Source organism: Trichosurus vulpecula, chromosome 1 (assembly GCF_011100635.1).
Source record: "Trichosurus vulpecula isolate mTriVul1 chromosome 1, mTriVul1.pri, whole genome shotgun sequence".
Classification (NCBI taxonomy): domain Eukaryota; kingdom Metazoa; phylum Chordata; class Mammalia; order Diprotodontia; family Phalangeridae; genus Trichosurus; species Trichosurus vulpecula.
This window is the reverse complement of record NC_050573.1, coordinates 524,348,023-524,420,111: the sequence shown is the minus strand read 5'-3', so window position 1 is coordinate 524,420,111 and position 72,089 is coordinate 524,348,023. Positions and strand designations below refer to the sequence as shown.

Genomic DNA, 72,089 nt, shown 5'->3' with positions numbered 1-72,089 from the left:
TGTACAAAGATATTTATAGCAGCTCTTTTTGTGGTGGCCAAGAACTGGAGATTGAGGGAATGCCCATCAATTGGGAAATGGCTGAACAACTTGTGGTGTATGAATGTAATGGAATACCATTGTGCTGTAAGAAATGAGGAGCAGGCAGACTTCAGAAAAACCTGGAAAGACCTATATGAACTGAAGCTGAGTGAGGGGAGCAGAACCAGGAGAACATCGTACACAGTAACAGCCACACTGTGTGATGACTGACTTTGATAGACTTGGCTCTTCTCAGCAATACATTGATCCAAGACAATTCCAAAAGGCTCATGATGGAAATTGCTATCCACATCCAGAGAAAGAATTACAGAGTCTGAATGCAGATGGAAACACTATTTGCTCTCTCTCTCTTTTGCTTTGTTTTGCTTCTTCTTTCTTGTGGTTCATTCCATTGGTTATAATTCTTCTTTACAACCTAACTAAAGCGAAAATATGTTTAATATGAATGTATATGTAAAGCTTTTACCCGATTGCACACCATCTTGGGGAGGGAGGAGAAAATTTAAAACTCCAAAGCTTGTGGAACTGAATGTTGTAAACTAAAAATAAATAAACAAATGTTTAAAAACTTGCCTAGACTGCTGTCATAGTCTCCTAACCAATCTCTCCTCCTTTTCCAAAGTCACTCCTGCAGGATTACTCTGCCTAACGCACAGCTCCGAGGGCATCGCTCAGCCCATCAAAATCTTTCAATAGCTCCCCTGAAGCCCAGGGAATGACATCTAAACTCCTTGGTTAACCATTCAAGGTCCTCTGTTCTCTGGTCCCTCCCTAACATGCTAAGCCTTTTACAATTCTACAGGATACCCGCAGTTAGGTGGCAGGCAGAGGACAGTGTTAAGACTCAAAGTCAGGAAGACCTGAGTTCAAATCCTGCCTCAGACTGCGTGACCCCGGCAAGTCACTTCACCATCATCAGCCTTAGTTTCCCCATCAGTAAAATGGGGAGAACAGCACCTGCCTCACAAAGTTAGGAGGATCAAAAGAGATGTGACACCAAACAAAACAACAAAGCACTTCACAAACCCTGAAAGCGCTGTATAAATGCCAGCCGCGACCATCACTACTACCATTTATTATTGTTGTTTGATGTTTTGGGAGGCAACCAGGTTTAGGTGACTTGCCCAGGGTCACAAAGCTAGTACATGTCTGAGGTCACATTTGAACTCGGGTCCTCCTGACTCCAGGGTCTGCGCTCTACCTCCTGAGCCACCCAGCTGTCGTCATTATGATCTGAGAAATAACCGTGAAACACGGCAAAATGTGAAAGCCTTAAGCGGGTGGCGGGGAAGCGTCTGAATAACTAATAATAACTAATCAAGTCTCTAGGCCGGCACAACTGAATGAGGCAGGGGAGGGAGTAGTAGTAGCAGCAGCAGCAGCGGTAGTAGCAGTAGTAGTAGTAGTAGCAGTAGTAGTAGTGGTAGTAGTGGTGGTAGTAGTAGTAGTAGTAATAGTAGTAGTAGCAGTAGTAGCAGCAGCAGTAGTAGCAGTAGTAGTAGTAGTAGTAATAGTAATAGTAGTAGTGGTAGTGGTAGTAGTAACAGGAGTAGTAGTAGTAATAGTAGTAGTGGTGGTGGTGGTAGTAGTAGTAGTAGTAGTAGTAGTAATAGTAGTAGTAGCAGTAGTAGCAGTAGTGGTAGTAGTAGTAGTAGTGGTGGTGGTAGTAGCAGTAGTAGTTGTAATAGTAGCAGCAGCAGCAGTAGTAGTATCATCATTATGACCACACCTGGAGTTCCAATTCTCCGCCTCTGCCACTTCCTCATTTAAGCTCTTTCGGAGTCTCTGCTTCCTCACCTATAGAGCTTTCCTTGAGCAGTCACCGGGAGGCTCAGACGAGTGGTACAAAGCATCCCGCACACATTAAAGGCCTATATAAGTCTCAGTTATGACACACTTTACGATCCGGCCAAACCTGACTACTCACTCTTTGCTTCTGGGAAGCAGGAAAACTTTCTGGGGAAACTTTCTTTATTCTGTTCTTCAATCCTAGAACGCCGTTTTCCTTCTCTATCACTGCGTGTTGAAATCCTACCGCCCTTCAAGGCCCAGCTCAAAACTCCCATAAATCCTCCCCAGATATGCTCTTTTCTTCTTGGGAATTCTCATGCCTCTTTCCCTCCACCTCCCCTCATGCCATTCTACCCCTGTGTATTAAAGTTATTTGTTTAGGTCTTAACTGCCCTACTAGACCTAAATTCCTTAAGGGCAAGGGGTATGAGGTTCGTTACCACAGCTCGCTCGGCAGACACAGCAGCAGGGGCTTTTCAGATAGGGGCTTGATGTTTGTGGAATCAAATATCCTGATAATCCAACTGCATTCTGCTCTGGGAAGACTGTGCTTGGAGTACTGTGTTCACTTCTGAGTGTGATTTTCTAAGAAAAAAGCTGATGGGCTGGATAGTGACTGGGAACCGTGACAATGAATTCGGTTCACAAAACAGGAAGACTGAAAGAATTGGAGATGTTTCACCTATAGAGGAGAAGACTTAGGGGTAACAGGATAGCTAGCGTCAAGTATACAAAGGGCTGTCCCTTGGGAGAAGGTTTAGATTTGATATACTCGGGTCTCAAATGCCAGAACTAGGAGTAGCGGGTCTAAGCTATAGAGGGAAAGATTTTGGATCCACAGAAGAAAAAAATCCTAATAACTGGTGCTGTCCAAAAGTGGAAGAGGCAGTCTCAGGACATGGTGCCCCCTCATGGGAGATTTTCAAATTAGACTTGGATGAGCGCCTGTCAGGGATGTAGAAATTCTCGGTCAGGTACTGGTTAAACTCTATAGCTACCAGATCCTCTTCTAACTCCAAGATTCTGTGATTCTGTGAACCAGGTGAATAGAGGAAAGCCTGCACACAAGAGGCCGTTGTTTGGCACAGTCTATTTGTAAAAGTGGATCAAGAGATCTTGTTTAGCCCCTGATGGCATATACAATGGAGTTGAAATTTCAATAAGTCTTCTTTGGATGATAATTGATTTATACCCACAAGGCTTCATTTGAACACCAATAATCCCCTCTCAGAAACGGGGCAAAAGACACAAGGTAACCTTTTTAAAATCCATTTCACTTTATTTGAAATCTTTTACATGCCACAAATTTACATGAAAATAGCACATTCAATATGTGGTTTGATACTATGAACACAAAGATCCAGTTGCAAAATACAAGTGTAAAACCAAGTGCACAGATGAAGTCATTAAAATTGAGCAATTTGTCACTCACTTGTAAACAGGTTCTGTTTCCTGCTGTTAATAATATAGCACCTTATCACATGATAAACCCGGACTCTTTGAGCCTCCTTAAATTGTAACACTGTTGACATTGTAAGTCTCTTCTTAAATCACCCTATGATGAACGGATACAATTTTTTTTTGGTAAAAGTCACACACACAAACGGACAGCGATAAATCAAGCGACCAGTTTCACTCCACTTAAATCAACACTATTGACAATCATTGTACAAGAATTACAAGCCTGACATGATCACGTACGCATGGGGGCAGGTACCCGAGTGAGTGAGTGTACCTGGGACTGAATACACAGGTAAATATCCTCACAGTCACCGAGCCTTTTGTATTTCATTAGAATTTTGGTAAAAAGATATTCCTCGCCCCCCCCACCCCCCTTCAGCTTGAAGTGGAGTTGTAGCTTCCACTTCAAAAACTGATCTTATGTCCTAATGGCATTGCGCTACATTACTTAATTGTCACGGAGCTAATTAGCAATGCCTGGTTTAACAATGATTCTCGGTACACTGATGAAATTTGCAGCAGTGGGACTGCAGGAGGAAAAAATGAGATGCCTTGACCTCATGATAACAACATAAAATTCTACACGAGTGGCTTTTTTTTAAAGAGCCTGAAAAAGTATGATAATTAAGTCTAAATTGATCTCCCTCTGTCAGATGTACAGTTTTCAGATTTCCATTCATGTCTAGTATTCTGCAGGTCTCAGAGAGTTCTAATTCTCTTTCCTCAATGAGATCAATGACTGGTACAAGTGTCTCTCCCTCAGACCCTCCTCATCTCCACCATTTTACTGTCAATAAAAAAAAAGTGGGGGGAAAATAGGGGTGTCAAGAGGTCGATGCCATTGAAAACAATGGATATCGACTTTTCCATTTATTTCAACAGCAGAAAGGTCAATGTCTCCCTTGCTTCATGTTTTATGGCTGAAATGGCCAGGATCCTGCTGCTAACAGCAACAGTGTTAATCATCTTGCCTCATCCATTAACTTTTTTTATTATTATTTCCAGCAATTTTCGAATCCTAAAAGCAGCAAGTGAAAATGGGGACAGGAAGAAGAGGAAGGCTACCTTCATAACTTAATGGAAGAAATAAGGATTTTCCATTTTGAGTTTCCCCATCTCTAAAAGAGCTAAACCACCCCCACCCCCGTTTTTTCTGTCCTCCTCCCCCCTAAAATAAGGCCCCAGGCAGGGTCCCTTTCCTATTAATCATGACTTCTCTGACCACACCCCCATTGGTTTCTATGGAAATCATCTGCTTGTGTATCTAATCAAACAAGGAGTGTTTAGATCACAGATCATGGAACCAAGATGCTTGCTTCCCTTCAATATTCAATCTTAAATGCATTGATTTTAAAACTTGCTCTTCTCTGGATAGTGTCAGTCATAGGCGGTATTGGTCTCTCAGTTTACAATGAAATCACTTCACACACACACACACAAACAAACACAAACACACACACACACACACACACACACAGAGTTTTCATTTTGAGCAAGACTCTGCTCCTAAGCATCCACTCTGAAAACTGCCTTGGCACTCATTGTGGCAGCTTCTTACCCTTTACACCCCAGGGATCACCTTTTCTCAGTCATTTACCCTGTGAACTGGCAGCTGCAGGGCATCTCACTGCCAACAGCAAGACACAAGTCCCAGCATGAAGCAGTTAAGGGAGATTGACGATTTGAAAAATCAGCACTGCAAGGCTAGACCAAGATTTTTTTTTTAAGGGGAACTGAATTTGTTATAGGTCACATTTCTGTCACATAAGAAACCTGAGCAGTACAGCGTGGGGCCAATGCTTTTTCCTAACCATCCTTTAAGATTACAAGATGCTGATCTGAATTCTGTGTCTAAGAGTGAGGAGACGCCAATTTAGATCAGGTTTCCAAGGTTCTATACAAGTCACTACTGAAATGGATCCCAAATGAAAGCTATGAAACAAAGAACCTGAATCAGGACCTGCCCTTGGCACTTTAGTTCCTCATCGGGGTGCCCACGCACGACTATGGGCACCTAAACACTGAGGAATTGAAAGCACATCTGTTGCGTCTCAACTCCTTCTTTTAGTTTTAAAAAGGAACACAGACTGTCATGCCACCAAATCAAAATGCTTTATTTAAAAAAAAAAAAAAAGAAAGAAAAATTAAGCTTTATTTAAAAAAAATTAGGGATCATAGGTTTAGACCAGGAAAGGCCTTTACACTAGAATGCCTTTAAAGTAGAAATGACTTTACAGTAGAAAGTACTTTACCTGGTAGAATCCCCTCATTTTACATTTAAGGGAAGTAAGCTGTCCAAGGGCACAGGGGTAGTAAGTGGCAGAGCCAGGACTCAGGTCTGCTGGCTCCAAATCAAACACTCTTTCCATGGCACCACGCTGCTTCCCATGGAATGGGAAGAATATTTAATCCAGCTTCTCTGAGCCTGAACGTAAAATTAATTTTAATCAAATTTAGAACCCTCCTTCCCCCTTCTCTCATGTAGAGTGGGAAGCTAAGGGTCCTTAAACGCACAAACTTTCTTTGGCTGAAAGTTCCATGTCATCCAGCCTGAGACAGCTAGGACCCAGGTGCTCTAAACCCTCTCGTGGCTCTCAAGCAGCACAATGATGAGCAATGTGCTGCTCAGAAGAAAAAGCTGGAGAGGCCACAATGATCCAGAACCTTCGGATAAGAAGTAGGGAAATTAAAAGTAGGTCCTCTTCTTGAAGTAGGAGATATAAAATAAATCTTAAAAGAAGGGGGAAGGGGAAGTTTGCTCCAATCCACTTCACCTCCACCCCACTCCCTAGCACCCCCATAATCAAAGAAAAACACACACACAATAAAACTCATTTTAGAGCTTTAATGCTGACCAGGCTCTAAGTCCCATGCTTTTCTCAGCTCAGAACATATGGTACTATGCTTAATAGCCCAGCTCTGCCAATTGGGGACTATTAGGGTGGGTTCTTTTCCCAGTGTAAATGCTGCAGAATATAAATTGTAATTAACACCGGTGCCAAAATAGCACTTAGAGAAAATAAGCACATTATTAACATCTGGTGAATCCTGTCTCGAGTGCAGAAGCAGCGGAAATTCTCACTCTAAGTAAAAGGATTGTTGCAGGGACACTAAAAATATCAGGTCTACAGTTTTGGTGTCTCTTTTCACAGCAATTTTCATTTCCATCCACTACTGATACCCCTTCTCTGCCTGGGGGCTGCCCTTTTCCCAGTCCTGTTTATTAGTATAAATTATGTTACTGTTTAAAATTGCTTGCTCATGAGAATAGAATAGCTAGGCCCCAGTCATAAAGATACAATCATATCCTTCTAATAAATTCCTAGGGAAGGCATAATCCTCTGGTTTTAGTACAAGCAGAAACCTTCTGATTAAAAGAAAACTATAGAAAAAAATCACCTTAAGAGTCTGCAACACTCAAAAGGACTATGTGTGAGTGGGACTAACCTGTGAAAGAACCAATTCTTGGGGGCGACAAGCTCGCATGTTTAACAGGTTGCACCTGCCTATTCTTTGGCAGCTGGATCTTCCAGGAGGGAGAAAACAGGAGCAGCAATTTTCCTCACGATTCATGTCCACTGGGCCAGAACTAACTCTATGATGGTAAAGGAAAAAGCCTCACTTTGGATATGAAGGGGTCAGCATTGCAGCATTCCTACAGTACACTCCCTCCCCCATGTTCTCCCTTTCAATCAGACTGTTGCTAGATTTGGGGGAAAAAAAATCAAGGCCAGGAATTCAGATCGCCATTCCTTTCACAGCCTACACCTTGCTTCCCCAGAGCTCTGATCAACCCTACTCCGCTGCCTATGGTTCTTGAAAGGGTATGGCAGGACTAGAGAGGTATCATCTGCAGGAAAAAGACAGGTCTAATATATCACCTTGGCAAACAAGTACATTTGATTTTTTTCAGGGATGGAAAGAGATGACTGACAAAACCAGCTGCACTATGTTCAGGGGCTTCGAGAAGAGCTAAGGAGCAAAAATGATGGCAGAAAACTCCTAATGCTGATATACTTCCCTCTCCATAAGATAAAAGCAGGAAAGAGAGCTTTGTCCATGTTGGACATAAGCAGTCCTGTTATGATACGGGGCACCTACTTCACACTAAGAGGAGATAATCACAAATTTCTTCAAAAGTGACATTTTAAAAATGTCTTCCTCTTCTCCAAACAAGGTGCAGTCAGGAGGAGGATGTGGACAGGAAGGTTTCTCCAGTGCCATTTCTCCTGGGGAAAGGAGTAAACTACTGAAAAATATTTGCTATTTAAGAAATGGAGGGAGAAATGATAAATGTCATATCAAATGATCAGTTATCCTGGTTCTTTAGCAGCAAGGTGAAGTACAGGACAAAAACAGCATAGAACAGTGCTTACGTTATTTAAGAGGCAAATCACTTTGGAAAATCAAAGAAGGGGCTATTGCAGAGGCTGTTTAAATGTACTCAGATCTGTACGGTCATAAATCAGACCATACACACATAGATGTGTACACGTGGCACAGATAAGGCTGGGCCACAGTATAATTATATGGTGAATGACAAAGACAGGACAAACAAGTCTGACAGCCTTGATCCAAAAAGAAAAAAAAAAGAGAAGCTGAAAGCCTGCAGGAGATGTAGGTAGGTTAGGCAGGTCACTCCCTCCTCCTGGGCCCTTCAAAAAACAATGTACACCACCCAACTGGCTACCATTCTGAGAAGTGAACCTATAGAAAGCACCTTTAGCTCTGACACTGCTATGATGAGAATACTGACCGGATGAGGGGAAGATGGCACATCTGGAAGTTCTGAGTTCCCTCAGGAAGCCCTTTGGGAATACTGCGCCAAACAGATGTGTAACAGATCTAGGGGTACTGAAGAGGTTACATGCCTAAAAGACTCAAATCCAAAGTATTTCTATTCACCAGTGAGTGGTACAGATAACAAGGAAATCACATCCGCAACACACTAGGACAGTTAAGCAAGAGAGACCTTGCCACCATCCAACTGATGAATTTAGTCCTTTATTTTTCAGTAAGAGGTGGCTGTTAACTTTTGGAACAGCTGTGTTTATTTCAAAAGCGCAAAATAAATAAGGCAATATGAAAAGGTTAACCAGGCCACTAGTAAGAGCCTAAAATGCTTTCTAGGTTTCAATACTTTGTTATTCTATTGAAATTAAATATATATACACACACAGTATATTTTTCAAAAAACTCTAGAATTTCTAAAAATTATCCAGTGTAAGTTCATGTAATGTAAATTCATACTGTTTGGGTGAGAAGACAAGGCTGCTTCAAATGAGAGGTAGCCATTATCCTGTGGGCTAAATCAACACAGGGTTGAGAAGGATCTGGTCTATTTCCACGGCCCTGTATAGAGTTACTCAGAATAATCAGGAGTGACCCTTCACCTTATTTAACTGACATGTGACAATTAAAATATTTGATACATAATTGAATTAAAATACTTATTTCAACTGCACAAATGTCTAAAATTTGGAGCTCCATAAGTTAAAAAGCTCAATTTAAGAAGTTAAGTTTGTTATAGACATTAGCTATAACTAGCGAGTTAGAATAGTAATAAAACAAGCAGTAATTGAGGATTTGCATAACAGTAACTGAAAAATGACTCAATGTGTAGCATCTGTGATCTGAGTGGGTTTGGATATGCAATGGGTTTTGAGAACACTGGTACTTCTCGGGAAATGTTATATTTTTATGGAAACTGATGTCAGATTGTAGGCTGCGATAATCTTTTCAGTTCTAGGATTTTCTTTCATGTTATCTTTAAGAGCTAATTGATAGCTATTTTGGGTTTGCGAGTTAATTTTGAATTTTAGCAAACCGGGATGTGTGAGAATTACGGGACAGGGGTTTCCCTTCACACTGGACATGGAAGCTGGGACTTTGGAGGGGACATGTGGGGAGCACCTCTTGCTTACATCATTTCCCAGACAACATTATCAAGGTCAAAGCTGCTGGAGAAGGAACTGAGGATCTGTTTGTGTGCGTAATGACTCTTTAGAGTTGAGATGTCCATTTGGAGTAGCATATGTAGAAAACTTTAATATTGAAAGTATTGACAAGGAAAGACAAAGAACTAGACAAAGGAACTAGAGAAAATGCATTACCTGCTATTCCCCATAGGATATCATGACTGGAAAATGTGTTTGGAGTTTTTTATTGTTATTGTTTTTAAATCAGTCTTACGCTTTGGTCTTAATGGTGCAAGTGTAGAATGAGGTGTGAGCGCCTGACAGTGAAAGGCAACAGTGTCTTTTCTCTGGATTTTGGTCTTTCCATTGTTAGGCAATTTCTCTCTACTTCATCTTCTGATTAGGCAGACGGGAGGAAAGCATTTTGATAGGGCAGACACAAGGATCTGGTGTCCTCTACCCACTAAAAACATTACAAACTATCCTTGGCAACACTGTAGTTTTCTATGGACAGCTCATTACCTTCCAGTAATTTGAGATGAAGAATATAATTCACTACTCTCACCTACCTTCAGTCAAAATGATGAGTTCTGAAGAAGGGGGCAGCTTATGAGTCATGTCTGGATTGAGGAGGCAGCTGTGGTTAACAGAGTTATCCTCTCATACCATTTCAAAGCATGCCACAAATACAATCAACCAATACCAGAGAGGATCCTAGTATTCTAGCGGCCTGTACAAGTAGGCCAGCCAAGGTGTTGTTCCAATGGCATCCCTATTTTTAATGCTCTATCTAAAACAAATATTAAGAGGGTTGAATGTAACAGACGAAGTATTTCCTAATTGGCCAAGTTAGATTAGCATCTGACTATGTTGCCCATGACCCTTGATTTCTGCAGGCACCTTCCACTACTATATTGAACTATTTATTGAAATACCAAAGCAAGTCATGGCTGACCCTGACCTGATCATCTGTATGGGCCTAAATGGGACTCACCTTGGGAGATAATCTAGTACCATTTACTATTCCATCTGTCTTCTTCTGGAGAGTAACAGATCCCATCATATACCAGCTAACACTCCAAAGGGCCTGCAAAGCCCTAAGAGCAAACCCCTGAGCTATAAATTTAGTCACCAACCACACCTAGTTGAGTTTCACTGCTGAGCCCACTAGCAGGTGTAATCGGAGTGGCTACTACTATCCTTCTTCATCGGGGCTGAGTTGATGACTGATTCTCTACCTCAACTTCCAAACCTATGTAATTCTTCCAGTACCTACACCTCATGTGACCTGGCTGATGGCCCGACAAGACTTTGCTGTTATGGACTCTTTGCATCCCTGTGTTACATGTGCTCTATTCTACATATCAAACATAGCCTAGGGATTTGTCAATTCTTGATATCCCAGGAATTAGCTCTAATTTTTACAGCAGGTTGGATAATAAGACTCATGATTGACAAATTCAAATTCCACAAAGAAAGAATCATGGCTCAGTTTATGTGTAAGAGTCCATTATCCATTAGCACATCGGAGTGTGTTACACCTTGTAAACAAACCCACTCGGAGAAAACACGGGAAAAATCTTTAATGGCTGTCACTACCCCCTTCATTTCTGGAGCAAAGACTACCTTAAAATTTCCACTAAAGAATGCAAAAATGCAGTACTCTTTGTTCCAATGGGACAAATCTAAGAAACCGAGGAGCTCTACTTATGATTAAAGATGAGGTTAAGGACTAAAGGAGGAGAGAGAATTGGCCTAGAAAAGACAAGTTATGGTCTATGGACAAGGACTTATTTATTCTGAAAGAGGTGATTTATCCAGTTAAATCCTTGTCCCACTCCTCAATTTCCCCCCAACTGAGAAAGGAGGAATAAGGCAAAGCTGCCTATAATAAGGGGTGGGATGCAAACAGCAAACGTCATCAAGAATGAAGACATTCTGAATTCTCAGGTTTCCTAAAAATGATAAGTATGCGGCCTAAGATTCCTACTTACACTGTGGTTATCTGGTAGACTACACTAACACCTCCAGCAAAGTATTTGTTTATGGTTCACTGTTGCCATTTATTGATAATATGATAGGACAAGAACTAGATCATAACTTCAGCCTAATTCCAATTTTTGACACCTATTTTAGTCACATCCATCCTTCAACCAACAGTAAACCTCACGTGGGGACACCTTAGCTTGTGGCTTCTGCTACTGAAAGTTCAAAAACCCTTAGGTCAGCATGAGAGTCCCCAGCTTCTAGGAACCTCACTTGCAATGCATATTTTAAAATGAGCAAGAGAGAATAAGCATTATCCTGGACCCCCTAAAAAACATTAAGTCTCACTGTCAGATCTAAAGAGGCTTTGTTGGGTTGTCATTTTCAGTACTTTATAGGGTGTCTTGCCCAGGCCAAGCATGACTGATTACATCAGACACTCCCTTTTTTACTACTGTCCACTAAATACATGACAGATATCAAGGATTTGGCTATCACCCCACCCCTTCATCATGAAAGAGAATCTCAATCCTGGTTATTGGACGTCCTTTGGTGTGACATAGCAGTGAGATGTTCTACAACAAGGCATGTCAGAGCCTTTGTAATTAGGATTAGCAGAGATGTCTCTCGATACAGCAATGGAATTCATAAGGGTGTGGAAGCGATAAGAATACTATGAATTTGTTAGGACCAATGTGTGTGCAGAGTATTCTATAGACCATTTCCTTAATTGGGCTAGTAAGCTCATTCTGTGCAGTGAAGAATCCCATCTTCTTGAGCAAATCTTTAGCAAAAACAGCCATTTCAGAGATATTTGGTTCAGGTCCCATATCAGATAACACTTGAAACTGCCATCACCACAGGAAGGATCATCAAACACCCCTTGGGGGGCCCAAACTATAAAACCATAAAAGTACTGTGGTGATGGCTTATGTGGAGTTGTCCCTTGCTGCATCATGGCATGTGGTATGAGCATCATATCTGCTCGAAGTGACCTGGGATATGGTATACCTATTAGGGTCAGGGACACACCAAGTGAGGACTGCTGGAATGAACAGTCTCTCTACACATTTGAAGCTACCTCCAGGTGCCCAGTGTGGGTAGAAGACTGGACTTAGCAGACCCATACTGTTCAGTGGATTCCGACCTGTGTTTATCTTTTTTCATACCTAGCTTTATGACAGCATTTCAGATATGTGGCCAACCTTGAGCAACTCTAGACAGTGACTGTAAGGGCAATTTTATTTTCCAGATGATTCATGTAAAGTAGACACTGATGCTTTGCACTAGACATTGAAATTAGCAACGTTTGCCTACAGATCAAGATGAAGACCTCAAGTGATCTATTACATCTATTAAGGCTATACATATCTTTTAAAACGAGACATCATGCCCAGGATAAAGATTCACTCCATGATGAGGAACTCTAATGTGCTAGTACACCTGCTTGACAGAATCTCATCGACCTCTCCTAAAAATGATGCACTGGTAATTAATCTTGACTATATGTCTTCTTACAATGCATTCAGGTCTGAAGTGCAATCAGCAGTGTGTTTACAGCTTGACCTGATGTACAGAGAAAGGTCATTCTTTCTATCCAGGACTTTCTATCCGGCTGCTGTGCAGCCCACCATTTTCCATCATGCAAGATAGGTCCTATCCTCCAAACCAAGGCCGACTGACTTGTATCCACAGAGCACAATCTCTCAGGTTAAGCAAGGAAGCAAAAATGTGCTGCTCATTTGTGTTCCACCCATGCCCATCTCCATTCATACCTAGCTCCTCAATACGTAGCATTTTCTGGAATCTCTGTAAGACTAGCTGTGAAGAGAGTTTCATTTTTAGATGATGCTTTTCAACTAATCCTTGATACTCTGGAATAAGCACTGAAATGTTTGCCTACAGATCACCAAGAAGACTTCAGATGACCTCCTATAGCAAAACAAAGACTAAGGCAAATTGCATGATGGCACCAATGTATGTTAGTGTTTATGCCTATCAAGACACATACTGCTGCTAGAGTTGTTTAATTTTGGATTCTATTTCAGACCATATTCAAAGGTACCTTTATAGCTTTGTAGAACTTAAGAAAAACAGGAGCAAATAAAATGGTACCCACCTGTATATCTAAGTCTCAGGGTCATATGTTATATTATGTATCATTAGTTCAGTGGAACTGAAATAGTCCAGGAGCTCTGGAACATTCTAGAAGTGGGATATGCAAAGGAGCTTTACCTGTGCAGACACTGAGTTGGTTCTTGGGCTCCCTGAGATAGGGAATAAAGTGATCCAAATACTTTCATCTTTTTGAGGATCCAAGTTACTCTGTGTCCCCAAAGTTACAGCAAGGTAGAAGGTGGGAGCTTATAATAAGAGGAGATTCAACTTACTACCCACTTTCTGGAATCTGACTTCAAGAAGAACCTGGGAGATCTGTTAAAAGTCCTTTTATGAAAAATGCTTCATAAAATACTTAATTGGGCCAATAACGTTCATATGGCAGGGAAAACGAAGAATCACAACTTGCCTTGAAGTAGTTATTATACGGATTAGATCTCAATCCTTGGGAGGAAGAGGATGTGCACCCAGGAGGGGGCATAGGAGAATTAGGAAGCTTATCTGATAAACACTGTACTCTCTACAATGTGAGCAATAAGAGGAAAAGGTTGGTTTGTCTGGCAGGTTTTTTGAAGGTGGGTCACCAGAGGTATTGGCAGATAAATGAAAGGGAGGTACAGCTAAGAGAGGAAATGGAAAAATGAGATCAGGAACTGGATAAGTAATAAAGAGGAATAAAAAGTCTTGAGCAAAAAAAATAAGACTTTAAACATGATGATGAAGGGCACTGGCAAAGGAATGGTTACAAGAGAAGCAAAATTTCCACCAGAAGTTAAAGGTAGAGGTTGTGAGGTATTGGGCATCCACTAGTGACTGTCAGCCAGCTATTATAAGGTGAATTCCAGGCATCACAGAGAAGAGGAACAAGCTCATTTTAATTATGAGCTAGTATTGAAGTTAAAATGGTGATATATCATGTTGTTGGCTTAGTGTTGCTACAAAACCTGGCCGAACAAGGAGGAAAGGCTGGGATACCAGGAAAAACAGGCAAAAGAAATCCTCTAGGGGAATGATTCACTTAAGTCCCTGAAGACACAAGTTGGTGAATTCTCCTTAGAGAGAATGCCTAGAAAGTATCAGTTGATGGCCCCTGATAATTTGGTAAGAGCCAAAAAAACACCCTGCCTGGTGTTAGAAGCTACAAGGATAAGAGAATCCAGAGACTGCACACTGCAAAGCTGAGCTGCTGCCATCAGTGCCACTATCACCACCCCCAACCTCTCCCCACCTTCCAAAGTTTTCTTGGGCTTGAAATCCGCTAGCCAGGTAGTAGGTCCAGGCATTTTGCTACTGCTTTCCCTGCACTGCTGTAAAGTATCAGACCCCACCCATCTATGCAACAACCCCACAATGGCAGAGAAGATGGTTCTTCTCGGTCTTGGAGGGCCACAACCACCAAATCTTGACTGAAGAGTGAGACCAATTTTAAATCAACGCAGGTTTTCTGGAATTCCAGCCCATGTTCAGGCCTTCTGTGCACATCCTGAGACTTCTAGTATTGAGTGCCCTCCAGTGGAAGCAGCCACAAAGGAAGGGCCACCCCAAGGTGTCCAGAGCACCCCTAATTTCATGGTGCCCTGCCAAAGACAAAGCAGCAACTTCTATGTCATGGACTAAGTTCTTATTTTTCCTCCAGGCTGCTTTTCTTCATCTGCTGAATCTCCCCTTTAAACACCCGACTCTTTCAGGGACTCTGCCCAAACTCCTCGAGGGATTCCACAGCTACTTTTTTTGCCAAGCTGCTATGGGAAGAGAGTATGCCCATCCCCTTTCCACCTTGTCTTGGGGCAGCCTAAAGACTTAAAACTCCCCCTCCCTGGATGGTACACAGTCCCCAAGCTGCTGCAAGAATAGAGAACCCTCCCTTCATTATCTCAGGCCCAGAGGCTCACATACACCTGGCAAAGACTGGTCCTGAGCTTCATCCAAGATGCAAATGGAGTCAGAGGTGGAGATAAGTGGGCTGCAAGGGAGCACATCCTGGAGGAGGCTGGATTTGCTCCCGGGCTCTCTGAGCCAGTCTTTCCTAGCTCCGTGATACCAAGTGAAGGAATAAATCTACTCAATACACGTACTCTTCGGAAGGTTCAAGTGTCCCTAGGGTCAAAAGCAGGGAGGGGCAAGGGCTAAGTGCAAATGGCTGAATGTGGAGACTATGGCAGTGTTCATATAAAAGTCTGCTGAAAGAAAGGTTACAGTACACTGGTCTTTGAAACGAGTCAATAGATTATATCACTCATAGAGATGTTATCCTGATATATTTTTTCATGTGCAAGTACACACATGGTACCTCATGCCTGGGTACCAAGCACCACATCTATTTTAACTAAATTAGTCCTCCCCTTTTAAGGCTGTCCACTTCACTCTCCTCTTGTAGTCCTGTTAACATTTAACTCTCAATATAAATCTCACCAAAGCAACAAGTAGTCACAAAGAAAGTGTCTAAAAGAGAAAAGGTTACAAAATGTACTGCTAAGCACACACAAAAGCCCTAGTGAAACATATTGAGTGGAATGTAGTGGGATGAAGAGGGAATATTTTCTTCCCTTTTACATTACAAACCAAAGAACTGGTATCAACCACAAGGAAACGGCCAAACCACTCCGATGGGGCTTCTCAGCAGAGTACTGGAGAGCACAAGCAGCAGCAGAATAACCCAATGACCACATTCACGTGCCCATGGAAATGTCCAGTCTCATCTGGCTTTGTGGTGGAATTGGACTGAAGTGATTCTAAAGCATCCAATAAGGCAGCTGTAAGCTGAAGAAATTGGTGAGGGATGAGGAGGGTAAAGTTCAGGCTAAAGGAAAATGATTTCACCTGTTGATGCAGACCATCCCATTTCCTGATGGAGCCATCACCACCACAGGTTTGGTGGTTCTTCAGCCACTCTGCTTTTGAACAAGGTAATCTCATCCAGGTGCATCATGGGGACATCTCTGATGACATCAGTCAAGCCCTCATGGAGCAGGGGGAAAATGACGACATTTAGTGCTGGACGCTCTGCCTGGAAACTAAATAAAAAACAAGTTATTAGCCAGGGAAGGCCAATGTGCACTAGTTTTTAAATATGAAGGCAAAGGGGGGGATGATTACAATCCAAGAGATTGGAAAGAAGAGAAACTGACTTAGGCAAGAAGTGAAAGCATTTAACCACCTTCTCTGAACCTCCCACCTTCAAAGTTTCTCATGGCTCAACCTAAGACCAATGAATTGTATGATTCATAAATAATGAATTCATAAGCCCCAAATATGCCCTGTCCTTCAAAGCAGGAAGACAAATTGGTATTTAGGAGGACGTGTGGGTGGGGGAAAAGAGGAAGCAAAGTCAGTAAAATCCAATCTGGACATTATCTGTTTCACTTGGATGACAATCCAAAGTTTCTGCCTTTAGATAAAGGCAGAAAGAACACTTGGAATCATACTGGTCCAGCTGCAGTGACAAAAATCTAAGAGAGCCAAGGAGCTGAAAACCAACCTGGGATCCCCGAGGGCCACCACAGGTTCACCATGGAGTAGGCTCAAGCTGCTAGGTCGGCTAAAGAACTACTCTAGACTCCTAGGTGCATCTCTAGATTCAGAATAAACAGAATGAAATCTGGTGTGAATCTGCAGCCCCTGAGCCAGACAGAAATCAAATTGGGGGAGGGGAGGGTGTCAGGTGGACAGAAGGCAACGATAACATGCACTTGGATGTTCTCTCTTGCATGGTGTTTCTCGAAAATGTCAAATTCCAGGACTTAAGTCTAATTTTCTAGGCTATTTAAATGACTGTGTGGATGAGTGGGAAACCTGTAAACTTCCTTCAAAGCTCAATCATTTTATATTAAGAAAAAGGGAATATACTATAGTTAAAAAAGAAAAAAAAAGGTGAAAACATTAGCTCTGAGTATGCGAGTTAAAATATAAGTATTATGTGAAAAACATGGAACCATGCATAATTCTGAATGAATGAATGGAAAACAGCATTTATTAAGCACAAACTATGTGCAAAACACTGTGCCACACCCTAGGGATACAAACAGAAAAGACAGGCAGCTCCTGCCCTCAAGGTGTTCATATTCTAATGGGGGAGACAAGTCACGTAGAAGGTTTCAGCTGCAAGTCATATGGAAAGGGACCATGGACCTTAGGATGTAGAAGCAAGGCAGATGCCAAAGGCTCTTCTTTAATGTCATTCCCATGGATAGATTCTATTAGTTCCTGATGCTGAACCACCTGACAGAGTCAAGGATTTTAGTGGCAAGAACTCTCCTTTCTGGGTCACAGTGGCTGTGGCTGTACCACCCCCAGGAGCAATCACCAGGCTACATCTCCATAGGGGTTGCTTTCCAGGATGATGGCTATGAGACAAGGTTGGAAACTTTGTTACTTCAAAAGCTCTTGGGTCCTGGTCTGAGGGAAAATGGCAGTCAAGGTGGTGGTTGTGGTATATTGACCTGCCTGGTACATGTTGTTGTCTCTTGTCTCTCCTTCAGATGCCTGCCCTGTGGGTGGCAGCTGGGTGGCAGTAGATGGAGAGCTGACCCCTTATACGTTAATTAAATTTAAGGATCTGAAAAACTTGAAAAGTGGAACAGTCACTGAATTGTATCAAATGGTTAACTGTTTAAATCTCCCTCTTACCCCTCCCTTCCCAGCAGCTACTTCCTCATGTACCAGGACTCTTAAGTTTCCTTTTCAATCTTAATTCTGGTGAACCATTCCACTGTTTCTCTGCCAGTTAAAGAATAAATATAACAGAGCTTGAGAGAGACTGTGAACAGAGAGATGGCAAAGAAGCTTGAAAAAGCAGGAGGCAAAGGGAAAATTACATCACATATTCTTAAAAGGTCTCTATTCCCACCCCCACCCCCCCAGATTACACCATGTTGTGTGTTTTATTTGGCAGCATAATGGAGCTGAGCATTAACTCAGGAGGCAAGAGAACTCTGTTCTAGTCCTCGTTCTACCTAGCTTCCTAATCTGGGGAAGGTTATTTTTCCTCTCATGAATAAAAGGAGGAGATTGGCCTAAGTGATCCTTGGCCCCTTCTAAACTCTTAAAATTCCATGACTATGCTATGTTTGAGTAGCTATTATTTAAACTGGTTAAAATATCTAAATGTAGAATTGATAAGACAAAGTTAATCTCAAGATGGAACAGTACTACACTCCTGAAGTCAAGAAAATAATTCTGTATTTCTTGGCTATTGAAAGAAATTCCTACAGGATGATTTTTTTTTTTTAGTATTTTTTATATTACAGGAAAAAGCAAATGAGCAAAACATAACCTTTTTATTTAGTGGAAAAGCTTTGTTAAAACTAAGACGAACCAACCCTCAAGTTTAGACAGGCTATACACGACAGACAAATGAAAAAGCAATCTTGACTTTTGATTAGAAGAATACAAAAAAGAGTTTCAAAACAAGTTATCCAGCAAGATATTACAACTAGCAGAAGCATAAACCCCAAATACCTGATAAAGGGTTGGATTTATGACATATGTAAAGTAAATGCCAGAAAGGCTCTCATAAAACTTGATGTTTTCGTAATAAAAATGCCAGCAAAATACCTTCTGAATTTTGTTTTGTATTTTTTAACTAGGAGCTATCTATGTGACTGTGAACCTTGAAGGCTACATACCACAGCAAGTCCATGCCTGTAAATTCCCTTTGTGTAATTTACTTGATTTAAAACAAAATGAGACCCACGTGGTTTACCATTATTCTCAACTGTGTGCGTGCAAAGCCCCTTCTTTTCTGCTGCCTAGATCTGCACATTTCCAAACGGCTTTTAATGAGCTGCTGTCATAATGTTAAATTGGGATTAGCATTTTACCAAAAGCAAAGAATGTGGCTGCAGATGCTGTGTGTATGTTCCTTCAATCTTCCCCCAAAGGCAATTCCATTCTTCATACAGCTGTCCAGGTGGGCCTGAGTTTTTTTTTCGATGTTTTTCCCTTACTTTTAAGTGATCAGCACTTAAAAAACAAACACAAAAGGTTCCAAAGCAAGGGGTGGAGGTGGCTAAAAAAAAAATCCAAACCTCAAAACAAACGATTCTTAACTGATTACTTCATTTCATGCCTGGATTAACTTCGAATTTGGCTAGACTTCTAGCCAGTGTTAAAGTATACAATTTATAATGAGAAAAATTAGGAAAAAAAATAACATAGAACCAGTTTAGATGTCAGAAGACCCAAAATAGCAGCATGGATCTACTATCTCTTCTGGAAAAGTACAGTTTGTGAAAGGGAGAAAAGGAAAAAGAAAATGGAGTGATGTAGGAAAAAGTAGGTAGGAAAGGCACTCTGGAGAAAGAAAACATCCTTTATTTGTTCCATGAACAGTAGTAACCAGACTAGACTCAGGATGAACCAAAAGAACACAGAACATGGAACTTTGACCCTCTGGTATGATTTCCTTGACCAAGGACAACAAAAAGTCAAGGAGAGCTCCTTCTAACTCCAGAGATGGCTCTCTTTTACAGCCTCTGCCCTAGAATTCCAAAATAAGAACAAAAGTCAAACTAAAGCCAGTCCAGTGTACTTATAGCTAGTCTGGTCAAAATGAAAATTCTTTTCAAATATTAATGTTTCCAGAACAGACCCACTTCAAAATACGTTACCAGGCAGTGTAAGACCTTGGCTAGCCTCTTTAGCACTCACAAGTGGACATGCTGAAACTAAACAATAAAGAAAACTTAAACTCCATCACAACACTGTACTACAGTAACCCCTCAGCTATCCAGAACTCAGACATTTAAGCAACCTCACCTATCTAGAACACAGATGAGAACCAGAAAATCAGATAATGTCTTTAAGTGGCTAAAAGAGACATTATAAAAGTCACGTACATTATCAAGATCATATAACAGAAGATCTCAAGTTTTCACTCAGAGCCTGTTTGTTTTTATTTTTACAAAAAATTCTATCACGTTTGGTAATCTACTTTCTAAGCCCACAGCAAATTAGATATAGCAATAAGAAATGGTGAGAAGAGCTGCTAGAGGGAGATAAACTAACAAAGGGAAAAACGCAAGGAATGACAGGAAAACTATAAAAAGCAGACACAAGAACTCAAAAAAAAAACAAAACCCCACAACATTCTGGCCATTTAACACAGTGAGGCCACCATTATCTTCAATGTATTCATCTCTGCTACCAAAGATAATCATACTAAAGATAAAAAAGTGATTTAAAAATGGTTAATCTATGGTCAGTTATACTTTAAAAAGGCAGCAAAGTAAATGATACATTTGATAAGATCTATATCCAAAAAAGTTAACCCTCATTGAGGAACAACAGATGTGGAATATGAATATAATGTCAGACACTGCCAAAGTGATGAAAGTTTCACTGAGTCACAACTTTCCCTCACTTTCTTTTTTGTGATCTTACAAAGAAGGGATGGCTTGCTGGGAAGCAGAAAGGAAAGAGAAATACCCTGAAATTAATGTGATACAAAAACAAATGATTATCAATAAAAAACAATAACAAACCCTCTCATTTCTCCAGAGATTCAAATAGTCAAAGTTTTACAAGATGTTGTTTTAGAGGATTCCAGATGTCAACTACAAAGAGGTAACTGGTAAAAGAAGAATTAAAAACTCCAAGTGGCATGAAAACTCCAAAAGCTCCAAGCCATTAATAGTGAGAGAAATTAAAATTTAAACAATTCTGAGGTTTCATCTCACACCACGCAAAGTCACCCAGATGACCAAAAAAAAAAATCAATGAGGACAATGTCAGAGGGGCTGTGGGAAGAAGGCACACGAACACGTGGCTGGTGGTGCTGAAGAAGGGATTCACTCTGTATTTCAGTGTAGCATTATGCAAGGAAAGAGACTAAACTGTCCTCACCTTCTGTGATCCCTCTATACCCCAGGGAAGTCAGAGTCAGAAACATAAGTCCAAGAGATATCAAAATACTCCTAATGACACTCTTTGTGACAGCAAAGAACTGGAAACAACAAGGCGCCCACTGTGTGTGGCACGGCTTAATAAACTGTGATACAGTAACAGACTGAAACATGAATGTGATGTCAGACACGAATTAAGAATTAATTCATGAATTAAGCAACTATAAAAGTTCAGAAAAACATAGGGAAGAGTTTATGAACTGACACAGAGTGATAATAAGCAGAAACCAAGACAACAATATACACTATGATTATAACCATATAAATGAAAAGAAAGTCAAAACTCTAAGTACCTGAAAACCAATGAAGGTCCCAAAGAACTGATAATCTAATAATGAAACATGCCTTCTCCATGCAAAGGCAAGGAACTACAAGGGCAGACTATTTATATATGTTATCAGATGCCAGCACTGTAGCAGATGCTTTTGTTTATTTATTTTCTTTGTCATAAGAGATGGTTCAATTGCGGGGATTGAGGGGGTGGATTTGGTTGTTGTCAATTTAAATGACTGTGATTTAAAGACAAAAGCCAAGGAAAAAAAGAAGTCATGGGTCTGCCAGGAGTCTTCTAGTCACACACACCCCCTTCCCAATCTCAACAATACTGGATCAGAGGCTATCTACGTATATGGGTGAGAAGAGCAACCGGAACGGTTTGTAGGCTGCATGACCTACACTGGGTTCAATTACCACCAACGGCCACGACAGTACATAGTTTAGGGGTAAAATTAAAAGGAGGAAAATCTAAAAGGGAATGCTGAACTTAAGTTAGGATCTTTTTTTAATTTTTAGAAATTCACAACATACTGTATTATCTTTTGAGAAAGGTTCCAGGTTTTTCCATGTGAAGCAGTAGTGTAAAGGAAGTAATACATATATAAACAAAAACTCAAGTTAGAAGTCCTGACACACTAACTAAATGTGTTACCTCAGAGAAGTCACTTCACCATTCCAGCATCACATCACCCTCACATTGCATTCAGTGATCTCTAAATATATCTTGTAGTTCTACTATTTTTATGACTGCCTAGGAAATTCCCTCAAAAGGGGCAGGCAGAAATACTAGAACATGGATTAAATTGGTTGACTTAGCAGTAGAAAAATGGCTACCTAAAAAAAATTTTTTTTTAAAATATTGGTGGAAAATATTTTGGATTTTTCACCCCTAAATTCTCTTCTCCTCAAAAACTGAGGAAAAAGTTGATTGGATACTTCCCACAAGATGTAAAGAAACACCAACTAAGTTTGTGAAATATGTAAAAGCTTTTCATGTACTGTCTTCTCTAAGAAGCAAGAAGAAAAAGAATAAAATAACGGCCCAATCTGAAGTGCAGCTCTATGGAATGGAGTAGTAATATCCTTTGAAAAAAAAATTTTAAAGAAGTTGTTCAGCAAGGCTAATATAAAAATATGTTTTGCATGACTTCACATGTATCATTGATATCAAATTACTTGCCTCCTCAAGGAGGGGAGAGGGAAGGGAGAGAGAGAATCTAGAACTCAAAATTTTAAAAAATGAATGTTAAAATTTTTTCACATGTAATTGAAATATTTAATAAATTAAAAAAAAATTAAATACAAAGAAGTTGTCCAGGAAATAGTAACAGCTAAATACTTTAAAGTATCCAGGACTGCTACGTTGAACATACTTGAGGAAGATGTGTTCTGGATTCATCTGAGGATTGATTCTGAGATTGATCATCAACTTAAACATTCTAAAGTTGGTTTCTTCTGCAATCACTGTGTCTGAATCAGGGCTCTTTTCTATGATAAATCTAATATTTTTTAGAATCTAAGAGTGTTTCTACTTAAAAGCAGAGAAGAGAATAAGGTGGAAGACCATAAAAAAGAAGAAGAATGCTTCCAGCAGTCAGTTCATGCTGCTGCAAAACTCATCGATCTAAGACCCAAAGATAGAAACTTAAAATGTAAGGCTGCTGCTGCATTTGTCTCAACCACAAAGCAAACAGCTGGTGGGGGACTTGATATTGGAAAGGTATTCTAAAATACTGTGGAATATCTTCAACATCTTCAGATCTTTCGTCAAAGAACACAGAACGGGAATTCTGTCAAGCATATTATTTCCTCATATTTCTGGTCTTCCACAAATTCTAATCATCTGGGAAAAATACCAAATGAATTTGTTTCAATACAGGTAAACTCATTTTTTCATGAGTTAATGTAGGCAAAAATAAAGAATCAAAAGAAGCAGAAAGTGCTGAGAGAGCTCAGAAAGTAAGGCTAATCAGGCCACATCCCATGTAGCAACACTTATGTTCAACAAGCTTTGGGAATTTTTTACCCTACTCATTTAATTAAATATTTGTTGAATAAAAGAAAGATTGTATCTGTTTGACACAGGTAAGGACATTAAGTCCAGGAAAACATAATTTCCTTTATAATTGATGGTTTCTTCTGTTCAAGTTTTTCTTGGCTTCTATTAAACTGACAAAAATAAATAAGAGATGGAAAATTCCTCAGAAGCTCCATCTATAGCCAAAATTCAATTAGTATTTTGTAATTATCTATATAAGCTCTACTTTTACAGTTAACAAACATGATAATTTTATACATAAGTTATACATGTTCATCTTTATGAGTTAAATGGTGTAGTGGGGGGAAAAAACCCTTTACATTTGGAATCAGAGGACTTAGGTTCAATAAAGTTCTGCCACTTAGAACAAGTTTGACTTTTGGTAAATCACTTAATTTCTCTGGACCTCAGTTTCCTCATCTGTAAAATGAAGTGGCTGGACTAGATGCCCTCTGAGGTGCCTACCTTCTCTAAATCTATGATTACTGGGCCATATTTTTCTATGATTAATATTACTTTAAAGCTAAAAAGAGAGCATGTAAAAATTAAATTTCATATTTCAGGTTTTATCTTAAAAAAAAAACTTCCTCAATTCCACCCTCTCCTATCATCACACACACATACACAGAAAGAAAAATAGGTTTCTTCTATGTCTTCCAAATTTCCAGAATCTGTACATCTCTTCTTAGAAGGCTGATTAATAATGCCAAATTTCCTCATTTTCTACATAATTATAAAGAAAGATTTATATCCTAATGACTTGGCGAGATATTAAGCCTACAGGAGACAAGCAGTGGAGAGTGGTTAATTACAATCCACAGATAACAATAAGGTTTTACCAAGAGGTGGGGAATTTTAGAAGACCTCATTTTTCCAGTCTCTTCTTTTTAGCAGCCCAATGTTCTCAAATTCACATTTTTGTTCCCCAACTCCTTTGGCCCTAATGCAGTAGCTCTGTTTTTGAAGAGTGGAAAAAGTGATGTCTTCAAGCTATAACTGTACTTGAACTAGTATATGGCTCAGCATCAAAGACAGATGCCAACCCCAAAAAGCACAACAGATACAACCATAACACACACACACACACACACACACACACACACACACATTCCTTTTACTCTCTGAATGAGCAAGAACTGCAGACTGTACCTGCCTAATAGGGGAAGCAGTATCCACAGCAGACTGATTAAAGCCTACACAATCAAAAAAAAAAATTAGAGTACTGAGGCAGGCAATGTGCCTTAAATTCACAATGTGTATGAATTGTATTCATCATTCTCTAGCCAAGAATACCAAATATATCAAGTAATGTAGCCTGGCCATCTCCAGCTTCAATTACATGTACCCTGTATAACTACTGCATCACTCAAGATTCCTCTCTCCCCACTGCCCTTACACCTTTTTTCCCCTTCACCCTTAGAATATGTTACCTGTTTGCAGAGGTTTCTAGACAAAAAAACAACTGACAACTTCCAAGATTCTACCCTTCCTTATGACTGTCCTTGGGGATCATTTCCACTCTTTCTTCTGCCTGCCTTAAATGTGCTAGTGAAATTATTCCCAAGGTGATTCCCTCCATGAGACAGAATTCTATTTATAGCTACCAATACTTCATAGGGGCTCTTAAGAAAGGGGAAATATACAGGCAGAAAGGGCACAAAATCAGCTTTGTAGCCTTAAGAAAGTAGATCACTTCCCTTTTGTCATCCATGCTGAAGACCCCTTTGGAATCTTAATGCTGAGCAATATGAGCTCACTCTAGAAGGACTACCTAAAATCAAGAGCAAAAAAATTCTGAGGCTATTAATCAACTAATCAGCGTGCATGAGGAGTCAACCAGAGGCAAGGTCAGCATCTTGAAAAATTCTTATACCTACATAAGATATAACCATGATCATTAAGTTAGAGTCCTTGAAATCTTAATTTTGTGTGTGTGTGTGTGTGTGTGTGTGTGTGTCAGCCAGGCTTATATTTATAATAAAATATGTTCTATGTAAAAATGTTGCTCTCTAATCAATAAAGATTGACTATTACTAAGACATCCGAAGATGCTTCCAAACTGACTGAACCAAATAGAGAAAATTTATCTCTTCAATCAATGATTCCATGGTCTGTTACCAAATTACCTCACAGCCTTTAGTAGATAGAATTTTCCAGAAATTAAAATCTGATTATTTTAATTTTCTTGATAATTCCAGATTTCAACAATATACACTGTACACTAAGGTTTGGGGTGTGTGCGTGTGTGTGTGTGTTACTGAGCCTCAAAAGGGAAACAGACTCTGTCTCCATTTTATTCTTTTATACTAATTTCCTAATTCATAATGATGTACATCAGAACCTCTGCAAGATGTAGTAGTTAAGTCTGAAGCCTCAGCAAAAAAATCAAAGAAGAAAAAAAGAAAGCAGGAAGAAGAAAGAACACAAAGGAGAAGAAATTCAGATAGTACTAATGGTTTGAAAAACAATGCTACCTGGAATCAGAGTTTTAAAGCTGGAAGGGGCCTTGGTTAACAAGTAGCCCTTCTTCTCATATTACAGATGAGGAAACTGTGGTCAGGCAAGCTAAATAACTTACAAGTCATATGATTACTTGGGATACATAACTCATGGACATGAAATGGTATTCGTGATAGGTGACCAAATGCTGAACTGATAAAAGTGGTAAACCACACAAATGAAGAAATAGCTTAAGACTATAAAGTATACTTGCTTAATTTTTAAAATCCATTCATAATTTACAATTCTAAAACTCTTACATTAACCAGATAGAAAATAATTTGTTCATTCATTCCCCCAACATTCATATTTTTTAAACACTTAAGCAGAAGTCAGAAGTATAAATTCTATCTTAGAAGTTTTCTACAATCCCAAGAATGTGTTCCAGTAAGGTGCTCAGGTAGGTAATCATCAACTATGCCATCCTTTCCTATCCCTATGCTATAGATGGACAGACAGGAATTAGGAGAAAAGAGCCAAAAAGACTTAATGCAAGAGCACCCTTTACTGATCTCAGGGTACTTGCCAGGAACAAGCCAGAGCACATCAGGGAGTTATTTTCCAACATCTTCTGCAAATTAAGAAGTTACGGCAATAATTACACAATTATGTTTAATTTCTACTTTGGAACCACACTGAAACTGCAGTTAGTGCTTCTGTTCAGTTATCTACACTCCTCCCCACTCCTCTGGCCTTTGAGAAGCAAATTCCAATACAACTAGGCAAATAGGAAGATATCCACACGGAACAAAGTGCCAATCGAAGGACCCCATCTGATGAAACTCCAGGTCCAAGTCACATTAATGAACTTATTCTTTCTCACTCCCCTCAAAAGTTAATTCTCTCCATTCTACACAGAGAAAAGTCTATACATATCTAATATAAAGTATCTTCAGGCTCACAAATTCAAGGAAACCAGCTCCAAGTAAAAATAGGATCATTCAGAAATTTTATGAATGCCCTAAATGGGCACTGTCATATGCAAATGTCTTTTCTTTTAGGGTCTTTCTGAAACAGAAAGCCCTTTTAAAAAGCATTCCATTATAGATCATGGCCATATGAAAGCTGGAAATGGGTAAGGGGCTTTCTAAACTCTATAAATATAACAGATTTACCATCTTACCCTCCACTGATAGAAGCACTAGAAAGCCAAGATGCAATTTTGGTAAAATTATTAGGAAGTGAGATCATAAGTAAAAATAAGGAAATTTGTCCTTGCGTGACTTTTAGCATGTTACCATTTGGTGGTTCTGTATCATCAGTCCTTCATACTTGAAGGGGATGTTGCCAGTGATGTTAGTACCTATGTGCCTCAGTCCTGCACAAGCCATCTTACTTTATATAATAATGTAAAATTTGTCCTCTGATTAGGAGCTGCTAATTATACGGCCGATTACTGTGCACAGATCTGATTCTCTGTCTCAAAGACAATATAGTATCTTTGGTCAAACCAAGCCAAAATTCCTTCAAACTTCAATTTCTGAATTTATTAGTGGGTTACATGGGCTGGAAGAAGTTCAGATTATAAATGGACCTAAAGAACAAAACAGTGGCTAAAACCCAACCTGCAAAAAAGCATTAAGACTGGACTAATGTATGAAAGTCTCACTATAATGCAAATTAAGTTCTTCTTAGAAACAACCCAAAAGAATTCATTTGACAAAGAATGGAAGACCTTCATTATAAAACAATAATGACCCAGATCAAGACAATACAGATGTCTACTGCTAACACATCTTTGATACAGTACACTCTGGAATAGCTTGCTTTGTTCTCCATAAAGAACTGAGTGATTAAATAATATAATAAATTTATACTGGAGTACTCAGATCACTGTCAATCAATCACACCTTGAGAAACTAGAAGAAGTGAGACATCAAGATGATATGTCCAAGTAGCTACCACTTTCACTTTGTGTATTAGAAAAAGTGTTGCTCTATTCTAGAGTTTAAAACGAAACTCTCATCAATCATTTATCAATAAGTATTTAAGTGCCTACTATGTGTCAGGAACTGTGTTGGGCTCTAGAGGGCAAGTACAAAGAATGAAACAAGCCCTACTCACAAGGAGCTTAAATTCCAATGCGGGAGAAATATATACAGCATAAATACAGCATACACAAAGTACTTAAAAGGCAGTTTGGGTGGATGGCACTAATAATTTGGGGATAGGAGGAGATGGACAGACAAGGAGTCAGGAAAGACTGCACAAAAAATAGACTACAGTGGTAAGAGACCTGAGGCAGGGAGACCAAGTAGGAAGCTGTTGCAATAAGCTAGGTGAGAAGGGATGTGGTTGGTAGCTGTGTGAATGGAGAGAAGGGGTCGGATTCAAGAGATCATGAAGATAGAAACACCAAGATTTGGCAACGTATTACTAATATATGTGGGATGAAAGAGAGGACTCTAGGATAATACTAGAACTTACAAACCTGGGAGGCTAGAAGAATAGCAGTGGCTTCAACAGAAAAAGGGAAGATTAAAAGGAGGGAAAGTTTGAGGGAAAAGATAATGAGTTCAATTTTGGATGTGTTGAGTTTAAGGTATCTCTGTGATGTTCACCTTCAACTGTGCAATGGGAAATTGGTGATGCAGGAAAGAAACTCAAGAGAGAGACTGAGGCTAGATATACAGAGATAGAGACAGAGATGTAAAGAGAGTGACAGAGACAAAGATAGAGGATATATATTGTTATCAGTCTGGAGATAATAGTTAAGCCCATGAGAGCTGATGAAGTTACCAAAAGAGATAGTGTAGAGTAAAAAAAGAAAAGGGCCTAGGGTAGAGTCTTGGGGAATATCCGTAGTTAGGGAGTGTAATATGGGTGACGAGTCAGCAAAGGAGTTCTGAGAGCCATCAGACAGGCAAGAGGAGAACCAGGAAAGTAGTGCCATAAAAACCTAAAGAAGGGAAAGTATCTAGGAGGAAAGAGTCTTAAAATCTAAGTCCTTGTCCCATTAGAAAGGGCTTCTAATTCAACAGAACTATCTAGAGTCAGGCCAAGCAAAAGTAAGTAATACGGATCAGTGGGCAGCTCCAAAAGAAAGTATTAAACTATCACTTTGAGGTACAACCACACAACACATCCCCTTTCTTTGGCTTCACCTTGCCCAAGGAAAAAAGTTGGTGGTGCTAATGGTGGACAAAGCAGACTACCACACCCACTTCAGGCAAACTCATCCAGAGCTCCAACCCATTCTTAGGTAATACAAACCAACAAGGATGCCATTTATTATTAATTCAATCTGTGACAAGATGATTCAGGAGTTTCTAGAGGGGCAGGAAATGAAACAGACAATGAAAACTAGAACAAGCTGTTGTGATGATTCACTACACCCATCCAAAGATACATTAAGCTTTCTGCAATGAAGGGCCAAGTCCACAACTTGCTGTGGCTAGTAAACTGGGCCTGGATGCTGTAGGGCCAACCCTGAAGGAGTGAGGGGGAGGAAGGGAGGTGAAAGATCACCATGTACTTGAAAATTGTTTTCCTAAGTGAGAGAGTCAGTGGGCACAAGGAAAAGATTGCTTGTGTCTCAGTCCTATCTAATTGAGTTTGGTCAGAGAAGTAGAATCAAATAGGGCAACAGAGAAATCTATAGAGTTCACAACAAAGCTTTGCCCTTTTTCAGACAATATTCTTCTGAAGTCTAAATCTAGACCAATGCAGATGGTCAAAATACTGAACAAACCAAAAAAGATTTTTTTTAAAAGAAAGGAAATATCAATTCAGTAGAGTGCAGCAGAACTCTTAAAGGAAGTTAGGAAGGATGACTAAAAACTTTAAAATTGAAATAAGGCTAAGACATAGAAAAGTGAATCACTACAAAAATATGAAAATGTTTGAAGGGTATAAACAAAAGAGAAAAAAGAAAATCATCTAAATAAAATATTTTAAGATAAAAATTAAATAAATCAAAATGTTGACTAGTAAAGTGGAAAATATTTTTAGAGTGAAATCTCTTACATCAGAGACTCCCATCCCAAAGGAAGTGGTAGATGCCCATCAGCTGAGTCATGGAAAAAGAGACTAGTCCTAACACAATACTGCGGAGCACACCATGAGAAATAATCCTGCCTTTGCCCTAGGAGACGGGCAAGAAGGAAGACTTATAGTAACAGGTCTTTCCTCACACTAATTTTTATAATTCTCTGAATTCTCAAAGGGAAGTACTAGAAAAGAACTGCACCAAGTGACACAAAACAAAATCCATTTTTTCCTTTTCATATAATTCCTATTGTATAACACAAGCCTGGAGGAGAAGATAAAATGTTGAATATTTATTCAGCACCGAGTGAGTGGTCATTAGTGATGTTTTAGGTACCATAAACCACATCTCCATCTACTGGAGAAATCTAGGAAAAGCAAGTTAAAACCTCTTAGAATAAATGTGAAGAGGGTCAGCTTCTGAAAGGCTGAGTTTTCTCCTACTTAAGTTTGACTAAGGCCTTTGATGCCATTAAGACATCAATATTTAAGTGACATAATAGTTTAAACACATTAAGATAGCTGAAAAATCATCCTTTTGCCACAGTTTTAAGTGCACAAAACAAGCCAAGTCTGCCCCAGTCTTTTAAAGTACCATGATATTCATAGGAAGGGGGTGGCCCAAAGGGAGAGGAATCACAAATCTGCCTTTAAGGCAGTAAGGTAATGCAGGAATGTGAACCTTAAAGGGGAATGGGCAATTTCTGAACCACCAGAAAGGGTTTCCCCAGCTTAGTGTGTGTGGCCTAAGAATCAGTAGGCCAAAATAAGTGGACAGGCACAGAGCAGGGAAAAGTGGATGACACGAGCTAGGTTAGCACATAATTATATGACAAGTGGAACAGGATGGAGCTGTATATTTATCAGGGATATGCTTCAAAAATTAGTAATAAACTATGTAACAATAATTTTTATTGTTATAATTGCTTTACATTTACAAAGTGCTTTCTATATCTTTAAAAAATTTTTTGTTGCATTTTAAGTTTCAAGCTATCTCCCTCTCCCCACTGCAAACTAGATAAGGTTACCATCCTACACACACACACACACGCACACACATCCATACTATTTGTCAGTTCTTTCTCTCGAGGTCCTTTGTAGTTAATTTAAATATCTGTCACACTCAGAGTAACGTAGTCACATATGGCTGTTCTTCGAATAAAGCTGCTGTTACCCTATCCACCGCTTCATTCTTCATTCTTCATGCAAGTCTTTCCATGTTTTCCTAAAACCAACCTGCTCATCATTCCTTACATCACAGGACTATCCCATGTTTAAAAATTTCACTTTATTGTTTTTGTACTTTCTATATATCATTTGCTGCTGACAATAACCCTGTGAAGTAGGTAGTAGCTCATTTACAGATGAAGAAACCAAGGCTTAGAGTGCTTAAATGACTTTATTTAATGTCATGCCACTAGTACTAAAAGCAAGGAGCATAAACTTCAAACTCCAAATCCACTGCTCTTTCCATCAAACCAAACTGTGGTACAGGCCAGTTAGGTAACAACCAGCTACTAATCTAAAACATGAAGCCCTTTATTTCAGTCAAATCCCTGACTAAGCCATAGGAACTATTCTTCTTCCACACCCAAGTCCTCTTGGAATTGGCGTAAGGAGGCAACAGAATGATCGTAACACAGTCTTCTCCCTCTGCCATCAACTCCAATTTCCGAGGTGTTTACCGGTTTCTTTTTTAGCAAAAAGGGATGCAGAATAGCACTACCAGGTGGATGAGTATATAATTTCCAATATATGCAGGGAAAGGTGGCATGGCATAGTAGACAGAGGGTTGGCCTTGGAGTCAGAAAGACCCAAGTTCAAAGCCTGCGTCTAACACATGGTAGCTGTGTCCACAGGTAAGATTTAACCTCCAGGAAATTCTTTAAAACTATAAGTTAAAGATCTGAGTTACCAAGATGCATGAGTTGAGAGTGTTTCTACACCAGGAATTTGCCAACGAAATCACAAGTCTAGACCCTTTCCACCTTCTACCCCTGCTTAGTCTGCCTCCCCACCCCCGACTCCCCACCAAAAAAAAAAAAAAGGATCTTGATTTACCTGGCCAAAAGGAAACTGTTTGGTTCACATCTTAAGGTTTAGTTTTCCTTTTTCCTTTGTGTAAGTAAAGGCATTTCCCTTCACCCTCCTAAAAAAGGATTTTATAGAAATATCTGCATCAGTGGAAGGAATCCCCATTCTAGGAGGTGCCTACACCAATGAAATCACAGATCTGGAATCAAAAAAGGAAAATACCAGCCACTTTAGTCACACAAAGCACTCTCAGCTCACTTGCCTGGGAAGGTCAGGCTCACAGATTTCACTCAACCTCTACTTCCCACAACACAAGCCTTGGCCTGTACTGGCACAACTTCCAGTCGGTTCATTTCAGGGCACCTGAGATCTCCATGGGCTCAATAAGTCCTCTGCATGAATGATTGTCAACCTTCTGGCAACTTCCACATTCTTAAGATGAAGAGAAATAGATACTCATATACAGTGATTCTGACAATTAGGCTGGTAAAGGGAGTGACTCAGCACCACAAGTTCCCCTGCAGGTCGCACTACCCCAGTAAATTCTAGGAAGAGAAGATGGTGGGATAGGATGTACGAGTTATATTAGCACAAATTCCCCAAAGTTTTTGCATCAGCCAACTGGGCAACAGTCATTCAGAACTATCCACACTGGTTTAATATGGATCAAGATCCAACTAGGATGCCTACTCCCTAGCAATATGCTAGGGCATCTAGGTAGGCCCTTTTTTAAAAAACCAGTTTTTATTGACATATTGTTTTTATATCACCTACATTTACCACTACTATCCTTCGCCATCACTTCCCGGAGAACCATCCTTTATAATAAAAGATTTTTAAAAGAGGAAAAAAAATTCCATAAAACTAGCAACATAGTCAAAAAGTTTAATGCTATATATGTGAGGGCAGACTCTCATATCCATGGTTCCCTTTGTCTGCAAAGAAGCATGATGGAGGAGCCTTCTCCTATTTCTTTTTTGAAGTTGTTTGGTCATTATATTTTCACAGCACTCAGTTTTATTTTGTCTATTCTGAACTTAGCCACAAAATAAAATGGATATTTCCATATACATACCCAGAAGAGAAAAAGGGGATTGTATATAAAACCGCAGTTTTCTATTCCATACGGACTACTTATCTTTTTAGGCATATAAGTTCAACCTGTAGCTTTCAAAGCTGCCTGCTTGTCAGTGTTTCTTTCTGGCCTTCCTTCTGTTTTCTTCTCTGAATTTTTAAAAAAGATATCTCGATGACCCTTTTCTCTTTTTTTTCACTCCAGTTGATGGTTTTGTTATAGTTTCTTCTAGTATCGTTTTAGTCATTGTTTTTTGTTTTTCAATAAAATTTTGATAGCTAGTTTTTACGTTGCCTAAATTTCTCCTCATATACTCCCACCCTCCAAGAATCTTCCTACATAACAAATTTTATTTTTAAAGAAAAAAAGGAGAGAAAAGAAAAAAAAAGTCAGCAAAACCAATTAAAATATCAAAAAAAATCTAAAAATACATGCAGTGCTCTATACCCGCAGACCTCTCACCTCTGCAAAGGAGTGAGGAGGAGGGGAGTTGGGGGGAGGGTTCTCCTATCTTTTCTTTGGGGCCACGCTTGCTTGCTCTGTATAACTTTGCAACATTTTGCTTCCTATACTTTTGTGGTGGTTGCCCTTTCCATTTACAATGCTGTAGTTGTTACGTATGCTGTTTACAGGGTTTTCCTGGCTCTGCTTACTTCAATTTTTACCAGTTCACACAAATCTTCCAAGGCTCGGTGATGCAATAAACATGATGTCCCAAAAGTCTTGTGTAGTTTAAAATTTTGGGGACACCCTGCATTTTGGTGTGCATAGGTCGATGTCTAGCAGTGGAATCTCTGGGTTAAAGGATAGGGACATTTTAGTAACTTTGTTCACATAATTCCAAACTGTGTAATTTCTTTTACTGCTGGCTTGGATTTTCTTTTCTATAGCTAAAGTTGTCCTGTATCAAGACAGTTAACAAATCCTAAAAATGACAAAGAAGCAGCCCATTTTTAATATGATAGCTCCTTATTTAGGAGTAGAAAAAAGGGCTGAGGATACCCTAAATCTAATTTCTAAAATTGTAGATAAGATACCTGGTAGACATTGCTTTCAGCCCATCTGGTAATACAAGCTTCTTTATAACAAAGCCAAAAAATCTAATAAATGGAAATTCTATTTACAACCAAGTGGAGATGGGAAAGCATAGAACAATTCCTATGAGGCTAAAGATAGAGGAGGACTCATCTCTCAAATAGATTGGGGAAAATCAGCTTTCATACTATATTCTCTTTCATTTCAGGTACCCTAGAAATAAACCTTCACCCTCTTTCATGCCCTTGGATCTAATAGGACTGAGAGGGGCTGAAATGGAAGAGAGCACTAGGAAAGTGCAAATAAAGTTATTCATAAAAACCTATAGCAAACAGATTTTCTTACTATAAATTTGAGCTTAGTAAATTCTTATAGTGACTATCACTTATTTCTTCTTTTATTGAATTTCCACATTTGACAATGTGGAATCCTAAAATTATAGCAAATTAACTAGGACCATTCCCAACGGATTCAATGTTGAAACAAATGAAACTGAAACAAAGGGCCCATATCTAAGACCATGTATAAATAGTTTTCCTCACTGCCCTTCGGATCATTTTTAGAGCAACTGGGACAACTATGCACTCTCTCTAGTCTCTATGGCTTATTATCAGCAGAAAAGTAGAGAACTGGGTGGGAAAGGGCTTATGAACTACCTTCACGTGTATGATGATAGAAGAATCCTTTGGGGGGGAAGACATCATTTGCTTCAAAATCAATGATGCATGTTATCAGTAGGAGACATATTAGTATCTTTAGATATTTCAAATGTTTCATTTCTAAAAAATATCTGTTTAAAATAAAATTCGTCTTGTGTATCATTTTCCATGAACCAGACACAGTTATGAGGAAATCAAATCTCTACTCCTTGCTGGATGTCTACTCTGCTGCTGAAGCTCCTCAAATCAAAATCTTCTAAGATATCAAAATCACGGAGGCAGCCACTCTATTATAACAGTGATTAGAGCTTCTGGCTGGAAGTGAACAGCAGGTACAAATACATTCTAAAAAAACCACTATTTTTTCACAAAATAGCATTCCCAAGTAATAAGTTAAATGAGGAAAAGGAAGAAAAGATCTAGATCCAATAGAAAGCAGAATTATTTTACACCTACTTGTTTTCCCAAAAATTTTCAAGAGACAGCAACTGTTCCTTAAGTCTAAAAATATTATTTGGGAAGAGACACTTAAAATAGAAGAGGCCAACTAAATCAACATGGCTTTGCTACACAGAAAAACATGACTGCCTCCAAGAAATAGCAAATATTGATACTGCAGACAGCCATGAAAGACAATAAAAGCCAGTCCCACTAAAAGATCTTTGGGGGGAGATAAAAGACAAATCTAAAAGATTAAGGGCCTAGACTTCTCCCTCACCCCCCTCCCAGAATTGCCCCTAAACACAGAATGCTGAGGTTTGTTTTTGTTTTATTTTTTAAAATCTATTCATTAGTTGGGGCAACAGATATGTTGGATTTGCAATTCTTAAGGTAAGCTAATGTGTAATCCATTAAAGCAGGAATGAAATTCAAATACTTTAAAATGTAGATTATTTCTTCAAATTAAATAGTTCTTTTTTTTTTCTTTTGGATTTTTGAGATAAGCAACTTAAATAATCAGGCCAAAAATTAATATTTTCATTTAACATTCATAGCATATTAACATAACATAGACTTCTCACAGTAAGAACTTCAGAGACATATGAAAAAAACATTCTCCTATCAATGTAATGCCTAATCATGACTCCGGCATACTGATGGCTAAGCATCCTTGCAGCCTCTCTGCAGAGAGGTAATGGAGAAATAAGTGTGGAAAAAGTCGCACATTTTCAGACATGGCCAATGTGTTAATTATTTTGCTCGATTAACTTATTTGTAACAAGGGAGATTCTATTCCCAAGAAGACATCATTGTGAAGTGACAGTGGCCTTCACCTGAGAACACATCAGGTCAGAGTGTCTTCCTACCTTCCCTCCTTCCTCCTCTTAAGGGACACTGGGCACCAAGCCTAGGGAAGGCAGCCTCCAATCCTCCCTACCCATAGTCCTAGCATCTGAGATTGGTCTCTCTCTTTTCTATTTGTTAGAGCCAGGGATCCTGCAGCAGCTTTACACATCTTGAGTCTGGCTCAATCCTGAAGTCAGCTTGAACAGAAAGAACAATCCAGAACCTTGGAACAATTTTAAGTCTCATTAATCAGTACAAGTTCTACTGGATTAATATGGATTATAGCAAACTGAAGAAAAAAGGCCTAGAACTTTAAATGAAAATTATCCTTTTTTTTATTTCAAAATATTTATTATTTTTTTTATTTACATTTATTTATTTAACATATTTGGTTTTCAGCAGTGATTTTCACCCTCCCCCCCACTCCAAGATGGCATATATTCTGGTTGCCCTGTTCCCCAGTCAGCCCTCCCCTCTATCACCCCCCTCCCCTCTCATCCCCTTTCCCCTTCCTTTCTTGTAGGGCAAGATAAATTTCTACGCCCCATTGCCTGTGTATCTTATTTTTTAGTTGCATGCAAAAACTTTTTTTTTTGTTTTTGAACATCTGTTTTTAAAACTTTGAGTTCCAAATTCTCTCCCCTCTTCCCTTCCCACCCACCCTCCCCAAGAAGTCGAGCAATTCAACCTAGGCCACACATGTATCATCATGTATAACCCTTCCACAATACTCATGCTGTGAAAGGCTAACTACATTTTGCTCCCTCCCAACCCATCCCGCTTTATTGAATTTTCTCCCTTGACCCTGTCCCCCTTCCAAAGTGTTTGTTTTGATTACCTCCACCCCCATCTGCCCGTCCCTCCATCATCCCCCCCTTTTATTTTTTTTTCTTCCTCCCTCTTCTTTCCTGTGGGGTAAGACACCCAAGTGAGTATGTATGGTATTCCCTCCTCAGGCCAAATCTGATGAGAGCAAGGTTCACTCATTCCCCCCTCACCTGCCCTCTCTCCTCCTCCCACAGAACTGCTTCCTCTTGCCACCTTTATGCGAGATAATCCACCTCATTTTATCTCTCCCTATCTCCCTCTCTCAGTATGTTGCTCTCTCATCCCTTAATTTCATTTTATTTCTTTTAGATATCTTCCCTTCATCTTCAACTCACCCTGTGTCTGCTCTCTCTCTTGTACTTATATATATATATTTATATATATATATATAAACACATATATATACACATACATACACATACATACATATACACATAGATATATACATACATACATTCACTTATATATATATATACATAAACATATATATATGCATATTCCCTTCAACTACCCTAATACTGAGGTCTCATGAATTATACACACCATCTTTCCATGTAGGAATGTAAACAAAACAGTTCAACTTTAGTAAGTCCCTTGCAATTTCCGTTTCTTGATTACCTTTTCATGCTTCTCTTGATTCTTGTGTTTGAAAGTCAAATTTTCTATTCAGTTCTGGTCTTTTCACTGAGAAAGCTTGAAAGTCCTCTATTTTATTGAAAATCCATATTTTGCCTTGGAACATGATACTCAGTTTTGCTGGGTAGGTGATTCTAGGTTTTAATCCTAGCTCCATTGACCTCCGGAATATCGCATTCCAAGCCCTTCGATCTCTTAATGTAGAAGCTGCCAGATCTTGGATTATTCTGATTGAGTTTCCACAATACTCAAATTGTTTCTTTCTGGCTGCTTGCAGTATTTTCTCCTTGATCTGGGAGCTCTGGAATTTGGCAACAGTATTCCTAGGAGTATTCTTTTTGGGATCTTTTTCAGGAGGTGATTGGTGGATTCTTTCAATTTCTATTTTACCCTGTGGTTCTAGAATATCAGGGCAGTTCTCCTTGATGATTTCTTGAAAGATGGTATCTAGGCTCTTTTTTTGATCATGGCTTTCAGGTAGTCCAATAATTTTTAAATTATCTCTCCTGGATATATTTTCCAGGTCAGTGGTTTTTCCAAGGAGATATTTCACATTGTCTTCCATTTTTTCATTCCTTTGGTTCTGTTTTATAATATCCTGATTTCTCATAAAGTCACTAGCTTCCACTTGCTCCAATCTAACTTTTAAAGTAGTATTTTCTTCAGTGGTCTTTTGGACCTCCTTTTCCATTTGGCTAATTCTGCCTTTCAAGGCATTCTTCTCCTCATTGGCTTTTTGGAGCTCTTTTGCCATTTGAGTTAGTCTGTTTTTTAAGGTGTTGTTTTCTTCAGTGTATTTTTCAGTATTTTTTTGGGTCTCCTTTAGCAAGTCATTGACTTGTTTTTCATGGTTTTCTCGCATCCTTCTCATTTCTCTTCCCAATTTTTCCTCTACTTTTCTAACTTGCTTTTCCAACTCCTTTTTGAGTTCTTCTATGGCCTGGGGCCAGTTCATGTTTTTCTTAGAGGCTTTTGTTGTAGGCTCTATGACTTTGTTGTCTTCTTTAGGCTGTATGTTTTGGTCTTCTTTGTCACCAAAGAAAGAATCCAAAGTCTGAGACTGAATCTGGGTGTGCTTTCGCTGCCTGGCCATATTCCCAACCAATTAACTTGACCCTTGAGTTTTTCAGTGGGGTATGACTGCTTGTAGACTAACGAGTTCTATGTTCCACGTTTGGGGGGGAGGTGCCAGCTCTGCCACACCAGCACTGCTCCTTTCCCAACCCCCAACCTGAACTGGGCTTAGATCTTCCGCAGGCTGTGCACTCCTGCTCTGATCCGCCACTTAATTCCTCCCACCAGGTGGGCCTGGAGCCGGAAGTAACAACAGCTGTAGCTACCCCACCTCCGCTGCCCCCGGGGCTGGAAGCCAAACCACGAACTCCTTCTATTCCCGCAGCTTTTCCCACTAACCTTCTCCGCAGTCTTTGGTGTTTGTGGGTCGAGGGGTCTGGTAACTGCCGCAGCTCACATATTCAGGGCGCTAGGGGCCCAATCCGCCCGACTCCAAGTTTGGTTGTTCCACGCCGCTCAGGCTGAGCTCTGCTCCACTCTGTTCCCAGCTCCCAGCTCCGTGTGGAATAGACCTCACCCAGAGACCATCCAGGCTGTCCTGTGCTGGAGCCCTGCTTCCCTCTGCTGTTCTGTGGGTTCTGCCGTTCTAGAATTGGTTCAGAGCCATTTTTTGAAGGTTTTTGGAGGGACTCAGCACAGAGCTCACTCTAGTCCCTGCTTACCCGCCGCCATCTTGGCTCCGCCCCGAAAATTATCCTTTTTAAAGTTGCTCAGAAGGTTTTCTAAAAGTCATCCCCACAACTAAACATTCAATCATGAAAGGCTGGATTTTCCTTCATGTTGCACAAAATCATGTGAGGTTTAACTGATGAACAAATGTGACACTTAAAAAAATGAAAGGAATGTTAAAAAGAAAAAGAGAAGAGAGCATCAATAAAACACTAAAACACACACCAGTAAACTAGTTAAAGTGCAGCAATTTTGGAGGGTGGGTGGAGATGGAGAAGAGAGAATACGAAGCATATTGAGAAATCAACGACTCCAGAATACTTTAAACTGTTAGTTCCCACCAACACAAATGCTGATTTCTAAAAGAAGCTTGAGAGCTGGGAAGAGCATGGGGAACATTGGGGAGAATTCTAGACAAATTAAAAGGAGAAGAGAGCTAAATATCTTCATTTGTACAAATACAGTCCCACTCTACCTATCACTTTCAATCATTTAGAACACAGGCCTAAAACCCAGAAGAAAGCAAAATAAGTTCATGAGTTTTACTTAGTCTCTCACGTCTTTTCCTTTTCACAGACTATTTACTCTTATCTTGTTTTTGATCCCACAGAACAACAATCTTCAACACTTCAGCGTATCCATGATCTCACTGATAAGGCTATTTGTGAACAGAGTAACTACAAATGCAGACATTTTTCATTCTATTAAATTCCTGTTCGTGTAACAAAAATCCTCCATAGAAAGTCCACCCAACATGCTGAGGGTGTTTCTCTCCATTGCTGTGTACCAGGCCCAGCACGAAGGCTATCCACTATTTGTCACTGACACATAACCAATCCATATCCTTCTCCAATTATGTGTGTGTGTATATCCACACACACATACACACACACACACACACACACCTTAGTAAATATCTTTTATGCTGTTTCTTGTACATAATTCTTTGTTAGTAGTATTTTTAGACTCTTTTATATCCAAATAATACATCAAACCATTGCCCTTTGAATGATCCAAGATCTTGATTTTTTTGGAGACTGCAGTATTTATGATTATACTGCATCACTGAAGAATATTGGTGTTAAAAAGACAAGATTCTTTTATCGAACTATTGTAAGTGCTATGCAATTTACAAAACGCATTACGGCCTTGTTAAATTCTGGGGCCTACTTATTACATGCATGCAATATCTACCCAAGATAGACGTACTAGTAGACCAACTCAATGGGGTTGTACACTCAACAGCACAGCATAGTCTGGACACTGGGCATTGATTATCCACCTGGTTTTTCCCATGTGGCTTTTCAGGCTGAATCTCATTTAGGAGGTTCTGCAGTGTTCTAGAGCACAGTGAACAACAACATTCTCCACAAGAAAGGAGAGCCTCACCATCTAAAGGGCATCCCTCTCCCACCCGGACTGTGTAACAAACATCTTCGGTGAACAGTCAACTCCCTACTTCGTGCTTCAATCAATACTAATAATCAGAGGACCAAACAAAATTATTTCTATTGTTACATACAGCAAGGAATTTGTATGATTTTTATTAAAAATAAGTTTTAGGGCCAGCTAAGTGGCACAGCGAGGAGAGCGCCGGCCCTGGAGTGAGGAGGACCCGAGTTCAAATCCGGCCTCAGACACGTGACACATGTACTAGCTGTGTGACCTTGGGCAAGTCACTTAACCCCAATTGCCCTGCCAAAAAAAAAAGAAAGAAATAAAAATAAGTTTTAGTGGTGCCTTTTGCTTTGCCATTAGTCATTTCCAGATACATCCTTCTCTTCCCCAGCCCTCTTCCTGCCATCAAACCTTCCCTTGTAAGAAAAAAGGTTAAATGAAAACAAGTGACGGTGCATGGGTCTAACAGTGATGGCAACTCTCAAATTCTGTGATCCAGAACCTCATCATGTTTTACCTAGACTACTCCAAGAAGTTCCCAGCTGGTCTCCCTGCTTCCAGCTTCTCCTTTGTCCCTAGAGGTGATGCACAGGCCTGACTATGTTACTTGCTCGCCTGGTAACTTTCAGTGGTGCCCTCCTGCTTCTGGATAAAACACGAGTCTATGGTATTTGAGGCCTTCCACAACCAGATTCCAACCTACCTTTTTAGCCTTATTTCCTATTGTGACCAGAAATATCCAATCCATCAACAAATCTTATAATTTCTTTCCCCATAACATTTCTCGTATATATTCTCTGTCCCCTCCTCTCCACTCACAGCTACCTCTCTAGTTCAAGCTCCGATTACCTCTCACCTGGACTACTAAAATATCCTTTTGACTACTCTCCCTGCCTCAAGACTCTGTACTCCAATCCATTGTCCACTCAATTGCCAGAGGGATTTTCTATATCACCTCCATGTTCAATAAACTCCAATGGCTCTCTATTAGGTCTAAGATAAAATATAATCTTCAATTGGGCATTTAAAACTCTTTGCAAACTGGCTCCTTCCTATCTTTTGAATTATTATTTCCCTCCATATACTCCACAGTGTGGGCATCCTGGCCTATGTTCTGCTCCTCACACAATGCGCCATCTGCCGCTCCATGCCTTGCACTGGCCATCTCCCATGCCTGAAATGCTCTCCTTCCTAACCTCCACTTCTTTCGATCCCCTACTTCCTTTCAGATTTAGTTCAAGTGGCGTCTCTTGCAGGAGGCCTTGCCCAGTTCTTCAGTGCCAATGCCTTTCCTTCTGAGGCTACCTTCTTTCTACTCTGTATGTATCTACTCTGTACCAATTAATTCACTTGGTGTCTCTCCCTTTTTTTTAAATTTTTTTTTTTTTTGCTTGTTTTTTGGAGGGAGGAAGGCAGGGCAATTGGGGTTAAGTGATTTGCCCAAGGTCACACAGCTAGTAAGTGTGTCAGGTGTCTGAGGTCAAATTTGAACTCAAGTCTTCCTGACTCCAGGGTCAGTGCTCTATTCACTATGCCACCTAGCTGCCCTGGTGTCTCTCCCTTTAAAACCTTCTCGACTGCAAGGACTGTTTTTGCTCTTGCTTTAGATCCCCTGTGTTTAACTCAATGGCTGGCATACTTTTGGCCAGGTGTGGTGGAACACACCTGTAGTCCTTGCTATTGGAGAGGCTGAGGCAGGTGGATTGCTTGAGTTCAGGACTTGAGCTACAGTGTGACTAAAGCTGATCATGTCTGGAATCAATATGGTGAGCCCTTGGAAGCAGAGGGGCACCAGGATGCCTGACGAGGGGAAAACTAGTCCAGGCTGGAAAAAGAGTGGATTAAAGCTTCTGTGAAGATCAGTATTGAGACTGGGCCTGTGAATGGTCACTCCATTTAGCCTGGGCTAAATAGGGAGACTCAGTCTTCCCCAAAATAGCATTTTGATCGACTGCTTGATTATGCTTCTATAGTCCTCCATCCCTCTGCCAAGCCATGTCTTATTATCTGTTCTCTGGGGCCAAGACTGTTCACTTCTTTTCCACTTAAATTCTTAAATTATACATATATATGTGTGTGTGTACATATATATATATATATATATGTATATATATATATATATATATATATATGCATATACACACATAAAACCATGTATGTACAATATATAACTACTAAACATGCTTTATAAAGCCATGTATATTTTTTTCATGGTTCTACTTCACTCTTTCATATAAATCTTCCCATTTTTTTCCTGAATTGTCCATATTTGTAATTTCTTCTGGTACAATAACATTCCATTACATTAACATCATGCAATTTGTTCAATCATTCTTCAACTGATGGGCACCCATTTTCTTGCCAAGTTTTCTGCTACAACCAGAAGTGCTGGTATGACTATTTCCCTATATATGTAGCCTGCTTGTTTTATTTCCTTAAGAGTACAGGCTCAACTAAGACAATTCCAAAAGACTCATGATGGCTTTCCACATCTAGAGTAAGAACTATAGAGTCTGAATGCAGATCGAAGCATACTATTTTCTCTTTCTTTTGTTGTTTTTCTTCCTTTCTCCTTTTGTTCTGATTCTTCTTTCACAACATGACTAATGTGGAAATATGTTTAATATGATTATACATGTATAGCCTATATCAGATTGCATGCCTATTTTGGGGAGGAGGGAGTGGAAGGAGGGAGTGAAATTTATAACTCAAAATCTTATAAAAGCAAATACTGAAAACTAAAAATAGATTAATTTAAAAAAAAAAAAGAGAATAGGCTCGGTAGTAGAATCAGTGGGTCAAGGTGTAATCTTTACATATGCCTGGTATACTGGAGAGGTAAAGCCTAGTAAAGCTGGAGAGGCTTTAAAGCTAAATTTTACTCTACCAGATTAAATGCTTTCTTAGAGTCAAACAATAAACATAGTAATAGATCTTCTGTTCTGTGCCTTTCAATCAACTGTGTAGCCAAAAGGATGTGGTCTTCCATAAAATACTGTTTGCAAAAGCATAACTTTCTCCCTTATTTTAATTCAGGATGCTATCAGTATTGTTGATTCAATCGAAGATTTGGAAGAGCTGACAAAGTAATAGACATGTAGATCAGCAGTTACTGATTTACTCATAACTGCCTTCTTTTGAAAGGAATATCATGTATGCTTTTCTGAATCTTATTGTATCTTGCCCACTTCTTTTGGACAGATGGAGAACTGATGCCTCAAAGCCGCTGCCTCTAGCCTAGGACTCCTCTACTTACACTTGGTCTGGTCTGATATTCTTTCTTCCTTTGTTTTTTAGTATCATTTCTACTTCTTCATTCAGTGCATAGGGGAAATGTGGAGATTCCACAGTAACTGGTGAAGAAAATAATTTGTTACAGACATGCAGACACATCTTTTCTGCTTTTCATCTATTTGTTGTCCTTTTAGTCTCATCCTTAAATGTTTCTCGGTATGATCTGACTTAACTGGTTTTCAAGCCAAGCTTGTTTCCACTGGTTTATGAGGTGAGAGTGTTCCTAATCTATTGTTCTCATTTTTGAAACTGAATTTATATTCTAAACGCGTACTGTCATCTGCTTCCATCTCTTTCCGTTTAGGACAGAAATAAAGTGTTTGCAAGCCAAAAGGCAGTTTCTAGGACCTTTTGGCATTCTTGTTCAATCAACAAGTATTTATTAAGCACCTATTATATCAAGCACTGCTATAGGATGGGACAAGAATGAAATAATTCCTGATTCTCATGGAGCTCGTATCTATTGTTGTGCCAATGGCTTTGACAGATTAAAATTCCACAGCAAATGGTCAGAGTTTGTGTTGATGGTCATTCCTTAATGCAATTCCTATATTTTTAAAGTCAAAAGCTTATCAAGTTACAACAGAGCTATTTTAATCACAGATTTCTTCTTTTCATCTTCTTGTAATTTAGTCCTGACTTTGCTCTTTGCTCTAAAGTTGATAGTTTAATGAGACAGAGACAGACGATTCAGAACGGATTCCCCAAAATGGTAATTAGTTTTTTCTATCTGTTAAAATAGTCAATTTCATTTTTTGTGATGTTCTTCAGTATCACCATGTGCAATATCTTCTACCTTCTTAAATATTTATAGTAGTTAGGTATGAGGCCACAACATTTGGTCACTTTTATTTCTTGATCCGGAGACATATTTTCCAACATATTTTTCCACATTCTCTATTATACCTATCTTCAAATTTATATTCAGATCATATGTATTTACATTCAGATTCAATTTGGTAAGTCTTATTAAGTTTTACATAGAATTTCTCTACCTCATCCATAAGCTGCAATAATCTTCAAGGTGGTCTTTTCATCTATGCTCATCATGGGCACTACAAGGCAAGATGACCATTAAATTATGTTTCTTGTTGCCTTTGGACATATGATAAAATCAACTTTGCAAATTCCTTTATTTGCCTCTTTAAGGAAGGCCTGGGAGCCGTCATTCCATTCTACTACAACTTCTTTCTTCTGGCTTCATTTACAGTGAGAATGTCAGTATCGATATAATCCAGTTCCTCCAAATGCATGTTCAATCATTTATCATCGGACAAGGATCTTTCATTTAGATTACAAATAGTTAGATTAATGCTCATAAATGATCTAAGAACTATGTAATTCTCAGCAATCTCTGCATCCTTTTCAACCACTATGACACTGTCACCGTAAAAGTATAAGGGGACCAAGCAGAATGGAGGGTCATTTTATATTATCCTTTGTTTCATGGGCTGCCGTGGCAAAATAACTCATCATCTAATGGCCAGTCTTGTAGTGATAAGCCTCTCCAAATTTAGTCAGATACAGTCTCACACTAGGACTATGATCAAAGCATTCTCAGCATGCTAGAACCCACGAGAGCTTGCATTCCACTGACATACCCTTCATGAAGCCCAGCTTATCCATGCCACCATGAAGCATCTGAGTAATATTTTTGTGGAGCACATTAGAAACTATAAATTTAAAGCTAAGAAGCAGGTACAATGAGGAAAGGTCATAAATACTATAAAAAGCAGACACAAGAACTCAAGGAGCATAGCAGTAAGGGGCAAATAGTGTTATGTACCTTGATAACTCCTAAAGGCGATAGACAATAGTATTTAATTTTCCCAATAATGATACTAAGTAGTTAAGAAAGGGCTAAATTATGTTTGGTCTATCTGTTTTGAAACAGGAAAGTTTGTAATTTTTAAAAAACCTTAATTTAAAAAGTGCTTTTAAAATTTTTTTCCTTTTTGTGGAAAAGTAAAGAATTCATGACCCAACAAGAGATAAAGAGCATTACAAAATGCAAAATGGATAATTTTGATTATGTCAAACTGAAATGTTTTTGTACAAAAAAAGCCAATGCAACAAGAATAAGGAGGAAAGCTGAAAATTGGGAGAAAATCTTTGCAACTAGTATCTCTGATAAAGGCCTCATTTCTAAAATATACAGGGAACTGGGCCAAATATATAGGAATGCAAGCCATTCCCCAATTGAGAAATGGTCAAAGGATATGAACAGGCAGTTTTCAGAGGAAGAAATTAAAGCTATCTACAGGCATATGAAAAAATGCTCTAAATCACTACTGATTAGAGAAATGTAAATCAAAACAACTCTTAGATACCACATATCTCCTGTCAGATTGGCTAAAATAACAAAACAGGAAAATGATAAATGCTGGAAAGGATGTGGGGAAATTGGAACATTGTTGCATTGCTGGTGGAGTTGTGAGCTGATCCAGCCATTTTGGAGAGCAGTTTGGAACTATGCCCAAAGGGCTATAGAAATGTTCATACCCTTTGACCCAGCAATACCACTTCTAGGGTTGTATCCCAAAAAAATCACACAAGCGGGACAAGGACCCATATGTACAAGGATATTTATAGCGGCTCTTTTTGTGGTCGCCAAGAATTGGAAATCAAAGGGATGCCCATCAATTGGGGAATGGCTGAACAAGCTGTGGTATATGAAGGTGATGGAATACTACTGTGCCATAAGAAATGGGGATGATGCAGACTTCATAACAACCTGGAAAAACCTACGTGACATAATGCTGAGTGAGCAGAGCAGAGCCAGGAGAACGTTGTGCACAGCCACAGATATATGGATTCCGTGAGGACCAACCCTGACATACTGCGCTCTTCTCAGCAACCTAAGGGGCAAGGACAACTCCAGGGGACTCACGATGGAGAATGCTATCTTCATCCGGAGAAAGAACTGTGAAGTTTGAATACAGATCGAGGCGCACTACATGCTCGCCTTCTTTTTGCTTCTCTTTTGTTTTTTTGGGTTGGTTTTTTTTTTTTTTTGGTTCTGTTTCTTCTTTCTCATGATTCATTCCATTGGTCAAAATTCTTCTCCACGACTTGACTAGTGCATAAATTAATTCAATGCGAAGTTATACATGACAGATATATGAGATTCCATGCCGTCTTGGGGAGGGAGGGGGGAGGAAGGGGAGAAAATCTGGAACTCAAAACTATGTAGAACCGTGTGTGGTAAACTAAAAAAAAAAAAAAAAAAAGAATTGCAAAAAAAAAAATTAAAAAAATAAAAAAATTTTTTTTTCCTTTTCTTTTTGGAAGAAGGCAAGGCAATTGGGGGTTAAGTGACTTGCCCAAGGTCACACAGCTAGTGTCAAGTGTCTGAGGCTGGATTTGAACTCAGGTTCTCCTGACTCCAGGGCCAGTGCTCTATTCACTGCTCCACCTAGCTGCCCCAATTTTTTTTTAAAAAAAACTGACACTTAAAGGGATAAGCATCTTCGCCAACAATGTCAGATAAATAAAGTATAAATGAAGTGATACCAAGAACAAGCTCTCTGTATTAAATCGCCATCTGAATATTTTTATCTAAATATAATTGATACTCTGGTCAAAAACCTTGAAAAAGTCAACTGACACTCTACATTCTTAAACGCTCATACCATCTGAGGACACAAATGGTGTGAGCACAAGCACATGGTCTCACATGGAGAAGCATCCTACCGTAGAACATCTCACTCTCACCTTCGAACAATGGACTGCTGAAGATTCTTGCAGGCAGTGAGGGACTCTCCTGTAAACATGTGGCACATGATGAGCCCAAGGCAGCTGCCCATGAATGACATCACAGCATCTGACTGTAGAGTACCGCTTCGGGAGATGATACAGAGGCGCTGAAGAGAAGAGCAGTGACTCAGAGCCTGGAAGAACTGAGCATTCGCACTGAAGTAGGGCTGCTCTAGTCTGAAAGAAAAGAAGATGAGCTATGACTCTAGATAGAGAGAATAAGCCTAAAACATGAGTAAACAGATAGATCCAGTAAATTCAGGCACATAGAATGATAGAATGTTAGCACTTTAAAGGGCTGTTAGAGATTAAAATTCATCCAACCACTCATTTTACTGATGAAAACACTAAGTCTCAGAGAGTGAAGTGACTTGCCCATGATCCCTTAACAGCAATAGTTGGGGACGGAACCTAGGTCTTCTTGATTCCAGATGCAGTGCTCTTTTTACTATACTGCACTGGTTAAAATAATGCAAAACTATGCAACAATGGAACCTAAGACCGAGAGTGCCAAGATGTAAAATAGGTATGATAATATCTATAATACTTACCCCCCAAAATTGTCTTCGGAGGATCATCTCTTTAAAAGAAGATAATCTATTTAGTAAAGAGATTCGCAAAACTTAAAGCACAATCAGCTACTGATTATTATTATTAATGAGAAGTAAATAATAGCCAAAATTTAATACATTTTTAGAAGGTAGATGGATTAATAAAATGTATAGCTGTGAGCAAAACTTCATCATTCAAAGCTATTTTTAAACAGCTTTCAGCCACCAATATGATGGGTAAATTTGAATTCAGTGCTATTAATTCAGGCTTTTTACAGAAAAGGAGACAGCTGAAAAGCAAGCCAAGGAAAAGGACAAATGTCCTTTCCCTCCCTTGTTCCACTGAAGCACAAGTTGTAAAATGTTCTTTACCTATCCCATAGTACTTTTGACAAGAGTACATTGGCTGTGTATGGTGATAAATTGAGTTCTTCATTTCAAATATTCAAAGTTTCCTAGTGTCTATAGGTCTTTAAAGTTCCAGACTCACTGTGGGAAGAAAGCATGTCAAACTTATGAAAATTCATGGTCCATTGGTACATCATCAACTGTTCCCATCCCCAGAACCTGCACTGGCATACCTATCCATCTTATACCACCCACCATAAGTGATATAGTTTCTGAACACAGAGAGTTGTATATTATGGACAGAGGCCCAGCTGGAGTCACCTTGGTCTAAGACATTCTACTATGGTATCACACCAGTCTTAATTTATGAAAAACCAGTAAACTAAGGTATGGTTTGATAAGATCCAAAGGGAATTTTAGATTGCCCATCTCTTGCAGCAAACTGAGAAGGTCAAGAAACAGAAACACAGGACTATGCTGATGAGCTGTGAAAGAAAACTTCTTCCTTAAGGAATTCATACAAAGGGTCCAACACCCAAACCGGTCTCAAGCTTCCTTGCTAACCACCAAGGGTAATTTCCCCAGGGAGTAGTAGAGGCAATAGTAATAAAAAGCAAGGTTGCTTTTTAATCTACAGACTTGACAGAAAACAAAAACGTTTCAAAAATACCTATATGTGCGTTGAAAGTTCAACCACAGCAAATGTAAAAGAGACATTAAAACAGTTCCTTGGGCTTCAAAACAAAGGAAGATTTAGTTTCAAATTTCCATCTAGTCATTAATACACTGGGAAAATGCCAATAAGTCACTTTACTCTGTGTGACTTAGTCAGTGAAGATGGAAGGACTTTAAAATCCAGGCCAATTATAATTAAAAATAGGCACTGCTTAACTATTACATGGGCACATAAGTTGAAAGTAGGACCTGCTCCACACCTTAACAACATCATTAATTATATCAAACAAGGGAAAAACCAAAAAGTATTCTTGAGGTGAAGAACCTTAAATTAGATCTCATACAACTTGTTGTATGGGACTAAAATGAGTTGCCACCTGCAAATTTCTACTGCAATTTCTAAAAATCACAACAGTCACTCCTACCAAAGCAACATATTTGGAAAAGGGATCAGCTGAAGTAAATTAGCAATTGTCCAAGCTTCACTGAAGGAACAGAAAATAACAAGAAGGTTCCACAACTTCCCAATTCCACTGGTATCAAATTTTTGCACTTTTTTTCATAACACTATATACAGGCTACTCCCTTGCCCTCCAATTTTTAATTAGCAAATTCACTGTATATATAACCTTTATTCCATCTTTCTGCTGCATCTTTCCACATACCCTGCAGTCTACCGTGTGCTCCTTGAGAGCAAAGACCACGCCATCCTTCTATCTGTATTCCTAGCATTTTAGCACAACGCTTTCTCATCCATTCATTGACAGCTCAACAAAATATTAGAGCTAGAAGGGACCTCCGAGATCATCTAATCCAGGAGTCAGCAAATTACTGCCAGTGCTTACATGCTCCTCCACCCTCCCAGGCTAAGAAAGGGTTTTACATTTTTAAATAAAGCTCGGCCACGGATCTGGCCCTCGGCACCAATGATCTAATCCAATCTTCTCATTTTACAGATGAGGAAGCTGAGAAAAGTTAAGGAACTTGCTGAAGGTCTTAGTGCTAATTTACTGAGAAGCAATGAAAGGAAGACAGATGGGCCATGTACCTCTTTAAAAACCAGTAAAACGATTTCATTAAGTCTGAACTTATGAAAAGAATACATCTAAAGGGACTACCAACTCAAATAGAAGGGAACTATCCAACTCGGTCAGGGTGCACAGAACAAATCATTTCCATATCTACCCCCTCTACAAGCCGGAATTTTAAGAGATCAATTCAGCTCTAAAAGATGTATTTGCCACGTCAGATGCTATGTCAGTTCTCCTCAACTGTTTTTGTTAGAAGGGAAAATTCCATTATGCGTTCAGAGGAAGAGGCAGGAGAAGGGGAGAAGGAACACACAAGAAAATGACTAAGGTATAAAAAACAAATGGCATCAATAAAACTTTTTTAGGAGAAATTTAGACATCCCTTAATCCTCTCCTTAAAAAAAGAAATGTAAAATGCTGCTACTGATTAATAGGAAACAGATTCTCAAAGGTAAGCTTCCATTTTCAGAAGAGAAGGGGAAAAAAGACCAATTTGGAAAAATACACACACACACACACACACACACACACACACACACACACACACACACGCCACTGTTTAAAGCCTGAAGCAAGGGAGGCAATAAATCTGTTGCAAAACCCATATTCTTCTCAAGCTGGGCAAACAAATTGCTTTTCCCTTCCAACAGTAACGTCGCTACTGGCATCTGACACAAAAGCACAAGAGCAGCTCTTGTTCAAGGCTATGAGGTAACCAACAAATGCGATTTGTTTTGTATGCAAAGCAATAACTCAATACGGCAGGTGAACGCATCTTATAAACCAGAAAATGGGAGGAGGAAGAGTGCGGAGGGGAGTGCTGCAGTGAGGACTTTGGACACTAGGTGGCACTCTGGTTTCACGTTAGCATTTCTAAGCCTATAGAAACATTTTAGAACCTCACAGTTTAAACCTCTATGTCTACACATAATAAACCCAGCGCCTTGGCACTTGGATCTTTCCCATTCACCTGTTTAAAAATCTTCCTGCCGACTTGATAAGAAGAACTGTACGATGTGTACTGGGGTATAATTAGCAGGAATTCCTTTTTGAAAGAAGCTATTTATTTTCTGCCCCCTCTATCTGAAATGGTCCTGAACAGAGAGAACACCATTCTTGAATGCCCTAACTTGGCAGAATGACTGGCTATCAAATAACACCTTCTACTATACTTCATTCATTAACACTCATTCTCAAATCACTCAAGCAATCAGCAAACACCATTTGGAGGTAAGAAAAACAGACAACAGGCTACATATACAACTCTACAAAACAAAATCAATTTTTTCTTTTAGTCATAATAATAACAGCTAATTGACAAGCAATGTGCAGATATGGAACATAACACAACCTATCCAATACAGGTGTCAAACCTGAACCAGCCACATTTGATTCTACCAATTGTTCAGTTAGCAGCAGCTACGATGGGGTGGGAAGGGAAGAAATGATCATTCTATATTAGTTCTGCTGTATATAGAGCCTTAATGTCTCTATGACCTATTCTCATATCACATGATTTCCTTCTTCCCTTCAACTTACTGGTCCCCTTTCAATCCTAAGGGAAAAGCACCTGTCTTCTGAACTCACATGACTTTGTGGGAAGACTTATTTTGGTAATTCATAGGCTCTAAGATCCAGTACGATCACTTAGCTTATGCTGCCCACCTGGTACAGAAGAATGAACACTGGATGACAAACTGGGAGACTTAGACTCTAAAACCAGTTTTGCCAATAACTAAGCACATGATCTCACTTCCTTTCTCCGGACCTTCCTCTGTAAAATGATGGGGATGGGGCCAGACAATCTTCTAGTGAAAACACACTAAGATCAAAATTTCTGTTTTTCATAAATCCTAAATGCTAATAGAAGCAAGGGCACACTGCACTGAGCCCTGAGCCCTACTTCTCCCCCAAACTTTACAACCTCTCTGGCATTCTGTTATCTCACCTACGAAACAGGGATCACACCTCAGCAGCTAGACCACAACAGTTCTACAGGTCCCATCTAGCTCTATGAAATTGAAATTTTAATTAAGAATTAAATTGTCACTAAAATACATCCAAACTCTCTAGATACCTAAAAAAGTACCGTTTCTAAAGAAACCAACTCAAGTTTTGGGATAAGAAATATGTCTCCCTTTACATTTTCACTGGCTTCTTAGATATGGACAGTTCATATTAATGTATGCCTTCTGAAGAAAGGACCTATTACCTTATTTTCCAGTTCTTAGTAGTAGTACTTCTAAAAGAGATGAGTACATTTTGCTTCCAAGTGACATCACCTACTAGGTCAGAAGACTAGCCTGTGGACTAAATATGAGAACTAAAATTATTTGTTCCTGAGACACAGATCCCACTATAATCTTATCAGCATTGCAAAGCTCCCAAAACTTTCAACTGCAGCTGAGTGGAGAAAGGGGCAAAAGGAAAGCACTAAATGATTTTATGGAACCAAAGACAGTGACTTCCTAAGTACTGTCCTGACTGTATCTGAATGTTTGTTCACCTATGAACCTTCTCTTTTCTGCTTAAAAATGCAAAAGAAGTCTCCACCCTAAACTCACCAGTTCTGACCAAGAGACCCAGAATGCAACAGAGTACAGCTAGTTTCATCTCCAAGCATTTTCCTTTTTAATACTATTTCTTCCTATCAGCTTTAGCACAAGGATGGGGAAGTACCACCTGCTCCTTTCATCCCAGTCTGCCTTGGCTCCTCTTAAAACTATCATAGCAGAAGGCAGAAATTCAGGAGAGGGTTCTAAATTGGCTACATTTTAGGAACTGGCATTTATTATATGCAGGCCCTAATTTACAGAGTTAAGTGCCAAAAGTTCATTTACAAAGAGTCATTTGGAACTCAGGACACAATTTCCCATAGAAACGATATAAACAGGCCAGCCTACAACTTCTTTAACCCATGCTATTGTAGAACTATGCTCACTGATTGACCTTAACCATCATTTTATAACACTGTTTACATGGAAAAACATACTCCTGCTCTCAGAAACACATATCCACATGCCCAGGCAACAGGAACAGGGTTTGTTCCCCACTGGCTTCTCCTTCAGCACAGGAGTCTTCTATTTCTTCCACAACAGTGACGGGCAAAGTAGGGGGTGTCCAGCATATGTGGAGACTTCAGTGGTAGCTAGCTCTTCGTATGTCCACGTATGCGTGCTGTTAGTAAATCAGGCATACCACAGTAAGTCAACCTTGAAAGATGTGACTGTAAGGTAAACAAACTATAAGCCATACATGAAAATCACTCATCATTTTAACCACCGCTAGTGTACATACATACATACATACATACATGTACACCTACATACATTTTCCTATTTCTCTCAAAGGTACCACCATCCTTCCAGTCTCCTGGGCTCATAACAGTAGCATTCTCCTCAATACCACATATCCAAACAGGTGCCAAATCTTGCCATTTCTTCCTCCACATTGCTCATAGCCAAGCCCTTCTCTCTACTCACATAGCTAATCAACAGCCGGCTTCCTAACTGACCTCCCTGTCTCAGGTCTCTCACCAAACCAGAGCGTCCTTCACGCTGCTGCCAAAGGAACTCTCCTTAAGCAAAAACCTGACCATCTGACTCCTATGGCCAACTCCAGCGACTCCCTATTGCCTCTAGGATCAAATCTAAGCTCTTCTGTTAGCTCAGAAAGATCTTTGCCAGCAGGCCCCAGCCTAGCTTTTGCCATTATTGGACATCACTCTGCCCCATGGACCTGGGGGAGTAGGCTTGTCAAAGCAGACTTGACTCCATCCCTCTCCCCTCCCTTTCCACAACTCGCACTAGCTACGTATGCCCCATGCAAAGAAATGTCCAAAGCTCCTCACTGCACCTCACAAAGTCTCTTTTTTCACACCACAGCTCAAGCAGCATCCTGACGTCTCTCCTGATGCTCCCAAATTACCTTGCGGTTAACTACTCTGTATGTATTCTCTTTAGAGTTATTCTCTATATGTACTTGTCTCCCCTATTAGACTGGAAGTTCCCTGACAGGAGAGAATTTTTCATTCTCTCTACTTCTACCCTCAGTGCTTAGCACTTAATTCTAGGTGTTTGATAAATGCTTTTAATGAACAGTTTATTGATATTACCCACTGAACTTACCTCACAAGGTTGTTGAGGATTAAATGAGATAAAAATACATAAAGCACTTTGCAAATCTTAGTTTTGATGGACATTTATATAGTGCTTTATTAAAAGGATGCTGTTTCCACCTCCTAATAAGAACTAACACTGATAAAGTATAAGATCTACAGCCCGGGGGCAGCTAGGTGGCACAGCGGATAAAGCATCAGCCCTGAGTCAGAAAGTCCTGAATTCAAATCCAGCCTAAGACATTTACTAGTTTTGTGACCTTGAGCAAGTCATTTGACCCAGATTGCCCCCCAAAAAATAAACTAAAAAAGATTTACAGCCCTGTGAAGAAGGTACTGCAAGCATTATTATCCCCATTTTACAGATGAGAAGCTGGTCAGAATCACATGACTACTAAGTGTCCAAAGTAGGGCAAATTACTTGCAATTTAAAGGCTCACGGCACTATGAAAGGAAAGAAAAACATATCAGTAAGAAACTTTTTTTAGGCCAGTTGTCTGAAGGTGAGAGAATAGTGGTATAGGATATACTCCAAGTGTAATAAGTATTTCTAAGCCATGAAGGGGAAACAGAGATAATGCAACCATCTTATGCAATCAAGAGAGACCAAAAACAATGTTAAAGAAAAAAGAGATGAAGAGAAGAGCTAGGGAAGCCTACAATCAGAGGTGGCAATTAAGAAGAGATGTTGCGATTCTAAAGCACGGGTTCAACAGAAGAAAGTAGTAGTTAAAATCTCCTAGGACCTGGGCTAACATGACAGCTGCCAAGGTTTCCCAAGAGAAATGATCTTCTTTAGTGATTTCTAAAAGGGATGACAAAGAGAAATTTGACTATATGGAAAAACAGAAACTGCAACAGAACAAAGGGGCTGAGTTCAAATCCCTGAAAGCCAAGAAGAAAGCAAGCCATTTTCCTTCAACCGTCAGTACTTTGCACTGCTTGGAGGCACTGCCAGGACTCTAGACTACCAAAGGAAGCAAAATCGAGGTAAAACCAAATTTGGGGAGAACAGCAGCTTAAAAATAAAGACCAAAAACGTTAGAGGAATTGTGGAGAGGCAAATACATAAATATGTTGGTAGAACTGTCAGAGTTGTCCAAACATTCAAGAAAGCAAGTTAGAACTACTCAAAAAATGTGACTAAAATGTCCATATCCATGACCCAGAGATCCCACTAGTCATCTATCTACCCAAGGAGGGCAAGGACAAAAAGAAAAGTCCCACCTGTGCTGACATCTTTGTAGCAACACTTACTGTACTAGCAAACAACTGGAAACAAAGTAGATTTCTATCAGCTGAAGGAATAGCTAAACAAATTGTGGCACAGGTATATGATGGAACATTACTACACTGTAATTAACAATGACTATGATGACTATACAGAGAAGCAGGGGAAGAGCTATATGAACTGATGAGAAGTAAGCAGAGCAGGAAAACAATATATACGACAACAACGAAAACGGAAAGAACAATAATAAAACAATAGAAACTGATTGCTGTGAAATTATAATGGCCAAGGTTAGTTTCCAAGAAGAAAGACGAGAATGGACCACCCTTCCCTTTTGGCAGAGATGGAGCACTCCAGGTATGGAATACTGATGTCTCCATATAGTTTGTGGAACCATTTTCCCCCTTTTATTCTTTGTTACAAGAAGTTCTCTGGAGGGGAGAGAGGGGAAGGTTCTACTGGGAAACAGAAGTGTTACAAAGCTAAAAAATGTCAATAATGTTTTAAAATCGTAAAATTAAAAATATCAACAAGCAATGACTATTCTTTTCAGCACAAAAACAAATTCTTCTGAAAAGGGTTAGGATGGTATACATCACCAAATGATTCATAAGCCAAATTTGACTCACATAGTAACTAGTAGTAATAACAACAACTTACATTTTAATATTGCTATAAACACTTACAAAGCACTTTTCTCCAACAAAACTCTGAGGTCAGTAGTATCATTATCCCCAATTTACAGATGAGGAAACTGTAGAGAGGCTGTAACCCTATAATGACTACGGTCACACAGTATAAAGATGCAGGCAGGAGGCAAAAAACCTACCTGTCCTGATTCCAAGCCCAGCATTCTTTCCAATACATCATGTTACATCTTTGATGAGAAACGATAAAGGAGAAGGAAAACAACTATTCTTCTTTGCTCCTTGGTTGACAATCATCCAGTTTTAGGCAATTTTTAAAATGTAAGGTTCAACTTAGGTTTAGCAGAGAGGTGCAATCTATGAGGGGACAGATATTTTCACTGTTTTACACTCCCTGGCCTTAATTTTCTAACCTATAAAATGACGATAATAAGACTACAGCACTTACCTCAGAGTTGTTGTAGGGGAGACATTGAAATAATAAATTTAAATTCAAAGTACTTTGAAATTTTGACAATGTTTTTTTCTTGCCAAGGGTCACGCAGCTAGTAAGTGTCAGGTGTCTGAAGGTGCATTTGAACTCAGGTCTACTGACTCGAGGGCTGGTGTTCTATACATTGTTCCATCTAGCTGCCCCCACTTTGAAATTTTGAAGTGCTATAGAAACAATAGCTAGTATATTACTGCATCTGTAAAACATGGGCAGTGTGGGATAGCATAAAGCAGAGAAGACTCATAGTTGGCAGAGACCTAGATTCAAATCCTGCTTCTCACATACTAGCTGTGTGAACATGAGTTAAGTCACAACCTCTCTGAGCTTCAGTTTCCACATTCGTAAAATGAAGATAATAATACACAGAGTACTGTGTGAGGATCAAATGAGCTCTGTAAACCATAAAGTGCCATATACTTCTAAGCTGTCATTATTCCTTATCTGTAAAATGAAGGGGTTAGATAAGGAGTTTTTTCATCTCTAACAATCTATGACCCTAAAGGAAGACTAGGGCAGAAGGGGGGTGGAGGGGTGGGGTGGAAGGGAACCAAATGACCTCTGTCTTCAAGTAACTCAAGGACTTTCCTAAGGAAGAAAGAACAGACTTGCTTTGTTTGGCTTTGGAGGACAGAACTAGGACTTGTGAAGAAAAGCTGCAAAAAGGCCAACTAAGAATTAATCCAAGGAAAAACATCTTCACAATTACAGCCATGCTCAAGGGGAATGCGCTGCCTCAGGAAACAGCTGGCTCCCCTTCACTGGAGGTCTGCAAGCAAAGGCTAAATGACCGTGTGTAAGGTACATGTTGTAAAAGGGGGTTTCTTTTTCAGATACAGATTAGACTCGAAGATCATTGAGGTCTCTTCGAACTTTCAAATTCTATGATTCTAGCAAATCACTATTAACAGCCTTCGTTCCTTCTCTCTGCTTGTCTACGTCTCCTCCTTAGGGTAAGTACCAGGATATCTCATTGTATCACTAGCGCCTAATCTAATGTTCTACACATGGCAGATTGAGAAATGTTTTCAGTGATAAAGATGAATAGACTTTATCTTCTGTGCAGTAAGAAAAAATAAATGCTTTTCAGAGGCCTGCAAAGTAACATTTGAAAAAACTGACTGCCAGATCAACCAGCAAGTTGTCTAGGCTTAATTAAACTGGTATCCTAACCCAACTCTACTAAAAAGGACTCACTCACCAAATAAAGGAAATTCCCAATTTCAGAACACATGGCATACAAAGAGGGCTTAGACAAGAAACTATGTTCTTGGGATCCCAAGATCTTTTAACACTTCAATTAGCCTTAACTGCATGAAGCGGGGGAAGGGAATACTCCCTCCACTAATGCAAAACCCTGCAAAACCCTATATTCTCTCTCTCTCAAAAGTCTTTGTGAGTTGGCATGCCTGAAAAGTTTCATCACTGAGTTGCCATCCCTCTGGCATGATAAGCTTTTTTAAACATAGCTGGCCTCATCCTCATGTGACAGCTTATACAACCTAATGATAGGCCTGTACTCAAAGCCAACTCAGCTGAGCCTTGCTAAAGCCTGAACTTCTCTGGCAAGGCCTTGAGGAACCCAAGGGCACCCCCCATGGTATGATAAGGCATCAAAGTAGCTCTGGAGTTCAGAGGCTCATAGAATCATGGCTACCAAGATGGAAAAAAAAATGTGATGGTAATTTAATCCAACCCCTTCATTTTACATATAAAGAAACCAAAGCTAAAGAGGCTAACTGACTTGCCCAAGGTAAAATAGTGTAAAAGAGCTGGGGTTCAAATTCACATTCTCTGACACTAAATTCAGGGCTCTTTCCATTACACCACGTTGTTTTAAGTGTATGCACATGGACATGCATGCACAAACATAAACATGCATACACACTGCCTAAAGATGAATTTTTAGAAAAGCATCCCATCTGCACTATCTAGAAAATAGCAAAAGAACAGCATTTCATCACTATTCCGGTAAATCTCTTTTTAAAACCTTTGACTCATTTTAGTTACTCTTCAGTAAAACTGGGGCTTTTGTTGTTTCTTTAAGCAAATCTATGTCTGAAAAGCACTCATAAATATTTTCATAAGCCAATGTTTTCAGCAAAAAAATTTTTTTTAATGATCCATGAAACAACACTCCAAATAAGAACAGATCTGGAGTTCCACATTTTTGGATACACAAAACTACATTTCTGTCCTCTTTTATGCAAAAATAAAGCCAAAAATTTACATAAATTTAACTTTCTGATTGAAAAATGTTAAATCAGTAAGAGTCAGAGAAGGCAGAGCTACAGTTCTCAAAGCAACGGTGACATGGATGCAAGAGATACTGGTATAAATAACTGCTAAATTCAAAGTCCTACATATGCTCAGGGGGTGAGCTACCGTTGCTGAGAAACAAAGCAGAGGAGAGAAGATGTGTTGGTTCAACACAGAAGTGAAATATACATGATTACAGCAATCTGTTCTGCCATTTGAATGTCTTTTAGTCCTAGGCTCCTCATTCCCCAAGGTTAGCGAGGGTTTAGAAATCTCTGGAAATATTTTGCCCTGTGGGGAATGATGGTGGAAAGGAATAGTCTTACTTACTTACTTAGTTGGGGAGACTAGTGAACAATGACTATAACCAAATCAAATTTGGTTTGCCTCAATTCTTTAACCACTGCAATGGCAGGAAGATAATTAAAAACAGCCCTTTAGAATTCTATTTCAGGGTAGAGAGTCACATGAATTTTCAAGATTCCATAATCATAACATCTAAATTCCAAAATTCTACATTATCATCTACTAGCTACTTCACTACATTTGTACTTAAGGCTAGCTAATACTTCTAACAAGAAAGGAAAACTAGCAAGTTCAGTAGTTAGGATTGCTTACATTTAAACTCAGAATTTTAGCAATGGAAGAGACAATAAGGAATCATCTTGTTCAATTCTTTCATTTGATAGATGAGCAAAACTAGGTCCACAAAGGAAAAGTGACTCATCCAACATCACACAGTGGCAGACCTGTGATAAGAATCTGACCTCTAGATTCAGCCTTCTCAACTTACAGAAAGTATTTTAACATTATTATTTATAATCAGTGAGTATAACTTTATAATCCATAACCAATAAGAAAATGAGCTTAAAGTTGTATAGTTATGTTAGAATTCTTCAAATACAGACAAGCGAATAAAGGATCATGGATTTAGAGGTGGATCGGTTAAGATTTTCACATAAATAGAACACCTCAACTCAAACCTATAGGATCACAGATTTAGAGCTAGAAAGAACCTCAGAGGCCATCTAACCCCCTCATTTTACAGACAAGGAAACTAGAGAGAAATTAAGTGACTTTTCCAGATTCACACAGCAAGTAAATGCCTAAGGCAAGATTTGAACCCAGGTTCTCTTGACTCCAAGTCCAATGCCCTATCCACTACACCAAGATTCCTGTCAAAGGTGCTGCTCAAACTGACTAATGGAAATCCATCAAAAGCAGAAAAACTCTGGAACCTCACTATACCATCTGCTACAAAGCTGAATCCAACATGAAACACATCCATTCCAGAGGCCATTCACTCGTGCTTTGCTACTAAAGGAGCTAAAGGATCATACCGTAAAGCAGATCCATTGCACACTACTAATAAGAATCCAGTATAGACATAACTCTAATTCATGAATTGGACTAACAGGACTTCCCTTCTGAGGTATTAGTCTCTGCATTCAGTGCAAACCAAAATGTATCTAAAACTTCAAAGAATGAGGACATTACAAAAAGATCACGAGTCCTTCCTCACCTGAGATCTTTTAGCTGTTTGCAGTGCTTTAGCATATCAGAGAGGGCAGACATGTAGACCACTTTCCCCATCATGCCCAGATTGGCCAATGATAGTGTCTGCAGTTGTTGGCACTGCAACCCAATGCTAATGAGCCCAGAGCCTGTAAGAATGCTGGGCAGCTGAGCCAGTGTCAAATTCCGTAAAAATGCCAGCTGTCCAATGGCAGCCACCTCAGCATCCCCAACGTTCTGTGCACGGCTGCAGGGGGGTAGTGAGTTTCGAATGGCAGGCTCATTCCGGGGCATGGCAGAAGAAAAATTGGACCCAATTAACTCCAGGGTTTCCAAAAATGGTACATTCTCCAGAAGAGTCCAGAAAACAGAGGATGGCTTCTGAGTCACTGACTCAGAAGACACGGTCCTGGGATATGTCTGCACTCCAATTCGGACTTTCTTTCCAAATCCTCGGGGCACTGCATTAGTCACCATCTGTGTGGGTGCCTTATCTGCCTTTGGTGCAGAGTCCGCAATGGAGCAAACAGGAAGGGATAAAGAACGTAGGTGTTGAAGCTGAGCTAAGAGCTGACACAAATGCTTCCCCAAATCTTCAGAGCTATGATGGTGTGCTGCAGACAGATTTAAGTGTTTCAGATTGCAGCAGGACATAACCAGTGTTTCCAGGATGCTGCTATCAATATCATCCTCTGCTTTGCGAAATAATGAGTCTGGAGACAGACAATGAATACAACCACTGAGATTCAAGCTGGCTAAGCTTTTGAGGTCTTTTCCCCCATTAATTACTCTCTGAATCAGGTGTCCTCCAGACAAAGTACAGCGGCTGAAACTGAAGTAAAATGGGTTGTTGAACTTCATATTCTGAAGGAGTGAGGAGCCATTAAGCCAGGATTTGGGAAGCTGCAATGCATCCAAGGAGACATTGCGAGCCATGGAGTCCAGGAGGTTTTTAGTGGCTCCACTCTCTGCAAAGCTACCCGGAACCGAAATAAGAAAGGCATGAAGGTTTTCAGGGGTTCGATCACTGAGCACGGCCAAATACAGCCTTACTACCTCCTGATTGATATAGCCAGGGGCCAATCTAGCATAAAACACACGAAGATTCTGGTAGTGGGGCACATTGCTCTGGCCCACCATTAGCTGGCCTGAAAGAATCGCTCCTTCCCGGGTACGGTCTAGGATTTCAAAATAAAGCAACAGTTTTTCAAGACTGGTACAGCAAGGCACCACCCCATATGATGGTGTATATAGGGTCTGTTTCAGCTCTAACACCCGGCTGAGAGTGGCTTTACATTCGCTGCTCAACTGGCCGGCATCAAAGCCAGGGTTGACATCAATGGCCAGAGAGCGCAAATGCTGGAGGGCTGACAGCATCTTAGAAAGTCGGATAGAAGTAAGATGGCAGCCTGACAAGTTCACTTTCACTAGGTTCCTGCAGCGTGTCACATGCTCAACTGTGGTACCAGACAGCCAGTAGCAGCCAGCCATGTTCAGCTGGTGAATCTCTTTCCCAATCTCCCTCACCAGTTGTCTCACTTTATCTTCGCTGGCCTGCATTAAAGAAGGAAGGGGAGGGAAAAAGATTTAGAATTATAAAGAACCTAAGTCCAACAAATTATTTTATCCTTCCTCAAATCCTCACAAACCTCTTTTTAAAAAATTAGTATCACAAAACGGACCTCCTTTTTCCAGGTAAGTTCCTGACACGGAAGCCTTACTGTTTCCTTCTCTCCCTACACTGATTTCATACTAACTCATAAATTATTGTATTCTTCTAAATATAGGTCATACATAGCCCATATCTGGCTTGCATAAAAACATGTGTAAACTTATGCTGGCACTGTATCCATATTTGGAAGATAGCATATATTCAGACTGATGTAAGAGTTGAAAATTTCAAAGACAGTCTGTAGATTTGTCATGTCCTGCCTTGCTGGAACCTAAAAAGTCATAGCAACTGGAAATTTCTGGATTGAATGGAGACATCGAACGTACATGTATATTTTTAATAAATTTGTAACATACTTTGAATTACCATAGGGTTTATTAGCTCTTACATGTGGCATTCCAATTTCCCTATAAGAGAAGTCCATCTACTTCCTTCATACCAGGGTATCAGCATTAACGATATGCAAGGCAATTTAACCGCTTCCTAGAAAAATGAACCTTCCTATGAAGCAGTAATAATCCAAGGGGATAACGTGGGGCAACTATCATATAATTTTCCTATTGCCCTGCTATAAAAAGAATATGTTAAGAACAGGAAAGTACTTGGGGTAATTCACGTCACAAAAGCAAAGGACAAAAAAAAATGGACAGCCTAATTATTCCACTGATATCCAAGGTACATTAAAAGAACCAGAAAAAGCCCTCCGATATGTTGCATAAATACTCAGTATCAGATAGATATAGATATATAATATTCAGACAAGAATCACAGAGAATTGAGGAGGTGTGATCTGTGCCAGAGGAGCCTCGGATATTAAAATCTCTAAAGTGGGCCCTATTTCTTTTTTCTTTTAAGCAGTCTTTTTTTAAAAGTACAGAAAACAACTAGTATAGTCAATCAACACCTACTTAAGTGTCGTTTCCTCAGTCTAAATCTGATTTGCCGTGAAGTTGAGGCATGAGAGAATAAATGAAATTATTACCATTTATTTCTTACCTGATAATCCCTATGAAGCAGCACTGTATGGGTGAGACTTTTGTCAAGACAAAGAGTTGCCAACTTCCTGCAGGTTCTCCTAACATTCAAAATCAAGTCTGTGCTGGGGATATAACTCAGGATGTGCAAAAGGATCTCATCAGAAAACTCCATTAGGTTTATGCTATTCATTAGGTCAATGGTATTTGGTTCATCTTCATTCGGCATCTCCTGAAAGGAAATAAGAATTTTTTTAAAACTAAAAGCAAAATTCCTAATGGATATGAGAAAACTAAAAGGGCCACACAAATATATTCTACCTTACCAAGCAAACTGAACAGGCAAACAAGTAAGAATAGGGAAAAAAAATACATTGCAAAAAACACATGCCTTGAGGAAAAAAAAAATTAAAATCTGATTAAATTAAATTAAAATCTTATTATCTTCAAAAAAAGATAAAAATTCTTAAACTTTCCTTATGTCAAAATCCGCAATATTGAGATTTTTCTTCAGAAAGAATAAATAGAAATTAGAAAAATACATTCATGTCCAAAAATTAGTTTACTGTAATGGGTTTTTAATAGAAATTGACAATAAAACAACACTTTCACCAGATGGGACCATCTTCCCTCTAAAACTCTCACTGACTTTGTTTCTCTTCTCTGTTTTAATGATCATCACAGCATAGGAAAACAGCAGATAATCATTTGCAATATTTCTTTTAAAAACAGTTTTGTCTATCTTAAGCCCCTGCTTATGATTGTCACCTTTATTATTTCTCATTTTCTATACATACCAAGTCAAAGGCTTTCATTTTTCAACCTTCTACATGACCCCATGGCAACAATCACTACGATAGTCCAAGAAAAAAACCTGCGTTAAGAGTGCTTTACAAACATGCAATGGTAGGAATGGAAATTACTTCGTTCTGGGAACTGTTAAATCATTTGTACATTGTCAAATGTTTTGCATGATGGCAGAACAGAGCAGCCACAGAAATGAGTTTCCATGAATATTCCCCACACACATTTCCATCAGTGCAAACAAGTATAATCGTTTTCCAAATAAGGAAAGCAAAATGGAAGTTAAAGGATTAGATGAAGGTTATGAAATAAGTTAATTTCAAAATGAATATTCTATATTGTCGTATTCCTAAATTCCGAAGGTTACACCAAACAGTAATCAACGAAAATTTTATATTTCCTTTCTTTGTGAGCTCCAAAGATATCTCTTCACAAAGTGGTAACCAGAGGGTAGCATACTATTTATTCCTCAAGTGCGATGCAACACACTCTTTACCACAGCCATCGGCCAAAATGTTCCATATCCTGATTGCTTTGCTAGCCTCCTTCTGTATCACTACTTCCCTCATTTTCCTGCCTCACTATGAAAGAAAGGAAGGAAGGAAGGGAAGGAGGAAGAGAGAGAGAGAAAGAAAGAAAGGAAGAAAGAAAGGAAGAAAGGAAGGAAGGAAGGAAGGAAGGAAGGAAGGAAGGAAGGAAGGAAGGAAGGAAGGAAGGAAGAAAGAAAGAAAGAAAGAAAGAAAGAAAGAAAGAAAGAAAGAAAGAAAGAAAGAAAGAAAGAAAGAAAGAAAGAAAACTAATTCAGGTGTTTGCCAAAGTACCACCGTGGACATATGTCCATGTATGCACTGCTAATTTAATTTATATTTTAGAATAAGCATCCATAGGGCAAGATTAGGTGCTTTCTTAATAAGAAAAATACTTTGTAAACAGTAGACATTTAAAAATGAATATTCATAAAAATAAGAAAAATACTGTCAGCAGGATAAAACTCCTTGCAATGGGGTGAAAACACAAGGAATTCTCCAAGTTCTTACTCTCATACTTCCCTAATATACTCTACCTTGTTCTTTCTCAACATACCACAATTTTCAGTCCTTCTACAATAAGTCTAGAATAATTTTGTCACTTGGTCAAGGTGATTTAATGTCTTTCTCATTTCCCTGCATGTCATCCCTGACGCACAAAAGCAATATGGCATCCAAATTCAAAAAGAACTGTCTCAAAATGCCTGCCACAACACTACATTTAAGTCTGGATTAGTCTTAGACATCCAAATTAGTGCCAGAAATATTCAATGCCGTCCTCATCTACAATAGTGATCCTGCCATCAATTGGTCCAGCATGTTCAGTTGTTTGCCTACTATTAGTGAAGAGTTGCTTTGATCCAAGTTTCTTCTTCTTAGATTCCCAAAAGCACATTTGCATGGCTTACGAGCAAGGTGAGCAGTACATTCTGCCTATGGTGAATAGAGTTCTTCTTTTTTTTTGTTTTGTTAGCGGGGTAAAGGCAGAGCAATTGGGGTTAAGTGACTTGCCCAAGGTCACACAGCTTGTAAGTGTGTCAAGTGTCTGAGGCTGCATTTGAACTCAGGTCCTCCTGATTCCAGGGCTGGTGCTCTGCTCACTGCGCCACCTAGCTGCCCTGAATAGAGTTTTTTCTATGGGAAACAGAGAGTCACACCTCATCCATCACACAGCAGTCACAGAATTCCAGAGTTAAAAGTAACCTAAGGGCCACCTTCTACAATATAAACCTGAACAAGAATCCTGTCCACAAAACATCCAACAGTTATCCAACCTTTGCTTTAAGATCTGCCTCCCTAAATGCAGAAATCAAATGAATTAACTAGCCCAAAGCTATCACTTGGTGTGTAATAGAATTCTTACCTATGAGACACGATGATAAAACAAATTACACTCTAAAACTATGAGACTCTGTAATGGTGAAAACTTACTATTCAATTTAGGATCAGAATCTAAGTCAATTATTGCCTTGGTATCAAATTAATATAATCAAAGGAATATGTTAAGAGAAGCACAATCCAAAGTTGTCTACTTTGCCCATCCTGTTTTCTTCAGGCATCACTTGGCTAGATGGTTTTTCTGAATTGGGATTGCTCAGTCAACAATATTTATTGTATGCCTGCTGTGTGAAATGAATACTTTACTAAATAAGTCAAAATGGGGAACTCCAAAAGAAGTACTCTAAAAAGCAGAAATTCACCTCTATGTCCAGTGTATACACCATACTTCCCTTATGAGCTTAGACCCAAAGATGCCAAAGGTCAAGTAGTAACTGAGAGGAAAAAAAGACAACCAACCTCCCCCAAAATAATCAGAAGAGTTCTCCTACTTTGGGAGTATAGTGATTCAAGCCAACAGAAGCAAAAGAAGAGGTTTCCAGAACCAAGGGGCAAAAAGAGAGAGTAAGTTAAAAGAACTTTACAACACTTCCACAAATATAGATAGAAAAAAATTGGCAATCTCAAGCACCAAAGCCAACTGATGAGCAACAATTTCCACACTGGAATATACAATGATCTTTTCTACACGCCCAATTGTGAAAATACTTCAAAAAATCAATGACTGATGTGAGTACTTAATCTACCAGTACAGATAGCAACCCACTCATCTCTTCTCATCTATAGGATTTTTGCCAATGACCGCCCACAAATCCACCAGAGATGTGGTGTTGATAAGCAAAATGGGCTCCTTAGCACTTAGTTCAACAAGTGCCCTTGAAGAGTTTGGCTTTTGTTTGCTTTGAGTAATTCAGTGTATTTCATTGAGTCTTACTAAGTGCTAAGCCCCAGGCTCTAACCCCTATTAGGTGTTAACCTAACCTATGTGGATATGACCCTCCCAGGGTCCTAAGGGGAGGGGCTACCTCAAGAGCCAATCATAGCAGCCTGGTCAAGTTCTGGTCATTCAGATGATGTTTGACGACATCTGAAGCCCTATAAGAAGAGAGGACAGAGCCATTTGCGCAGGGCTCTCACTCGTGATGGTGCTGATGCAGAGACTCCGGGCAGCTGTAGCTAAGGAGCCCTTCAGCTCGTAAACCCAGATGCTGAGACTTTGTTGAACTCTGGTAACTACATATTGGGATTTGAATCAGACAAGGTCTGTCTGTTGATGTTTGTAATTTGTTTGTATTTATTCTGAAGTTTAGGGTGCTGCCTTTTTCCCCTGAACTAAGTGAATGATATTTGTATGGTGAATTAAAGTAAGCTTGTCAACTCCTTCACTTAGCTTTCCTTAGTTAAGCAGATCAAAAGTACCTGTGCTTTTGCAGCGTGCTGGTAGCGTTCTTGTTGTTGGGCTTGGGTTGGTCTTCCACCCCCACAACAGCTGCTAGCCAGATTGTGGAAACGGATGCATCTACCTAATACACTGGAGGCCTTCCTTTAGATCTTTTAATATTCAGGCAGTACCAGCGCAACACTTGGGCTGTTATTCAATCTTTATTCCTGACTTGTGCCCAGACTTCCTACTCGACTTTTACAACACTTCTTGCATTCAACTCATAACTGGTAAAGTGCCATAGTCTTTCATCATCCATCTCTCCACTGTTTTTTGAAATTACAGTTTTTATGAGGCTGTCATATTCCATGATTTGCAGCCATAAAACATTGCCAAGAGAATACTGGTGTTAAAGAGAAAGGCTCATGTGTCAGGGAACAGTATGAGTTTATGAAAGTAAATGCATAATATCCCAAACATAATCTCTGTTCCTACTCATAGTCAACTCTGATCCCAGCTCAGTGTCTACCAGCATCATATGTGCCAACTATGTGTCATACTCTAGAGACAGTATACATTTTTCATCCATTTGTTTTTCCTCTGTGGATACTTATGCTGAACTCTCTTTAGTGATTATGGATCTCATCAGGAGGTTCTCCAATATACTAGACTTGATGCAGTAAGAATGTCATCCACAAAAGTGATGTCTGCAAATATCACCATCTATAGGGAATCCCTCTTTGATTTGGATTTTGCCCAGAATATCCTCCATGACAGTAGAAAACAATGCTAGTGAGCACGTCACTATGAAACCCATTCTTTTATTCAACCCTCCAAGGAGAACCTGCGAACTGTTTTGTTTTCACTTACAGCAAGACTACAAATATTGATGTAGTTCAGTTCCTCTGCTAATTCACCAACTCACTGGGCCCTGGATTAAGATGTCAAATTCAGAACAATAGCAGTTAAATTAACGTTTATAGATGGTCCAACCTGCATGACTTTTGGCAGTCTATCCCTCTTTCTCCCCACTCGCCACTATCATTGCAGCAACAGAAGTGACTACTTCCCAGTAAGGGTCAACTTTACTTAAAATTTGTTTATCTAAATACATAAAATCTAAAGATGTGCTAACTGCCAAGATGTCAGTAACAAAGAGAAACCCAAATCTTCTCCACTGACTTTCCAGTTTAACCTGAGAACGGAAGGTTTCAACACTGGTCACAAGTTACAGGCACTTCTTTCCCTTGTAATCTGAGATATAAGCCATCACAAAATATGTCATCAACGTGGCACATAAAGTTTCCTGTGGACCTAAATTTCATCTTAAGGAAAGAGACACTGCCAGCAACCCGCAAACAATCCAACTCTGAGCAAAACAAGCATCATTCACGTGTACAGCCAGGTGCAAAAGATAAAACAGTTGGTAGCACTCAACTAGTAGAAAAGCCAGTTTCATCCACCTTTGGATGGAATCCAGATCTATGTTGAATGGAGAATAACTTCATAATCGGGGGAGAAACCTACTCTGTGTACCACCAAAGGTAAACTAGATTACAAACAACACAGTCTGACTCAGAAGTGGGGAAGTGAGGACTAGAACAAGAGAATGAAAATCACAGCTCTAGAGCTGGAAGGGACCTTAGAAGCCATCTAGTCTAACCTCTTCACTTTACTAGAATGGAAATTGATGCCCACAGAGGTTAAATGATTTGTCCAATGTCACAGTGAGTGAGCAGAAGAGCTAATATTTTAACCCAGGGCCTCTATTTCCAAATGCACTGTACCAGGCTGCTTCACAAAGATTGGGCTGAAGACACATTTTTTTTTTCAAAGCAGGAATGTGGAGGATGGGGAAAAAAGCAACATACACCAAGAAATACTAGACTAGGATTCTTGAGCTCAAAGAGAAAAGCAGGAGGATAGAGAACTAAAGGGAAAGAATAAAGCACTGAAAAAAGGGGACCTGAGAGGGTCAAGGGTTTAAGGTCAGAATCAAGGAGTAAGGGGAAGGATACAGAACTAAGGAAAAGGGAGGAGGGGACCAAAAGGAGAGCTAAAGCATCACAGAAACAAAAGATGTGATAGGGCTCTCAGAGATAGTCCTACTTTCAACCTTCATTTTAGAGATGAGGAAATCGAGGCACAGGAGAGTACATAGGATCACAGATCTGGAACTGAAGAACCATAAAAGCCATCTAGTCCAACCCACTTATTTAATAAATAAGGAAATGAAGGTCCAAGAAAAAAAACGGACTAGCCCAAGGTCAAAAAGGTATTGTCAGTGGCAGGCTTTTAATTCCGACCTCAGAGCCACTGTTCTTTCCACTGTACCAGGGAAGCGAGCTACTGAACATCACATAGCAAGTTAATGGCAGAGCCAGGACTCGAACCCAGGTCTTCTAGCTCCGAATCCGCAGCTCTTTCTGCCGCATCTTAAAGTTGAGGAGCGGAGGGTGGAGAAGTAAGAGACCCCCGTGGGGTTGAGGAAACTGGACGAGCTGTCAGGAGCAGCAGCTGGTGCGAGGATGGAGAAGAGGGCAGGGAACGATGGGGCTTGGGCAGGCACAGCGGAGGGCGGGCCGTGGTTCAAAGGACCAGGCTGGCGAGGGGGCTGGCGGTGCCGTAGCCGCAGTAGGCTAAGAAGGGGCCGGCAGCCCGAGGGGGGACGGAGCCCTGGAAGGGGGGGGGGGCGGGGAGAAGGCTGGCTGGGCCCAGGGGAGGCCGAGACGAGCGCAGGGAGCCCGGGGTTGTAGTACCTCTCCGGAGCTGGACATGTTGCGGAGCCGAGGCCGCTGCGGCCGCCACCCGCCCGGCGAGTAGCCACCCGAGTCTGCAATACCGGGGCCTTCCCCGAGCCCGGCCCGCGCCACTCAAACCCGGCGCGTCCGCTGCTCAACTGAGGGCCCCGGCGGCCGGGGGCGGGGCTGCCCCGCCACTTCCGTCGCAGGCCAGATGCAGTCACTTCCGGAAGCCACTTCGGCTCCCTGCGCAGTTCCTCGCAGTTGCCATCTTGAGTGAGGCAAGTGGGGCAACCTACCCCACCCCCTCCCTCCCTCCTTCCCTCCCTTCCTCTCTCTCCCTCCCTCCGCAGCCATTCCTTCCTCCCCTTCCCCCGCTCCCAGACGAGCGCGCACATACACCAAACGCGCACGCGCACGCGCACGCACACGTTGCGTGAGCACAGCTTGTAGACTCAAAGCCACGATGGGGCTAAAGGGAGGAGCTAAAACAGGACCCTTGGATTTGCGAACCAGGTAGCTATGCAAAGAAACCTCAGTCTCCTCAACAGCAAAATGGGGAGAAGGTGCTAACGCATCTTTTAGCTGGGTGACCTTGCCAAGTCGCTCAGCTGGAGCCTGCTTCCTCAGTCCCCACGTCCGTCATGTGGCACTTATCAATCAACCAATAAACATTTATTAAGCCCCTGTCCAGGGCTAGGCACAGGGGGATACAAAGACAAAAATTACACGATGCCTGCCCTCAAGGAGGTTACATCCTATAGAGAGAGATGACATGCACATGTATAAGTATATAGTAAATAGAGTAATCTGGGCGAGTGGTGCTGACAAACAGCTGGGAGAATCAGGAAAGATCTCATGGAGGCTGGGTTTTGGAAGTGATCTATAGAGGGTTCGAATGCATGGTATTTAGCATGTTAATTTCCACTCTCCGAGGGGTTAGTTTCTTCACCGGTAAAAATCAGGGCAGGTTAGAATACTGTGTGTGGCACAGTGGCAATTCCTTACCTCTCCTCCCCCCCGCCCCAGTCTCAGTTTCCTGGTCTGTAAAATAAGGAAGATAACACTTTGCCAAAGTCCCTCTCCAAAGACTTGGCCAGCAGAGGGAGGTGAAGCTATAGGCAGGATCTGGCTGAATGGACTTGCTAACTGTGTGCCCTTTCTCCAAAAATTATCCTGCATGAATTTAAAGCTGCTTACTGCCAGAAAGTTGGCTCATTAATTATGAATTGTTTTTGGTTACAGCACTTCTCAAACGCTGTCTACTGAGGCACAGAGGAAATTATTGTGTTTGTCCGCTAAAATCTGGATCCTGAAATTATTGAAGGAAACCATGCTACCTACTTCACAGAGGATCCAATGAAATAGTATATAAAAGGCAAGTAAATGTCAACTCGTAGTCCTGAAATGTTGCTTTCCTAATATCGTCCCACTTTTCAGATAAGGCACTTACCTCAGGTAACCTAGATACGTACTTTAAAATAATAATAGCTAACATTTTATAGCACCTACTATGTTCTAGGTGACTTATAAATCCTAGGTGTTCTTGTTATTTCTGTTTTACATTTGGGGAAACTGAGGCAAACAGCTCTTAAATAATTTGCCCAGGGCTACACAGCTAGTAGAGCAGCTAGCTGGATAGAGCACCGAGTTTGAAATCAGAAAGATTCTTCTTCATGAGTTCAAATGTGGCCTCAGACACTTACTAGCTATGTGACCCTGGGCAAGTCACTTAACCTTGTTTGCCTCAGTTCCTCATCTGTAAAAATGAGCTGGAGAAGGAAATAGCAAATAATTCCCATATCTTTGCCAAGAATACCCCAGTTGGGGTCACAAAGAGTCAGACACGACGAAAAGCTACTTAACAAAAACACAACTAGTAAGTGTCTGAGGCTTGATTTGAACTCGAATCTTCTAGCTTCCAGACCCAATACTCTAGACATTGCACTTGCCTCCTCCAAATCTACAAATAGGCCAGTCAAAATCAAATGGAAATTGAACTCAGTCTGAAAGAGGGCCAGTTGAC

The 72,089-nt window shown here is 39.9% G+C and overlaps 1 protein-coding gene across 3 annotated transcripts; it reads right to left on the bottom strand.

The window, feature by feature from the left end:
• Positions 1-11,644: 11,644 nt before the first annotated feature.
• FBXL18 (F-box and leucine rich repeat protein 18) lies at positions 11,645-70,262 on the bottom strand. 3 transcript variants are annotated; one of them, XM_036741214.1, is made up of 6 exons: positions 70,082-70,262; positions 63,295-63,504; positions 60,634-62,180; positions 47,721-47,939; positions 16,137-16,330; positions 16,030-16,048 (listed from the first exon to the last, which is right to left on the bottom strand). In XM_036741214.1, exons 1-5 carry the CDS (start codon positions 70,097-70,099, stop codon positions 16,174-16,176), a joined length of 2,151 nt encoding a protein of 716 aa, XP_036597109.1. In that variant the 5' UTR covers positions 70,100-70,262; the 3' UTR covers positions 16,030-16,048; positions 16,137-16,173. The 3 variants fall into 3 exon arrangements, with proteins under 3 accessions (XP_036597108.1, XP_036597109.1, XP_036597110.1); XM_036741213.1 differs by having other exon boundaries at positions 11,645-16,330; XM_036741215.1 differs by lacking the exons at positions 16,030-16,048; positions 16,137-16,330 and adding an exon at positions 40,975-41,009 and having other exon boundaries at positions 70,082-70,183.
• Between the last annotated feature and the right edge of the window lie 1,827 nt (positions 70,263-72,089).

What these genes read in the sequence shown, in the direction of transcription:
- FBXL18 (XM_036741213.1), bottom strand. An exon ending in TGCTTCATAGGGATTATCAG is followed by an intron (nt 62,181 to 63,294) that starts GTAAGAAATAAA and finishes TCTTTAATGCAG; the next exon opens with GCCAGCGAAGATAAAGTGAG. An exon ending in CAGCAGTCCATTGTTCGAAG is followed by an intron (nt 16,331 to 47,720) that starts GTGAGAGTGAGA and finishes TTTTTTATTTAG; the next exon opens with TTTCCAGGCAGAGCGTCCAG.